The sequence below is a fragment of the Hylaeus anthracinus genome, unplaced genomic scaffold, assembly GCF_026225885.1.
Source record: "Hylaeus anthracinus isolate JK02 unplaced genomic scaffold, UHH_iyHylAnth1.0_haploid 26056, whole genome shotgun sequence".
Lineage (NCBI taxonomy): Eukaryota > Metazoa > Arthropoda > Insecta > Hymenoptera > Colletidae > Hylaeus > Hylaeus anthracinus.
Window position 1 is genome coordinate 1 of NW_026534949.1, and position 55,823 is coordinate 55,823.

At 43.0% G+C, this 55,823-nt stretch overlaps 3 protein-coding genes and 1 long non-coding RNA gene across 5 annotated transcripts; 2 read left to right on the forward strand and 2 right to left on the reverse strand.

The window, feature by feature from the left end:
- Positions 1-12,307: 12,307 nt before the first annotated feature.
- On the reverse strand, positions 12,308-15,109 carry LOC128893166 (TBC1 domain family member 13-like). The gene is made up of 9 exons (XM_054153982.1): positions 14,968-15,109; positions 14,831-14,904; positions 14,579-14,704; positions 14,189-14,499; positions 13,833-14,031; positions 13,573-13,774; positions 13,374-13,496; positions 13,246-13,303; positions 12,308-13,183 (listed from the first exon to the last, which is right to left on the reverse strand). The coding sequence occupies exons 1-9, from the start codon at positions 14,985-14,987 to the stop codon at positions 13,106-13,108; spliced, it is 1,191 nt and encodes a 396-aa protein (XP_054009957.1). The 5' UTR covers positions 14,988-15,109; the 3' UTR covers positions 12,308-13,105.
- Positions 15,110-15,365: 256 nt separating this feature from the next.
- LOC128893167 (uncharacterized) lies at positions 15,366-15,773 on the forward strand. The gene is made up of 2 exons (XR_008461263.1): positions 15,366-15,505; positions 15,654-15,773. It is a non-coding gene; the product is annotated as an uncharacterized LOC128893167 (long non-coding RNA).
- Positions 15,774-26,941: 11,168 nt separating this feature from the next.
- LOC128893168 (uncharacterized) lies at positions 26,942-35,007 on the reverse strand. Of its 2 annotated transcripts, none has more exons than XM_054153984.1 (4): positions 33,765-35,007; positions 32,349-32,614; positions 31,340-31,794; positions 26,942-31,211 (listed from the first exon to the last, which is right to left on the reverse strand). In XM_054153984.1, the coding sequence occupies exons 2-4, from the start codon at positions 32,589-32,591 to the stop codon at positions 30,887-30,889; spliced, it is 1,023 nt and encodes a 340-aa protein (XP_054009959.1). In that variant the 5' UTR covers positions 32,592-32,614; positions 33,765-35,007; the 3' UTR covers positions 26,942-30,886. The 2 variants fall into 2 exon arrangements, with proteins under 2 accessions (XP_054009959.1, XP_054009958.1); XM_054153983.1 differs by having other exon boundaries at positions 32,349-32,611; positions 33,765-35,006.
- A 505-nt stretch (positions 35,008-35,512) lies between these two features.
- On the forward strand, positions 35,513-37,130 carry LOC128893165 (acyl-CoA desaturase 1-like). The gene is made up of 5 exons (XM_054153981.1): positions 35,513-35,714; positions 35,832-35,962; positions 36,087-36,292; positions 36,491-36,676; positions 36,748-37,130. The coding sequence occupies exons 1-5, from the start codon at positions 35,513-35,515 to the stop codon at positions 37,049-37,051; spliced, it is 1,029 nt and encodes a 342-aa protein (XP_054009956.1). The 3' UTR covers positions 37,052-37,130.
- Positions 37,131-55,823: the final 18,693 nt, after the last annotated feature.

Here is a 55,823-nt window from a genome sequence, read left to right on the forward strand (position 1 = left end):
GAGAGAGAGAGAGAGAGAGAGAGAGAGAGAGAGAGAGAGAGAGAGAGTCGCGGAAGAAAAAAAGGAGACGGAAACGGGCCCAGCGAAGATTGCGCGTTTAACGTTCATTAATTAGAAGGTTAATCGGCGGTTTCTGCGATCCTCCTCGATGACAATGAGACGAAATTCGAGCGCGCGTTTTGATCGCTTGTCGAGAGTCATTGCGAGATCCCGAAGAGGATTGCATCGATAAAGGTATTTGTATCGCAGGGATAAGGGTGTTCACCGGTGTTTCGGTGCTTGATTTTAAATTGAAATGCGCTTGTGATGCGCGATTGTGGGCTTCGAAGGCATTCCCATTAAGGGGGGCGATGAATTATGTATAATTACTTTGAGTTCTCGCGTTTCTTGTGGGTGTATGTAGCCGTGCGTGGAATAGAATTTGACGTTTTGGTGGTCGTTTCTTTAAGTAAGAGTTAAAGGAATGCAAACTTTTGGCGTTTTAGTGAGTTCTCCATCGAGACAACTATTTTCACGATATTCCAACCCTTGGACCAACTACCCCTACTCGATTGAGTGGGGATTTCAGTGTGACAGCTTTAAAAATAAAAGTAATCTATTGATTGAACCAACTAAATATAAATTTCTGACAACAGTTGAATTAATTATTAAATATACTTATTATATTTTCGATAGATTCAACGAGCCTTCGAATCGACCGTCACGCGGTTGTTTACGTCTTTCCCCTTCTCTACTTCGAGAGGTACAAGCGAGCCTCGGCCGCGACATAATGTGACGGAGAGTCGCCTATCGAGCGCAAAGGATTAATCCTTGACTACCACCAGAACTTCTACTGTTAGTACCGCTAATCAATTAGCTATTTTAATTACCATCATTCCACAACCATAAGCAAAACCTACCACCAAAAAATTGACCACCAAAGCACTCCGAAGATGCTGTCGCGTCCTCAGTGGTGTAGGGTGTCACACCGCGTTTCCAACGAGGAAATTCTCCGGCGACGAGCGTCGGCCCGTGAATTTTCGCGTATTCGCCGTTGGAAAAGTAAAATGGCCGTTGGCGTACGGCAAGGCCGTTGATCGATAAAAGCGTCGCGACGCTGGGCGTGTCTGCTGCTGCAAGCCGCCTCCGCAACGCCCCGCGAATCGCCGCGAAACTGCGGGGAAAGTTTACCAGCGTCGTCGACAAACGGCGCAGCGACAAAAAGGCGAGAGAACCAAGCCGCTGACAAGCTCCGTTTCCCTCTGTTCTACTTCACCCTGTCCCTTCTTCTCCAATCGAAATAATCGCCATCCCCCGCGGCGTCCTCTTCGTCTACTTCCGTCCCAGACGCGGCGAAAACTTGGGAAAAACTTGTTAAAGGAAACGCCGCGGTTCGAACTGATTTCTCACCCCTCAGGATTTCGTTTAGGGTAAAAGTAGGTAAGACACTTTGGATTTATACAGTGACGCGAGTTTTGCCTTAAGGATCACGCGTGGTGTTTTGAATTTTGAATAGTCTCTTCGTTAACAAAGTGGAATATTGAGAGGACAAATTTAAAGGTAGGTGCACAAACTGTGAGAGTAGTATAGATTTAAAGATAGATAGAAAAGCATCAATTGTTACGATGCTCCTTATGTCTACCCTCCCAGAGCGAAATCAAGGCTGACCAGCGGGGTTGTTTCGGTAAAAGGCTAAAAGTAATTGGCGCACCACTTGTTGGGCGCGTATCGGTGATGTCTACGGGGGGTATTTTTGAGGTCCTCGGTTACCTCGGCGTTGTCGACGACGTGTAATTCACCGTGTAACCGTACGCGGGATCGAGTTAACGTTAAGATCAAATTGGATTTGGCGCCGGCGCTGGCCCGACTAAACTTAGTCATCCGGCAGGACCCTCCTAATCCGGTTACGCTCCTTCGTCCTGGCTGCTGCTGTCTCCGCGTCTCGTGAAATAAAGAGAACGGCTTTGGGAACAAAAAGAAGAAGGAGTTGGAGGAGGACGTGCTAGTTTCCATTTAACTTTCGTCCCGCGAATCTCAAAGGGCGGAAGAATACTGGAGAACAATACAAGACACGGCAGACAGTGAAAGTATTGATGTATGATAGTTTGAGAGTTGATACAAATACAAGATATTCCACACGTAAACGCTACAAATTTTCAACCACCTTACCAAATCATGTCTCTATTAGCTCACGGAATGTCTCGAGGATGACGCTTGCTCTGCTCGTCCACACACGCTTTAACGAGAGGCAAATATTTATTAGCGATACCGAACAAACTCCGTGAAGGCGTCGCGCAGTCGTTCCGAGGCTGCATGGAAACATCAAAGGGCTCGCTGGGCGTATCGTTGATCATCCTCAAAGGGTGGCTGGAATTACACCGTGTACAGGGCACGGTATAATCGTCGCGAATCCGATTACATTAAAGATCCAGGCGCTGACTTGGCGATTCTCGGCGATGATAACGCGACGTTTCCAAGTCGAGTTAAAAAGCTCTCCCTCCGTCAGGTTTCGTTCTCCGCGGAGACGAAATCTTCCTGCTGGAAGATGATTACGCCGCTTTGGAGGGGTGGACGCCGAGCCAGGGCGGACGGACTCGTGAAATTGGGGAGAACAAGGTGAAATTCGGCTCGCTCCGGTCCGGTTTATCGAGCTGGAACAACAAGCGGCAATCAGGCATAACTCGATCATTTCATTCTTCTACGTCCGTGCTCCAACCCCCAGGATCTTCGCTGGCCCCTTCCTGTGTCGCGTTCGCTATCCTCTGCTTGCGATACGCGCAGAGAACCGTTAAAAAATGCGGCGGAATCGCAGTTTCTACGCAGACGATGTGTAATAAATTCACAATTTATTTCACTATTTCACTTTTCACTATTTCAACACGAAATGTTTGTTGAAATCAGGTAACAACTTTGGAAATTCAACTTTAATTAAGCTTACACTCAACTGTGTAAAATAATCAACGCAAAACATTTAGTCAATGAATTTTTATACGCAAATACACCACTTAGGGTAGTCATAGTGGACGTATCAATATATTAAAAGAAAATATTGAAAGTTTTTATTTATCTGTGGTCGGTGTAACTGTGAATCGCTCTGTACCCTCGCCCAATATAAATAAAGACGTCGACGACTGCGCGAGTTACCTCCGTGGAATCCCACCCTCTATTTTGTCCCGACGGAATCGCGAATCCTAAAATTCCAAACAGTTTCTCGGCAACCCGACTGCACAGTTTCAGCCCCGTACGTGTTTGGAATACATCTCGGGTATCGAAAAGGCGAATACACTGGTAAACAACGAATTTCAATCCTGTTGTAATCTCGACGACGTCGAAGCAAACACGTGCAAAGTATTGAATTTACAACTGCATAACCAATAGCGCGGAAATTTTAGTCTGTTTCTGTAAAATCGAGTCCCAATATTTTTTAGATTTTTACTTGAAGCTCCATTTCAACAACCCTTTATTTAGCATTCGTGGTATGCTCGAATTCGAGAGGTTGTGGACTTTAAAAAATGTGAATTTGTCGATTGAAAAGAAAATCTGTACGTAGGCACACGTAGGTCCAGGGTGCACTCGCTAAATATTATGCACCCCCGTGGGTGTCTGCTCATTGGTCGATTCTGGTGGCTACATACCACGCAGGCGGGTTAGCGTGGAGAGGGCAGGGTTGCAAACCCCTAATTTCTGGGACAATAATTTCAGTCATCGTCGATGCGCGAATCGCGTTACCGCACGCTCAAAGGGCCAACAAGACTCGATTCCGTTGGCAAATTTCATCGTTCGAGTCATAATAATCGACCGAGGCGCATGTATGCTCGAGAACCGAACGGGGGCGGTCTGTTTTCATTGAGAAAAGCACACCTTCCTTTCTGCGGCGCACTTCTGTCTGCGTAATATCCATAATCGATGAACAAGAAAGGGTTGGCAGAAAGGAATGGGCGTTTTGGTATCGCCTTTCACCACGGTGAATTTCAAAAATCGACGTAGAGGCTCCGTGGAGCTGTAAGATCTTACATACGGTCGATCCCATAAATATTCGTACCCTTTATGTCTATCGAAGAAATTTGACCAAATTAAATAATAGTTTCGATACAACGTCTTTAGAGCTATCTGCTTGGAATCATCCTCAAAGATGAGAATCGCGGGGAGTTTGCAGTTCTCCCGTTCTGGACTGTCGTTGACATCCGGGTCGTCCATTGTTTTTTGCTAGACTGCGGGAACAAAGGGGGTAGGTGGTGGGCGAGTGCGTAGGTGCGTGGAATCGTCGTGCTTGGTAACAGGATTACGGAAGGGCGGCTGCGTAGGGGCTGCCACACCGAGGGGTGCCGACAAGTGGACCGAATAATGTTGCGAAATACAGGGAGGTGCAAAACCGGAGCGCACACTGAATTCGAGATATTAGAACGTTTCATTTCGATGAGTAACACTTGATAATGTAGCAAATGAATTGAGAGTAACAGTGGCAGTACAAGCTTGATTTGACCATCCCTTGTTGATTTCTATATATTTTCAGACGAAGAAATTCAATGGTCCTGATAATTTAATTCGTACTATTCAATTTCGTACCAACTCAAGATGCATGTAATATGCTTGTAAAGACTATTTCTGTTCTCTGTATCGACAGAGAGTTCACAGTAACCCTACACTGCACTTTTCCTCGACATTTTCCCAGCCATCCACGACTGCACACGAGCCACAGCGACGGTAGGAAGCAACGATCGTGAAAAAGAGTTCCACGAACGGGTAATAGGACGTTAATCAAGGGACGATCGTAGGAAACATCAAAGGCCGTCCGACGGAATTGGAAATTGCATGCAAATCGCGAAGAAAGAAAGGAGTTTATTTCTTCCTTTATCTTCGCGGGCTCCCTTCAGTTTCTGATCGCTTCCTTCCTTCCTTCCTGTCAAACCGAGCTCGCAGCCGCAAATTAGCCGCAACGGCCAAAAGAAAGTTAAAAGAGGGTTGCTCACTCGCCATTTCCATTTGCAACCCCTTCCATCGCTTTCCCAATCGGTAATCTTCTCTCTCTCTCTCTCTCTCTCTCTCGACGTCAGCCACGCTCTGGGAAATTCATGATCGAGCGACCCCCATCGATTGGTATTTTTTTTCGATAATTGTTGTCCCGGCGATGATTTGCATGGATTTGCATCGACTCCATTTTCTGGCTGGACGAAGTCACACGGGGAGAAAACAAATTCTTACCCCTTTACATTTTATTCGTCAATTATGAACTATGCTCTTATTTTTGTTGGTATTGTGTCTTTGAAGTTGCGTAACGTGTTCTTGAATGTTCACAGTATAGATCGCGATTCAAAGTTCAGGCTGCAATGGTCTTGGTTAAAAACAGAACTCTATTCAAACATATTACAAATACAAATGAATAAACATTTCCCTCCGGTCGCTCTTTTTTCAATCTCTCTCGTCGCAGAGAACGTATCGAGGATTAGATGTTCAACCCCCTGTTTCCAGCGTATCAATTGTTGCGCACAGGGTGCTAAGCACGTCCTAGGACGCGACATGTGCTACCAGCCACCGCGATTCACCCTGTGTCTTATGTAACGAGAGAATCGGGGTTGCGAACATGAGAAGAGAGTGACTCTTGATAGTTCGGCACACCCCTTTGCTTAATTTTTGCTCGCTCGCTCGATCGAGTGCGTCATTCGAGGATTAACCACCGTTCCACCCCTTGGGAGGCCTGTTGAGACACGGACAGGGATCGAGGAAGACGCGGAAAAACAGATTTCGGTGCAACAATTTGACGAAGCACATTTCCCAACGTGTTTTTACTGCGATGTATTAATAATGAAGACTAGGACGCAATGGAGTCTGGCGCAAGGGCTGGTTTCTTCGTTAAAATAGCACGTATCTTAGTTCCGTTCGAAAAACACCCTAGAAAACGGCGGTAGTCATCCCTAGTGTCTCTATTATTACAGTTGTAAGTGTTACTCTTAATCCTCCCATGGGGGGAGTAATGCACCCCAGACACAAACGTAATCCCGTAAAAATGTAAATGTCCCCGTTGGCCCCGAAAGCCAGACGGGCAGAATCCAGCCTAGACACAGGCTCTGTTTGCTGGTCTGGGTCTCGCGTTCGATGGCTGGAATCGTGGCAGACGAGAACGTAGTTAGAACGCATTACAACGGTGCATGTAATGCGCTACCCACGGGCAAATATTCACAGATGCGAGCCGGGAAAATTCGGCTTTGCGCCGCTCTCTCGCGCCCCGGCCACGGCTAACAGGATTTATTTGTGTCCGCGTGTACGTAGCCGTTCCGCGTTTTCGAGGCCCCTCTGTGTGCCTCCACAGTGCCACGGGTACATATGTATTTAGCTGTGTATGCAGCACACCCGGTACACGCGGCCACGCCGACGGGAGAAAGAGAGACGAACGGAGTTAGACTAACTAACGGACTACCAGTTCATTAGAGATCGCTAAACTTTAGGGTGCACCGAAAAGGGTGAGGATTTCGTTATCGTCGCACCGTGTACATTTTATACCCCGTATCCCGATGGCAATAAAAATCAGCCTGCCTTGGCTGTTCACGGGCAACTCGAGACGGGGAAATAATCTTCGAGGAGAACCTTCTAGCGCCAGTCAACGCTTTTTGGGAAACAATGCAAGGGACTTGCGATACGATGATTTCGTTGTCACAAGTCTATCGCATCATTTTCGGAATACCTTTGCAAGATTACTTTTTCTCCGTCCGAAGATCTATTTCGTTACCTATAAAATTTAGTTTTGAATACATGTAAAATGTTACAATCGATTCGGCAGTGCGCGCCATCATCGCTCAACGGAAGTCTTCGTTTTTGGAAAGGCAGACCATCGTAACGATGGTCGGTTCGTTTCACACAGGGGATACAAGACGCGTGATTATTACTGACGTGCGTTTAAGATTAATGCTACCATGGGAGAAATGGAAGAAGCGGAGGAGAAGAACGGACACGCTCATCCTCCGTGTACCGAGTTTATTGTGATATGCTAATGTAAATCACAGGAACGAAGCAAGAAGTTACCAGGACGACCACTTCCCTACTATTTTCATTAATACTGGAAAATTCAGTACAATACAGAATAATACAGCGTAATATATCGTACGCATCTTGTATCCAATATTTCTAAACGACTGCGGACCACTGATTACGTAAATTATGCACCTGTAATCATTCGTTTTTTTGTCGTTAATGTCGAAGTTAAAGTCAAAACTAGCTCCCTCTTCGTTCACCTTACCCTCGAAGCCCCCGTTCGGCTCCGATCATATACAAGGACTTTTATTCCCAAGTTTATTGTCCCGCTAAAGTTTGTAATACACAACACCGCGGTACCCACACGGTATTTCCTCTGTCGATCGATCTAAACATGCACCTGACGCTGCAAGGCGGTATTGCAAGTAAGCACGAAGGAAACGAGCATTGCATACCCGCAGAACGGATCAATGGCGGTGAGACCAAACGATACCTCTCGCGGCTCGATCTTTCCCCTCGGGGAGGAGGCAACGGTTGTCGGTGTAGATGTCTATCGATCGCCGATAATCTACGATCGAGCGGACCGATGGCAGCGAGTTATTATGTAATGGGACGACAAGCAGGAAATAAAATCGACTTGTAACGTCGTGACGCGTCACGGCGGCGAACCTGAAGTCGCGCACAATGCACGAAACGACAGGTAGATACGGGCGTACATCCACCGGCATAAATAAACGATTAAGATCTTCGATGCGACGCCCGACAACGACGGACCACCAATGAGCCGATCGTCGATCGCCAATGAATTCCTTCCGGTCGAATCTTTCAACGACCAAGGCTCGCGATGCTCCGACACCCAATTACTTTCGAGGCCTTTGATTTCACTAGCCGTTTATACCTCGGTGAACCTCCGTCCAGGACGCAGTTCATATTCATAATGGGATAATGAGCTCTGTGATCGTATACTAATTACAGAAAAGTTTCTTTAGGTTGGAGAAGTTATACATGGTGTTCTCTTGAGGAGACTGAAGCTCTCTTGACGTTGAAGATTCATCAGGATTTGTCGTTGTCGAAAAACAATTATTTGTCTTGAAATCTTCAATCCCTATGTCTCTGATGCTGAAACTGAACCCGTTTATTTTCAAATTTCATTCCCATAGTCTCTTCGTGATCTCATTCAAGGCGCGAATCCTTCCCACACACGATGACCCGTTAAGCAGAAACGCGCGAAGAGCGATAAATCGACGAAGCTGTATCGAAGTCCGAATCGGGTTAGCTAGAAATCTATCATTTTTCGAGAGGCGTGCCGAAGCGCTCGTTTAAGGTCAGGATCTATCGATCGGATCCACGGCGAGCGTGGACCACCGCTGAGAACGCTGGCGAACAATCTTACCAGTCACCCTTCGGTGATCTTAGCACATTCGTCAACTTCAGAGCCTCGCAGCAACGAGAGACGAGATCGACGAGGGACGCGGGAAACGCACACGTTCGCACACCGTGTATTTCAACCCCTTCGGGTTCGATTTTATCTTCACCTTTGGCGAAAACCCTCGATTAGGGGATTCAGACAGAATCAACGGAATAACTTGTTCGCGATCGCGAAGTTCAAGGGATTGGTAAGTTACTTCGAGAGTCGACTTTAAAAATTAATTCCAGAGAAAATATTTGTTCGATCGTGTGTATGTGTATTAAAAATGGCCCTAAACAGGGTTAAGTGTAAAGCTATTTTGAAGTCTTGTTGGTTTTGAAATGATCTGAGCTCTGAAAATAGACTCTCTTGCAATTAGTTCCAAAGGAAATGAATCTCGACTTTCCTTGGTGGGAACCAAAACATGGAAAACTTCGTTCCAGAAGGAGACGTATCCACGAGACAGCTGCGCAACCACAAAAAACGAATGAAGAACAAAAAAGTCATCCTTCACCTGTGGAGATGCAGTGCGCGTTTACGAGTTTCCTTTTAATGGCGCAGGTGGAAGCTTCCGCGGCGCCGTTGATGAGTCAAACGGACCTCGGTGGCGGCCATATTCGATCTTTAACGATCGCATCGACGATCGTAAAATCCGCGATCTCTGATTAGCCGAAAGCCTCTGAACCGTAGGGGTAGGAAGGCCGTCTGAGCGGCGAGGTAAATTCCAAGGTCCTGCCTTAACGACGGGGGCGTGTTTACGGTAGGCGATGTCCCCTAGTTTTTGTCCGCGGTTAGGGCCCCGGCATGGCGGTGCTCTTAATCAAACTTTGATCGCCGCGAGCCGATCCCCCCATTCTACCCCGCGCAAAAATCCACGGATATTAGCGAGACCGTCTCGCGATCCTTTATGATCGTCGTGGAGCCGACCTGAGATTATAAATCAAGCAATCAACCGCCATAAAAGTCCGCCCACGCGAACGCGCGAGCCTCTTCTTTCCGCGATCCTGCCAGCGATTTTTCTTCCTTTTTGTCCTGGGCCTGAGCACACTTCTCGGATGAAATTGATGCGTGGAAGTATAATAGGAGCTGCATAGAAGTGCGCTGATGGGTCGGTATGTGGAATATTTTTCTGCGGTAGAAGCAAGGAAAATGGTCGCTGGTATGAAGGCTTCTTCTTTAGAGTAGTTTAACGAGAGTTTGAGCTGTTTTGCTCTCCTAGGTGTTCTCTTGTACTTTCTTTGAAACTGTGCCACGAGCTTCACTATCCAAAAACGCATCACATAAATTACCAACTATCTCCAAATCATCCACGAGTATCTCAAAAGCTTCCCCACGTGCTTGAGAACGTTCGAATCCACTGTTTAGGAGGAGGACCGTGCTCAAAAACGTCGACCTAACCCACTGGCCTAAAAAAGTACATCACGTTTGCAACAATCTGCGAATCACCAGCTGGCCTCGTTCTCCACAAGGAGAGTAATCCATTCTCGAGACGCACGAGATACTATCGATGTCGCAAAGCCCGCTAATGGGACGTGGTTTGGACACCGTAACGTACGCTCATCTCGAAATTTGTTACCTCGCATTCCAAGTTATCGCCACCTCCCCCTCGTGCGGCCACCCGCGGCAACCAACCCTCGAAATGTCGCGTCGCGATTGCGATTCGCCATGGACAGCCTCGCCGCGGCGGACAAACCGACCAGCAAAGACGATTGTTGCGCCAACAAAATACGCGAGTCTGGCCGAGGAGAAAAGAAATCAGGACCAGTCAGGGGTGTCCCCCGACCATTGTCGCGGCTAGGACCGTCGCTTATATATAACCGAGGAGTTTAAGAGCACAATGCGCCATAAATCAGCGATCATCGCGCGTTAACTCGCCCCGGAACGCGTGGGCGTCTTCTACGCGCGCGTGCGCGCCCCGAATCGCCCAAATCGCGTATCTTATCGTCGATTTTCCATTCAGCACGGCAATGGTAACCGACCACGAATTGTCCCGAGCACGCGACGATTGTGATTCACGAGAGGCTTCAGGAAATCCGCGTTCGGGGGACAGATTTTTTTTTTTTTTTTTTTTTTTTTGAGGGAGCTTTTGAGGAAAATTCTGGGGCATTAGTCGGGCTTATTGGGATAGAAAATAGAAAACTAAAGGGAAGAATGTAGATTTGATCGAAAGATATTTTTTAATTGGATCACAGATGATACTAATTGATTGGAATTTTCCAATTGTAGACTAAATCCAATTTATCCACCAATTTTTAACAAATAACCGGCATATTTTGTTGTTCATTTTTGTCGATAACCGGGCACACGATATAATGGGAGATTTGTATTCTGTACGCGGCTCGACTATCGTATTACGCATGTAAACAGATAGACGTGCATCTAGTTCGCAAATGATCGAAACGTATTCTGATTTATATTCACCGCCCGCGCGGTCCCAATCATTCTATTTGCCGGTGGATGAGACGAAATGAAATGAAATCTAGAAATTCGGCTTATTCTGCTCGCGAACGCGCCGGCTTTATTACTTTCATAATAATAATCCGCTTCCTCTTCGGATAGAACGGTCGTTGAATATTTGATTAATTTGACCCAGCTTTGCAGGTGTTTCTCATAGAATTTATCGTACTTTACGTTTGTATCTACAATCGAATGGCGTTTTGTTCTGATTAAAATCACATTATTTTGTGTCATCACGAATACGTTTGCTTAAAACAATATTGCAATCTCGATGCAAGTTTTGCAGTAACAATTTTATATTAAGGTTGTGTGGAGAAAGTACAATTGGGGGCTAAAAATACCCACAATTTAAATTTAAATGAGAAATTATCAAGTATCAGAGTTTGTTTACAGTAAATTATTAACTGTGTTGTTGGGTGTCTACTTATAGTATTCATAGCAAGACTTTCAATATACCTTGCATCAATATACAGGAATTAATAGCCTATATTGATATGCGTATATAAATATAAATAGTTCTCTTTTAAGTGGTAGACTCTTTCTAAATAGAATAGTAGTTAGAATATTAATGATTCAAAGCATTTTGACCTTTGAACAACTTTGAAATGATTATGGAGCAATAGACACATCATAAAACATAGGAGATAATGTCTAAATAATATACAAAAGTTTGATAATACAAGCAAAAATGGCACAATATAAAAACATAATAACAAGGGTTAAAAATGTTGTTATAAACTAAGACGTCGAATTTACATTTTTCTTTTGTAAAGGATTTCTTAAGAAGTATAATAAACCAAGACAAAATCACATGATCTATTAGAAAAACTTATTATTCATTTATGTACTTACCACTACGCATCCTCTCCATTTGGTGACACTAGATAAGCTTCTCAAAGTCCCATTTATATTTTCTCACAGCTTCAAGTGCGACCTTCTTATTCCTCTTTAATGTAATAACACTACTTTTAGGAAAAAAAGCCAATAAAATATTGATATACGTGATCAACATACAACTGGATGTGGTATGGATGGTCTGTATCATCTGTCACTTGCAATAATATTAACAACACTGCACAGACGACTATTTAAAATTGACAATATAACTCTACCCAGTATTCTAGAATTTTTAATTGATATTTCCTAAACAGGACGCTTAACCCTTAAACTGGTGTAACAAGTGCACCTGTCACCATACTCGCAACTGTTCATAAAAATTACTCTCGCAACTTTCGAGTATCATTATACCAAGGAGCCATAAGAATAGTCGCAATTTAATGTAATAGAGATCACTAATGGCACAATTGACACTTATTAATTAATCATTTTCCACGTAAAATCATTCGCGCGTTTTTCACTTCGAAACTCCGCTAAATGGCGGCTACCTATCGAAAGATTACCACGAACGCGATCGATTCGATCAATAATCGGGCGACATCGAGAAATATATCGAACGTAACGAACAGTTGGTTCGTTCGATAAGACGAAGACGGTTGATTTATGCAAATATAACGTTGTTTTATTTTATAAACATAGAACGAACGACGGAGGTCATTACAAAAATAAGATTACAAAATATATTTCACTTAAACAGATTACGTGATTATTGCGCGTATAAACGATAATAATCTATTACTGTTTAATCGTTACAAAATGTATATCGAATCAGCCATTACTACGCACGCACTCGCGCGTCTTCGCTATTTTTTTTTATTGTTTTATATTTTTAGTAACTACTGGACTACCCTTTCGCATATTGTTTGTTACGAAACCACTCATTCTTATTTCATTCTTTTCTTTTTTTTTTAATATAACAAGATTTATATTTTTAATATGGCTGTATCATTCACAGCATTAACATACTTGTTTTAACCCCTAACGAGAAACAGTTCTTACTCATGCGATAATCGTTCCTTCTTCGTTCTACGACAGTGCTTATTAAAAATTTTCTCTCGTCTGCTGTTGTCTACATACGTTCTACTTGAACGAGAAAAAGGTAAAAAAATCATCAACTTACTTAATATTGACAATAGAGTTTAAATTGACGTAAAATTGTGACGATAGTTGGATTTGATAATGGTTCGATTACTATTCTCGTAAAAAATATATTAATTTACAAAAAAATACTTTCACTGGTACTTTCTTATTTGTAGTAATTGTCTATAAAATAATAATAATAATATTCACGAGCCCGAAACCCGCTTTTTCTTGTTAAGGGTTAATAATCTCTCTCCATCTTGATTAATAAAGAAATAGAGAGCAAAATTCAAATCCTTATGCATGTATAATCATACGTTATGGCGAATTTAAAGTTTTCCCTGCCAATGCTGCCGCTTTAGAAAGTACTATCTGAATGTCCATTGAGGGAAAATTCTGAATACAGAATGAATTACATAGTTTTTCGAACTAAAACGAAAGTTTAATATTTTACTTACTTGTAAAAGTTTCACGTTTGTAGCAAAATCACCAGCAAACAGTTGGTCCCTTAGTAATCTGAAAAATTGTGTGTATCGATTTATATTTATTTCAGGCCATACAGTTTCTCGAAACAAGTATAACTTACAAAATCATGGCACAGCAAATGTGTATCAAAAAGCTGAATCTGTTCTCATCAGCAAATAAAGAATCCCAAATTCTCATAACGTCTGGTAGTGGAAATTCTTGAGACAGGAGAAGCGTTAACCATCTGATAAAAAATTTTAATTCATATGTAAAACATTAGATATATAAATGGAATAAAAAATAAATTGTTATTACCTTACCTAAAACTGTAATATTGCGGGCATAATTCTTGTTGATGTAAACGCATCCACACTTCTGGATCATTAGTCTTCACTTGGGTTGTAAGTTTGCTCATCATCGAATTTATTCCAAATTCGGCTTCATCCAGTGATTTTATAAAAAAATCACGAATTTCGCTCATCAAATTGGTAAAGCAAAAGAAGGTGTCCGCCTCTGCGTGTTCTAGGAATAACGTTTAATTAGTTCGTGAATCGCTTAAAGATAGATATTTACAATTTACCTCTCCAGGTTTGATCAGGATCGCAAGCAAACGTGTGATAAATGGGTCCAACAATTTCGTTCATGCCTTGCACATAGCCCTGGCCTGGATTGAGTTTAGCATACAGGAAAAGTATTCTTTCCAAGACTTCCCAATGTGCCTCTCCACCTTCTGCAAGAGGTGCATAATCTTCTACAGCTTTCTTAACAGAAACTGCTATCTGCAAGAAATATACAATAATTCTTTAGGAACTTTATCGCGAGATATTTCATTGGATCAATTGAACAATGTTACCTGCTGCTTTCCATATCAGCATACGAATATAAGAAACAAAGTTAGTTTTATCTTTTCCTCGTGTTACTCATAAATTTAATTACCTTAGTGATGCCAAGTCCTTTCCTTTCCACATTTGCACTTCTTAAAACTGTGTGCTGCACTCTGTGATGTAAACGTTTCTGACCACTGGCATTCACAATATCCATACAGGGATAATCTGTACCTTGTTGAAAGAAAGATATATCCGGACAGAGCCTCCTAACATCTTTGTCTATCTGTAGAAGAACTTCGTTGTCTTTGAAATAAGTTTGCCACTTGCTATCAGGGTTTAAATTTAATGGATGATCATCGAGAGTGACATCTACTCTTTCACCATCCATGTTCATTTCACCTGGCATAACAATTAGATCCTCTGTAAATGAGAGTGTTTATATTATTGCTGAGTTTATTAGTTACCCTGTTACAAATAAGATAGAAGTCTGGATTTATACTGATAAATGTTTTATAGAGTATTCTCTTGCGTGTAAGTATTTCAGACCAACTAGCTCTTGTAGGAGGTAAATAATTTAACAATAGTTTCCAGCATAATGGTCTGAGCCCTCCTTCATCTGGTATTCCTAGAAAGAACACTCAATTGGTAAGTATACATTGTTTAATTACAATTTGAAGCACAGAGAGATACAAAGACCACAGCATCCGATTCGACAGATAAAGAGGATTAAAATAGACATACAGATTCATACCATGGAAGCATAATCGTTTCAGACTAACAAGATCTATTTCTTCAGCGTTCAGGACGTCATCAAACTCGTTTAATCTGAAATAGTAAATTTTTTGACTGAAACTTTACAAGCAGATTAGAGTACACGTATTATATTACCTTTTTTTCAAAATACTCATCGTTGCTGCGTGCGACACGTGCGATAATGGACCGAGAAATCCGTTTTATTCTTATCAGCATTCGATAGGCGTGTGGGCGTAAAATGATACACGTTTCTCACATTATTGTCAGCGATCTGCCGTATTGACAAACGGACTAACCGCCATTTTTTTGATCGCTCAATCGACAGTCTTTTATATTAAACAATGATTGAAAGTTCTTATCTTAGGGAGTGGAAAACACTTTCTTATCACTGCAATATGGCACTTAGCACTCGTGACTACATGCACACGAGCTATATATAGTTCCTGCACGAGTTAATATGATTCTAACCTGACCTATGCGACACAGATGTCTATTTAGGATACATCGAGAACAGGATTTTCTCTCCTCGTAGAGTCCTAATCTATCTCTTATCAGAGTATATTCTATTAGAATTATATTATTGAATATTGATTCTGCTAAATTATGCTAAAATTATTTCATGCCTGTAACATAAAATTAGGTTATTCGCGAAGTATGCACAGAATCGTGAAACGTAAATATAACAAACTCCTTGTTAAACAAAGCTTTGTATTCTACTCTAAAGTGTATTAAATTTAATCTAAAGAGACATTCTTTTATTGTTTGATTGTTTATATTTTAATGCTTGTTGTACATTAATTGTTATACATTCTTCTGTACAGATTGGAGCAGAAATATACGTTCCAACGGAGATTACGGAAACCAATTTTTGAAGAGACTGAATAAAATCTGTTTTTATTTGTATATATGCTCAATAAAACATACTGAAAGATTGAAAACAATTCATAGCATGGTTTCTTTATAAGCATTTCCTAAATATATCTGTCTTAAAAGTGTTTTTGGAGTAGTTGTCACAGGCTGTCCACATTTATTCGATTGTTTATTGACTTTCTACAAACAATTTAAGCACTTTATCTATTTATTATTTTAAATACAATTAAATACTATGTATAAAAAATAATAAAATGGTTAGCGCATGCTGTGATTATGCCAAATTTATCATTGTATATGCAGACATAATAGTTTAATTGACATACAAGTACAAACTTGCGATTAATGGACAGACAAATGGTATCGCCATCTCGCGGCCAGAAGGTCGAACTAATTTTCAAAATATATGTACATATATGACACTATTTCCTTATGATTAACTTGATGAAAAATTAAATAATAAACGTAGGGAACAATAAAATAGTTGGCGCATATGTAATTATGCCGATAAATAATTTTTAATAATATTTAATTTATTATTTTTTTTTAAGTGATAGTGGCGCCATAGGTGGCAAAGCGCCCAAGCTTGTCGAGACATAGTTCCAGTTTTCGCCGCTAGATAGCGCCACTACTTAAAGAAAAAATTAAAAGTTAAAAAACGTTATCCTAGCTCAATTTTAATACGCTCTGAAGCTCTGTTATGTTAGTAGTATAGTTAAATTGCTATTATTTAATTTAATAAAACAACTTAAGCAAATATACTCTAATGTCGGCATTAAGACCTTAGTGGCGCCATCTAGCCTCGAAAAAGTGGAACTATTTTTCGACCAACTTGGGCAGTTTGTTAAGAGATGGCGCCACCGCTAGGGTGATTTCTAGTAATATTTAAAATTCGCAAAATTTGCGTTAATATAATAAAGAACGACAGGTTAACAATACTACAAACATCGTAGAATTTAAAATCATTATTAAATTGAGTTTAAGTAAGGTTTTTTTGCATTTAACTTTTTCACTATGCTTTCATGTTGTGGCGCCATCTAGCGGCGAAGAGTTGGAACTATTTCTTGACAAGCTTGAGCGTTTTGCCACCGATAGCGCCACTATCACTAAAAAAAAAAATATTAAATTAAATATTTTTAAAAATGATTTATTGGCATAATCACACATGTGTTAATCATTTTATTATTCCTTACATTTATTATCTAATTTTATTTCAAGTATAACATAAGGAAAAATAAGATATTAGGGTATTAATAAGTATCACGTACATATACCTTCGAAACATTAGTTCGACTTTTCGAAATTAGTAGAACTGCAAATAATGATTAAGTCCAACAACAGTAAGGTTTTTTTGTATATTTAATATTTTTTCATAGACTTAGAACTGCTGGCAATTTATATACAAAATGTCCTGAACGTCATCTCGTCCAAAAATTATTGTTAATTACTTAATAGCATTCCAAATCATATAAAAAAAATTATCTTCAAATATTGTTATTAGTCTATATTTTATATCACGAGTAGCGAAATGCATAAATTGTTTGCAGGAAGTCGATGAAAAATTGATTAATTCGAGTATTAAGTGGGGTACGATATACAAAAGACGGGCTAACATTGTTTATTACTTTTTGTATTCAAGGTATCTCGAATTAATATTACAAGCAATAATATAATCGAAGTTAATGAATAAAAAGCGATGAAACTAAACATCAGACGTTACACCCCATTCGTTATTGGTCACAATTGTTTCATTCTCGAATGATTGATTTTTTTTTTTTTATTCGCATTTACGGTTTCTTTTTGTTTATCTCATTCACTCTATCTCACTCTCGTTCTCTCGTTAATAATTTGTACTTCTCTATTGGCGCAATCCCTTGCCTCTCTAGTTTCTAAGAAACCGGTCGATTGCTTCACCAACGTCGACAGATTTGCGAGGTTTTACTATACGTTACTCTTTCACGACGATAATTATGTTTGTCAAACGACACGACTCGATTCATCACGGATTACAGTCTTCGGCATTGCTCGACGAATTCGAAATTCGCGTCAAATCAACGAGAGATGGAGGAAGAATTTATTTATCCTTTAGTCGTATCAAAGAATTCCGATTTCCTTCGGTGAAGTAAAGAGAGTTTCAAAAGAATTCCTCTTTCGAACTGTATAACAAATTTAAGGGCATCAAGCGTTCTATAAATGGACGCATCAATCGTCGAGCAGAGACCAATTTTTATATTGGTTTATTCATGCAAGGAATCATCGAGTGAAACGGATGAAAGCGAGACGATAAAACGAGTCGCGTCGTCGCAAAGGCTGTTACGCCGACGACGAAGTAGTCATCTTCTTCGTCGTCCACGTAAACGCGTTTCAGTTCAATAAAAATCTGATCGATTAACCCTTCAGCTGCGGGGATCGAAGGTGACGTCGAATTTGCGTTATTCGTTATCTCACCGCGAACAATGTAAATGCAATATGTATATATCCCGTTCATAAATAAAGCCAGAAAAAGAGCACATCGGGAGCTCGTAATTTAAAAAATGCGATATTGCACTTACATTGTGAAAACCAAGGGAAGTGTTCTACGTCGATCGATGTACTTCGTCCATAAATAAAAACAGAAAGAAAACATCGCGTACTCGTCATGTAGAAAATTCAATGTTGCGCATGAATGGCAGAAAATTGGATTTCCTCCCGCAGTCGAGGGGTTGACAGTAAAATGAACGTTAGTCGTAGTGATTCTTTCTTTCTTTTATCAGTCGATAATTATACACAGTGTTTCAATGGATGGTTACCGGGGAATATACAAAGTACGTAGAAAAAGAAGGGAAAGTAAACCGTCATCCTATTAATCGAAATGCTCCGCCTTCAACCTAGCGGCGTAATAGCTATTACAGGCAGAAAGAAAGATTATTTCTGGAAAGTAGACACGGCTCGTATCGGATCAGACATGGAAAATGCCTGGACACTGTCTGCTACTTGTTCCTGGTAGCACGTGACCTTTAACCCTTCGAAGCATAGATTTTCGGTACGTTCTTGTCGAGTCTCGTTCGACGTAGGACCACGAGGGGTTAACCAAGGGGTTGGTCTTTCTATCTTCCTGTAATAGAATGCACACACCAGCGATTTCAAGACGCCTCTGATGGGGAAGCGGTAAATTCAATGCGTGGACATAACCAGTGCAGTTGAACGAGGATTCGAGATGAAGGGAGACGGGGATCGACCTATCGACCCCTCTCAGGTTCTATTTTCGTTGGCGACAAACCCTTTCACTATCGATATTCAATTTCGTTAGAAAAGAAGGATATCAAACGGAGCTTTGCTGGCGTGTAGCATTGCATAGTAATAACACCAGAAAAGAATTAACTGTAAATCTAATCGACATAACATCACTTTTACACACATTCGTAGAACGATTTCCCTAAATAAATACACGAACAAGACAATTAATCGATCAATTTATCAGAAAGATTCCACCTACTACTAGCGAAAGAGTCGATTCCAAGTTCACGTTCGTAGAACGATTCCCTAAATAAATACACGAACAAGACAATTAATCGATTAATTTATCAGAAAGATTCCACGTAATACTAGCGAAAGAGTTGATTCCCTTCAGTTCAGAACCCAAAAGTTGTTCGACGAGATCTCGCCTCGCGCAAATGGATAAAATACACGTGATCGTATCGAGGGGGCGCAATGAAATCGATGGGCACCGTCAGTTTAATATTCTCGTTACCTTTAATCTTAACGTACCGTTTACAATGTATTCGTATAACAATAAAGCAATACGCAAATAGTTACGAAGACTTCTTTTCTCGAAGGTGACTGCTCGCGTGGAGCGCGTTCCGTGCATCGCGCTCAGTGGAATTATTATTATTTTTTTTTTTTTGTAACAATAAAACATTGCACTCATTTTTGTTTTCAACTTGTCTCCGTACAACTATCATGCATCCTCCGTTTCGCGCTTCGTTTTCTTTCTTTTTTTTTTTTCCGTTTTTCCTATTTCTATCTATCGTTCGCTTTCTTTATTCCGAGAGCAATCATCTCGCGACGATTTTATTGCTGATCGACGCGGTGCAACGTTTCATCGCCGTCTATACAATAATACGCTATTTAATATAATAAATTATCTTTCATATATGCACAATACGTTATCCCGACGAGAGAACGTATCGTCTCGAATAGTATTCCTCGCAACGTCGAGTCGTTTTTCTCGCGAGTATCGACTCCCTTGCTCTCGCCTTCTTTTTTACTAACGTTTAATCAAAATGATTTGTATAAATGCTACGTCGCCGAGAAAAATCGTCACGTCTGCCATCGATCGATACGAGCGATTCTTTATTTCTAAGGATACCATCGTCACCGTTCCGTCGTTCAATTCCGAAGATAGAAACTCCAGAGGACCAAAGTTGGGTGGTCTTGAACTTGGTGTGATTTCGAACTTCGAACTTTTAAGCGGTAAGAAACTCGAACGAAATAAAAACCTGCTCGTAAATATCGACCAACGACACGTCTAATAATTCCTCTAACATTTAGCCGCACATTTTCCTCCGTTCTTCTTCGTTTACGTATATATCTTCAGTGTCTCGTTAGATACGACCAAACAGAGATGGGCAAAATTTCATTCGAATAACGAATAAAATCGACGCGATTTATTCGATTAAATACTTACAATCTTTTTAAAAATTTACATTCAAAATTTCATTCTCATTCGACGAGTGATGAACATACGTTTCTTATTCATTATTTGAATTGTTTTTTTTTTTTTTTATCTAGACGACAATTTTCCCCACCTCCGCTTTGAAGTCATTGCACGAAACATCCGCCCCGATCTTCCTCCAAAACGTGTTTACTATCCGTCGATGTAGTAACTAAATACAACTTAATTCTATCGACTCGAGCGAACCGTGTAATCGTAATTCGCGGTTCGACTCCTCGCGGATCGTCGTTAGCTGCGAGAGCTCGTCGATCACGTTTGGTTTCGGAGCAACGACCAACCGAAAATTCCCTTTCGATTCGTGTCGTCGCTTCTCGTGTTTTCTTCTACTATTCAGTCTCTCGTTATACCTCCTAGAACACATTTTTCATCGTTCGATCCCTTCGATGTAACGAGTGCAGTAGAACTCCGTTTATTCGAACCGTTATTCAAACATTTCGCGGGCTCTTATTATCCAAACTATTTGTCAATTCCAGTTTCACCATCCAGTTACATGTAGAACAAATGGAGTTCTATTGTACAGTCACGTCTAATCATTGGAAGGGCTAAACGAAACTGTTTACAAAATATCGTGACGCGACGAGTCTTGTTGCTGGTAAATTTGGAAGAGTTCGTTGATCGCTTATAAAAGTTAATCGAGCGTAAACGAAGTACAACGTGTCTCGTGGTTCGCTCGAGTCGTTTCGGTGCAGTCGGTGTATTTCGCTTCTTTTTCTTTTTTTTTTTTTTTTGCTTACAATAATTACGCTTAAAGTACGCGATTTTCGCTTACAGTGACACACACGCGCGCGTTCTTTTTCTTTCTCATCCGTTCATCTTGTTTTCTCCCTGTCTCATTTTCCAAACTAATTCTATCTAATCCGACTTTGGGATACCTCTGGTTTCCTTAAACGTTATTAGATTATTTTACGTCGCTTTTAATACTTCAGTGATTAAAGTAGCTCTCCTCGTTGGAAAGAAACGTTCATCGAAAAGGATACGAGCCAGAGGTGGGCAAAATTTCGTTCGAATAATCGATCGCGAATGAAAAAATTACTTTTTGCGGCGATTACTCGATTCGAATGATTCAATTTTTATTTCTTTTATATACTCTAGCTTGTTTTTTCTGGACTAGAATAAACACGAAGTGCGTCGCGCGTTTTCGTATAATTAATCGTTCATTCGTAATCGACGCGATAATGCCCAACCCTGTTCCGACGACTGGCACGATTCAATTCCGGATGATTTCGACAGTCTGACTTCGTAATGAAGAGGAAAAAGAACTGTATTTCTCGTCGAGCATACACATACACGCACGCAGGTGCACACAGACACGGGGCTAATCAAACGTTGAACGAAGACCAATTCTAAATGCTACTTCAGTTCTGTTCGCGAAACGAAATGCATTTCTTCCGGAACCTTCTCGCTAAAACCTAATCAACCGTTCCGCTATTACCTTTACGCGCTATCTAGACATTTTTTCCTCGATTTCTATCACTCGTCGTTAGACCAGGCATGGGGAACCTGTCTAAGGACCGCGTACCGACAGTCGACTGTATAAATCGATCAACTTCATCGAAGTTTTGCAATTTTTCCCCTCCCCTCGTGATTTGACGTGCTTACACGAGAAATAGGTAAAGTAACTTCCAAATCCGAAAGGTTCCCAATTTCTGCAATACCTGTCGCGTATCTCGGCGCTCCGTTTTTTATTTCGTTCGACTGTCGCACGTCTCAATTTTAATTAATTCTACGACTTACGGTCAGCAGAGTCCAAGTTAAGCTCCGTAGCTCGGACACCACAGTGCCTTATCCAGTGTCTTTCCCTCGGGCTTGTGGCGACCGAAAGCACGATGCCATAGAAAAATAGAATACGGAGCAATCGGTCAATTAATTTCGTCACCTTAGCCGAGGCACACAGCGGCCGCTTCTCTATCGAGCTATCGGTGTCTCCCACAAAATATTGCGCATTTTTAAGCTCTAATTTATAGATCGCTCTAATTTAGAAATCACTCTACATTTATGATCTCTACGATGTCTAAATTTTACATCTTTATTAATAATAATTTCTAGAAAAAAAAAAAACAGAATTATCGAGATTTTTAAAACTTAACTTTTTCTTAGCCTGAAACTAAAGGAAACGAGCAACGAAAACGCAAGATCGATTCTCGTACTCGGCGCAAAGAGAGGTTCACAACGATGTATCGATACGTATACTTTATTTCGATAGACGGTTTAAAAACAACAGGAAGAGGAGTGAATAACAAAGAAAGGACCCAGTCTGTCCATCTACCATTTTCATAGCCTTCTCCACACCACCCTCTACAGAATCACATAAGAATCAGAAGACGACAGATAAGGTTCTTCCCTTGCAAAATGCGCAATACTTTTAGGAATAGCCTAATTAATATTCGGTCTCGTCGTCGTCGGAACTGGATGGACCTGCAAACCGCGTGGAACAGCTTCGCGTTCTCCGTGTCACGTCAGGCAGAGATGGCAAAATTTCATTCTAATAATTTCTATTTCTCGAACAGAATACACGATATCATTTCATAATAAAAATCCTAATTTTTTATACTCGATCATTAATGAATAAATAATTGTGTGATACTCTTTTCATTGGCAAAACTAAGTTCTTTCACTTTCCGATATTCTCATCGATTAGTTTAACCATTCGTTATTTCAATGTCGACTAGAATTTTGCTCCACCTCTGAGATCAGGATAATCACGAGTCCCTGACGTTCTTGGGAATGAAGAAAGCGGACCGAGGATCCCCCGATCTTATCGGAAAGTCGGTCGTCCATTCGCGCCACGGACGAACGAGAAGCGCAGCTTTCAGTCGCCATTTGCCGCGTAAGGGTTACAAATCGAGTTAGTTTTAACAGTAAACTTGTCATCTAATTAATTTATAGTCGCTCGATATCCGCACAGCCACGCTCGCCTAAACATTAAAAGGATTCTTCGTCTTCGTCTTCCGCCTCGTCGTTCGCTGCTTCCCTTTCGGTGTTTCGCGATACACCCCCAGAGATGGGCAAAATTTAATTTTATCGGTGGTGGAAGAGCCTCTCTCTCTCGATTCACAGTTTATTATTTAATAATCATATTAGTAAGTATACGTAAATATTAAATAAAGAAGAAATAGTTGGTTTGGCTTCCGAGGGACTCATTGTTCGTTAATACACGATAGTTATAAACTATAGCGATTTATTCTCAACGTTTATTCCATCGAGTTCGTTATTCGAAGTTTGAATTCGGATAAGAGATTTGCCCATCTCTGATACACATACGCTCACTCGCACACACACACACACACACACACATTTTCTCTCTTTAATTAGCGTTTCTTTAGCAACTAGCCGTGATTCTTCGCGTGAACCATTAGTTCTCCCATTTTTATCCTCTTTCTTAACGAAACTGTAAAGAAGTTATAGGAGCCATTGTTTTCGCGTATATATTTCTATATATGTATATATAATTTATATATAGTCAACGATAAAAAAAGAAACTCGCCCCGATCGGGCGTCGTTATCGCGGGGGTGACAAGGGTCTTTTTTTTATTTTTTGTTTAATCATATTTCATTCTTCAATGGAGCGTCGGAAACGTCGAATTACGTAGCGGTGGTTCGAAAAATTTCCCATTAGTTCCATCGTTTACTTTTCTTTCTAAAAATTGACGCGAAACACGGTGTATAGAACCTGTCGTCACGAATTGAAAACACCATTCGATAAATCCGTCGTTTCTTCGGCCTAGTTTCATTTCTCTCTTTCTATATTATTATATATTCCTTTTTTTTTTTGCTTTTTTGTGTCTTTTTAACTCTTCTTGTTCAAACCATCCGACCGTACGTGGCATGCAAAGAGATCGATAAGAAATCGTGAACAGAGACGTGCAAAACTTTCGTCGAATTTACGGAATAGTTAAAATTTTCTTCGTTTAATGTGAAATCTTTCGTTCGCTAATTCAAATATTTATTCGACGAGTAACGAATAAAAAAGTGTTTGTCTTTTCTTCGTTGCTCGCGAACGCTTGTTTGGATAAGATTTTGCCCATCTCTGTATGGGAATCGGAGGGAGGACAAGTTGCTCGCGTAATTGCTCGTAATTGCTCGAAGCAATCAAAACGCAATTGTGTTCCTATGACTCAGTCAATATTTTAGAAACTCGTAAAAAAGATTCGCGATCACCACGTACGAGACGATCGACGCTGACGTGTATTCTCCTTGGACTTGAACACTGTAAATTTTACTTCATCCTTTAAAAAAAGTAATTAATTCTTAGCCATACGTTTTCGACTTTTCGTTGCAGAGTCATCTTTAGACCCAATAATGTCGCAACCTCACCGAGTTAACATATAAAAAGAATCCTAACGATATCGTTACATTTTTTTAATACATTATCGCATAATATAGTAAATTCTTTTCGTACGTTAATTTCAAAAATTTAACAGCAACATGGTAAGAATTCTAAAGGGGTCGTTGCGTCTTTTTACACCTTAATTTAGTAAATCCTTTTGCATATATTAATTCGGTAAATTGAATTCCAACATGTCCGTGCTCCAAAGATTTATCTTCAACGAAGAGTCGAGACGCATAGTAAACGATAGCTCGATCAAGACTGTGCAAAGGAATAATTTCATTATTTTTTTTCTGTGAAACGCAGTCGTCGACTTTGAATACACGTCAACGTGTTCCCGTGCGAATTGACTTCACGGCGTATAGGGATGAGACGCGTGATTGAGCCGCCCACGCACCAGGTCACGAAGTTACAGTCTCTACGCGTTCTTATCGTCCCTGAGGACTTCGTTTCGACGTCTTCTCTTCGCGAACGTAAGGAACAGAAACCGGCTGTGCGCGCGCAAGTGTCTGGTTTGGATGTGTTTGTGCCAAATTTAGACCTGTATGTGTCGAGCGTGCTTGTGTCTGTGTACGATTGTGATGAATACGTGTTTGTGTAGGTTTGCGAAGTATACGAATGTTCTGACGCGTTTTTACATGTTCGTATCGAATGGATTTGTGTTTGGACGTGTTTGAGCAGGACGTGGACGCGTTTCTGTGCGAATGCGATGAGTGTAGATGCGTTTGAACCTGTTTGCGTCAAGTGTAGTAGTGTTTACATTGAACGTACGCATGTTTGCAATGAATTTCGGTGTGTAGATGTCTATAGAGGATCAAAAAATCGAGTAAAGACATTCAGAACGAACAGCTCGCGAGAAAACGAGATCTGCTCGGGTTGAACGAGCTATTAGGTTCTCTTCCCCTCCCCTCCCCCCTCCCCCTCCCCCTAAACGCTCGCTAAAGTAAACCGTGTAAATACGCGTGGGTCTGCTTGCTTGTTTATTTTCTTACTTGTACGCGATGTATGCGCGCAATATTCTCGTATACATTGTACGCGCTCGTCCACAAACATTTATGGAAGCGCTCGAACACGTGAAACGTGCCAACACGTTCCTTGCCACGAGACATTTACGTGTAAGGTACATTGGTGTCCGAAAGCACCCAGCTCTCTTAAAATTGAAGCTGTGAGGCGATGACGTGGTTCAACGTCTTCGCGAATCTTACAATCATCCAACAATCGTGCACATCGAGTGAGAAATCACTGGTTGATCTTTGGCTTGCAGTTGTTATCACGTCAATCACTGTGAACGATCGTGGAATATGCAAGCAAGGTTAATGCTTCGCACAAAGTATCCTTTGAAATAATGAAAAAGAAATATTTAACCAGGTCAACGATGCATTCAATTTTTGCATCTTCGTGTCATGTGTACTTCGAAAGCTTTCGTAAATATTAGCAACGGGTAAATTCCTCTAAAATGAATCGTGGCAAAGAATACGTTAAACTCTTATAATTCAAATGATCATTCGTCTATGACAACAATTACACAATAGGACATCGGTGAACATTGACAACGGAATATTAATTGAAGAATAAATTTTAATAAAAATGAACCATTCAACATTGTATCCACAATGTGAGAAATTGTAATTAACAACTGTTCTGGTCGGTGGCCATATCGCTTCGGAGCTACAATGGCACCCATTGCTAAGAAAAATAAAAAAAAAAAAAAAAAAAATAGAAAGAAAACTGAAATCAGACTTTTAAAATATAGGTATACCGCTTCTTGGCATTGACAGAGACTGAACGTACGTCGATCCGGTGTTTGTTGCACAAATTTCATTGTGAAACGATACGAAAACAACTATGCCTCAAGAGTTGCGTAATCATCGAAGTGTTTTTAAGAAATGTAAACGTACAAAAGCTGGTTAAATTTAATTTTGTTTAGTTGCGTTTTCTGTGAACGCCAAGAAGCGATATAGGTGTGCGACGTCGGAGTGGCACAGGGTTAAACGATCAACGAAAAACCAAAACTGACAGTGTGATACGATTGTGTAAGAAACATGGCGTATTCGGAGCAAAATAAAAAGAGATTCGAGCGCGCGCATACACGCGACGACTGACTCTAAACGAAGGTGAAACGCTAGGAATTAGGATTGCCAACGATCCTTTCAGCTCTTTGTACTTTATCCTATTTTGGTTTGCTGATAAAATGAAATTCATTATAGCAAAAATTTGGGGTGTTTTATTTTTTTAGGAATAATCGAAGCGGAAAATAAAAGGCAAGGCTAATTTCTAACGAATAAATAAATAATATTGGTAGCTAGTCCAAGGTAAATCATTTATCCGTTATTCATTTATTCGCTAAAGATTATGCTTACCTAGTAAAATTGGAAATTTATTACGAGCTTGTTTTATACGCGATCCAGTTGGCAACCCTAGAAGGGGATGTTGATCGTTCGCGAAAGAAAGGCAGCGAGATTCGTTTGGAAAAGTAAGAAAAAGGGGAAAACGTAAAAGAAGACGGGAACGCCCGAAGAAACTCGTGTTTTGACTTCTTAGGCCCTCGTGCGTCCTCGCGCTAACATCCACGTCGAGATGCCGTTGTACGTGCCACCCTCGGGCAGAGATGGGCGAAAGATTCGAATAATTAATGACGAATAAAAGCCTCTGTGATTCATTCGCAAATTTCGTTCAATCGAACAGCATTATTCGAACAATATGAATATTTTTGAATTGAATATGGATCAACGTTGAGCTATAATTTCATTATACAGTCCAGATTGTAATTTTAATCCACCAAATAATTATTCCATCGAACGAGTCATGAAGACACAAGCTTTTATTCGTTCAACGTGAAATATAATTTCGTCCTATGATACAAACTCTAAGTTTTACTCGATTTTTACACAATTCCAGCTACGTTATTAGAAACGGTTCCTTCGAATGAGAGTTTAGCCCGTCTCTGCACCAGCGAGGGATTCCTCCAAAAACATCTAAGACGTTAATTACACTTTCATCGCGGATCTTAGGTTCGTAGCGTTCGCCTTCTCGCGCCTATCGCGACACAGAATACAAATGATCGCCCCCAAGGATTCGTCAGCGTCGCGAAACGTTGCTAGGGGGTTGAAAAAACGGGTCGAAATAGTCGAAAGTCGTAGAAAAACGATGAACGCGCGATAGAAAAGGGTTCGAGCCAGGCGCGAGAAAGCGATCGGTTTCTCGTTTCTCATTACTTTTTTTTTTTTCTTTTGTTTGCTTTGTTTAAACATTCGCAAGCATAATCCCTTCAACGTCGTACGCTCTGTTTAGGTAATCACGTGTATAACGTATGCAACATCGCTAAATAGTATATACACACAGTACAAGTTACGGATTAGCGTTCACATTTATCATACCGATAGACAATATTAATAACTTGGTTTTGTTGTATTTCATCGTGTATCTCGGCTAACAATTCCTACGTAATCTAACCGCTAAACGTTAACTAAAGGTTGCTTTTTTTTTTTTTTGCTTAACCATACACCTTGTTTTATCGGTCGTTTATGCCTGGCGTCTCGCTCAACTCTCTTACGTACATACTTAAAAACGAGTACCTAAAGATAAATCCATCGCGTAGGCATATGCTAGTGGGTCGTTTCCAAAAGCACGACGTCGGTTGTCGCGCTTTCGTTCGACGTCAGTTCTCCTTGGAAAGAATTCTGTCGCGTGCGATATTATAACGCTTGTAAGAATTGGTCTATCGGATTATCGGTGATTATCAGTCCTTTAAAAATCGACATCGTCGGAATTCGAATCGGACGAAAAGGATAAATTGAAAAATATGATGATAATGATGGTGGTGGTGGTGGTGGTGAATGCGAGCTCGTGTTAACATAAAACAGAGTTGTATATCCATCGCGCGTATGCGTGGAAACGGAATCGGAAACGTGTTCTGTCCCACCCGCGACATGGGTCGATCCGAGGATCGATCGTTCCTTCCCTCGAAGAACACGAAAAAATTCTGAAACATCCGTAGCTGCACGCGAGTAGGGAATTCTGGGCTGGAAAAGACTAGAAAAGTCTTGCTGGAAAAGGTTTCTCAGAAAATGTATGGAGTGTACGTTTTAAATAAATGACTGTGTCATGGTTCATCGATTACCGATCAAAAGGTGGTTCGTTTTCCACTCGTTCTAATTTTCATCTAGTTTACCCATCTTTGAGGTTATATCCTACAGGGGAGGGAACGACCCTCAGCTTCGATCCGCCATTGTAGCTGGTATTAGGCGTCTACGAAGGAACAAAAGTCTGGATACTCGATATTTGGCACAGATTAAACGGAATTTCAGTCCGTGGTCTCTCGAGCGATACGAGAAATAAAATTCGTCCTCGAAAAGGTCACTCCGTTATGCGAAACTCCGATCAGACGTCCATCGGCCATCGGTGCATATTAATGTGTGTCAAATATTAAGCAATGTATAACACATGTGTGTCTCGGTTTTAGTCGCGTTGTGTATGTAATTATGTATGTATGTATCATTAACTGTATTCTTGTTCGTTTGAATCGTTCCATTCTCTCATTGTAGCAACGTTCGAAATGGTAACCCCCGGTGTGTTGAATGTCGAGAAAAAAAAGTCATGCGCGTCGCGTGAATAGTGAATCATCGCCTAGCGTCGTCAAGTGTATACTTTTCAATCTTTTTGTTTTTTCATTTAATTCTCGTAACAATGTAAAAAAAGAACGTAAATAAGATTTTATGTATAATATATATATAATATATATATATATATAATATGTCCATTATATATATCTACATATACACGAATACACATATATATACACATACATGTATATACACTGGAGGATCGATATGCGTGTATATACGTATATACCGTGTGTATGCATGTATACATCGGTACAATACATCGTACGCAGCCTTAATCATCTAGGAATATTATTATTATTTAATATTAATATTATTATTGTGGTAGCAAGTCGCTTAAGTCTAGAAAAATGAAAATCCTGCCTCGTGTACGCGACGAGGGGAAAAACGCCCGCTTCGCTGTCTCGATTCGCGAAGAGGAGTAATGGAGGAAGGGTGAGAAAGGGGGGATATATATGAAACGGGGGATGGGTGAACAAGAGGGAGACCGAGATGATTCGAACCGGGATGCGCAGCAGGATTGGAGAATCGTTCGAGATTCAGAGAATTCGTCGACACCTCGAAGGGATAATATGTATATCGGTGGTATTTACAAGAAGAAGTAAAAGGGGGAGGGTGCTGGGAGACGTTTCGACGACTCGGTGGGGCGAGGATCCTTTCGTCGAGCTTCGACATGGCTCCACCTTCGTTTCGAGATCTCGCTCGATCCACAGTCGTGATCCAATCGTAGCTGGATCAAGATCCACCCGACCGCATCTACCGTCCATCGAACGCAAACAATGACGGGTTTCCTCGCGCGGCTCTTGGGTACCAGGGCTGGGCAAAACGTGGCGATCCACCGAGTGATCGGTAATCCTGGTTAACTCTGATGTTTCGAAGCAAGACGTTTAATAAAAACAATTATTTCTTTGATTTCTAATCGATGCTAGAAGGATTCACAGTGCATATATCTTCTGTAAAGAGTCTCCCACAGCTTACCAATCGTGAACAATAATTACAAGAGAAATCCAAGACATACTTAACCAACTTAGGACCACGTTCTTCGTCTTCGAATCGAATATCAATCAACGATCAACGAAGACCTACATTACGAAAACGAATCACCGTGGCCCACGATTACCGATCGACCCGTCAACCTGGCTAATTACAAAAGGAGTCGCGAATGAATCGCGATGGCTGCCCAACGCTAGTGGGGATCGATGATGGTCGAAACGAAGGCAGACGACGGGCAGTAGGAACATACGAAAACACCGGACCCAGACTCGTCGGACGTCCGTTAGGTCGGTGATCAACGGCAAACTCAAGGAGGCCTTCTCGAGCGTCGATTATCGAGGGGAACGGAGCTTCCGCGGCTCGAGCGTCCAAGGGTCGAACTGTCCAAGGATCGTCTCAACTCTTTAAAACAACGAACACTCAGATGATACGTCGTGTTCCGAGACGATCGCGGCTCGGACGCCAGTTCGTTCCCAAGAGGCCAGCAGTTTAGCGCGTTCAGTTTATTGATCGCGGCGCGCCTTTCGATCACGAGTGCTTCACCACGATCACGCCTGGTCGCTGCTGGGTCTGCTGTTGTCTGTGGAACTGGAACAACTCGGCCTGCAGTAACCGCTGCTTCGCCGTTGTAGGGCTGGTCGTCGACGTCGAGGACTTCACCGCTGGGTTCCCCGTTTGTTTGTTAGTCAACGCCAAGGGCACGTCCTGCGCTGGCTCGTCGCTGAACAGATGGTCCCCTTCGAGGTGACGTATCGCCTCGACGATGGTCTCCAAGTTCTGCCGCGAGGTATTCGCCAGGTACAACCTACCCTGAGGCGTACCGTCGTCTAGAGTGTTCGATGGAGATGGCAACCTGCAATTAGAGTGGTCTTTCGTTAATTTGATTCCTTTTAGAAAAGATGAAGAGTTTGTTGGTGAATATGACGGATTAACTGATACACGGAAACTCTAACACTTTGAATAATGGGTTGACAAGCTTACCTCTCGACTTCGACCTTAGGTTCCGCCTTTATCGCCGCCTCCAGAACACTGGGCAACCGCTGGGGCTCTGCTACAGGCGAGAACGGCCTGCTAGGGCTGGCTGTGATGTACTGTGGCGACGAGTTCTTGAAGTCTCCTGTACTCGAGGCGTACGTGACGCGACTCGAGGAGGAGAAAGAGTCAGCAGTGGTGGGCTCTTCGATGGTGGCAAACGTTGGATTCTGGCTGAACGCGACGATCTTCGGGCTTCCTGGGCACATTTCTTCCTCCTTGATGTCCACTGCCACCATGTCGGTGGGCTGCGGCGACAGGGGCGGCGAACTTGGTTCAGGACTAGACGTTTCCACTGTTTGCGTCGAACCCACCGGTGGCAGGGACACCACAGACACTACCTGAAGCGCTGCGACCGCTTCCTCCGTCTCCTGAGCGATCACGTTGTCCGTGTGCTCGATCACCTGCAACGACAAAATTTCAGAGCATGATTAACTCGGCGAACAAACTGAATTCCATGTCAAATTTAAAGGGAACTCATTCTACTTGGTATCATCCAGAGTTCGTGGATGTGGTTTTTTTTTTTAGAAAACAGATCACGAGGATTCGTGAATTTTAAAGAGAAACAAGGAATTTTGACGATTACTGATCTGGCAGTCAACGTATTAAACGACTCGTCAGAATTCGCAGAACACTCGCGGTTAGGCGGAAACGGTTTGCTCTAGAGATGAACTCTGACAGCTATCTGTGGATGACGCGAGTCCATGGGATTCTAGGTGTCAGGCTTGTGCGGTTGATACGACAGTTAAATGGGTTAAGCTATTATCACATTGACTGCCAGGTCACTCGTTAAACGAAGGTGTCAAAGAAAATAAATCCAGATAAAGTTGTCTTTTATTTAAAAATAAGAAGATCGAATATAGTGCACGCTATTCGATGTTTCTAATCGTTTATTAATCTGGCGATCAATGCGATGTACAAATGATTTTTAAGTAACGTAGAGCGAAGCTGTACATACCTCGTGCGGCTGATAAGTGATCAGCTGATTGTCCCTGAATCTTTCCGGGTACAGTTGACTTTGTATAGCTCTCATCTGCTTTTCCAGATGTAGCCTCGTGTGACGCTCCCTTTCCAACTGCCGTCTGAGCTCCACCACCTCGCTGTTGACCACGGAGTGTCCCTCTGTGGTCACTGTTATCACCGACAAGGGTTCCGGGGACATGCTCCCCAATCCCTCGTCACCGCTCTCGCTGACGTGCATTGGTAGACTAACGACAACACCTGCTGGAACAAAGAAATTTTTGTCCAACGTTTAATGCTAGTCTGGACATTATTCCCTATATAAATTTAATTAATACTTTCGTAGAGATTATCAAATCTTGATCAATCTCAAAGAATAGCCTCTTTTTTGCTTTGATGTCACTTAAAAATATTCAAAACCTTGGTACTACTTTGAAATACTTTCTTTTAGTTTTATATACTAGAAATAAAAATTCTGTGATTTTACCGTGAGTTTTTCATGTACACAAAAATTCTGTTCGTTTCATTTGTAAAGCTCACACGGTAGCAAAGTACAAATAGCTTTCCTAATGATGTGTTTGCTCGACAAATAACGTTGGAAGTAAAAATCACTTTGCCACCCCCCTGATACTTATGAAGAAAGGAGTCTGCAACACTTCAAAGGGAACGCCCAGTGTAATGATTTTTAAAGCAAGGAGCTATCCCCTTTCCGGGTGACTGGGTAGCCTGAAATTTTAATGGCACCGCGAGCTAAAGGAGAGTAAACGAAGTTTCGATCCTATCGATCGGATTGCGACTTTTTTCCCTACCGCGAACGGAACGGAATATCCGGCGCGGGAGGGCCGACCACCAGGAATGTAATTACTCTGGCGAAAATGACGAACGACTCCGCTATATTAATTCTTCGCGCTGCTTTCGGTCGACAAATTAAAAAATTCCCCGACGAGTCACCGCGACGAGACGAGTCACTGGCGTAAAGTAAGTTATTCCTATCGCCGGGGGTAAATTAGGGCCTGGGGGTTGGTTCATCCCGCTGATCCGCGAATTGCTTTTTTTCGCGAATGAAAAAGTGTATTAACATGCTATCATGGAAGTGTTATAAGCTTGAAAAGCTTGGCACCACTCTTAACATTTTTATTTTTTTTTATTTTTATACAGTACTAGAGGGTGAAAATTAATTCTGTGATTTTAGATTCAATCATCTCTAGTTTTGAATAGAAATATTTTGACAAATCCACGAGTTAATCGAGTGATTAAGGTATACTTTTATACGAGACTTCGTTAAACGTCTGCTTTTAATCAACCCTTAATGATTACCCTTGACTACCAAATTCGATGTTCGAGTATCCAACATTATCGTACGTCGACAAATTTATACAAATATTTTCATTTTGATAATTATTCCAAGTCTTACCTTGGTTGTCTGGCTTGCGTTTCTTGATGGGAACATCGCCACCCTCGTGCTGGTTCACCAATCTCTTCAACTGACAGTTCTGTGACAACAGCTGGGTCTTCTCCTGCTCCAGCTGGTATATGTACTCCGCCGTCTGCTGAAGTATCGCGGCCTGCAAGAAGAACAAAATATTGTCTTAGTAAACGATCCATCACGACGCTCTTTTTCTGCCGTAGGTTATTAATAATTTCGCATTGTTCTCGATCCACGCTCCTCGTCTCGTTTCGCACGCTGTTTAGTCTCCCCCTGACATCTAATTATCGCGGAAGAAATGATCAACGGTGGGAGAGCGGTTTACGAGCGACTGCGAATTGGTAACTGGAAAACGCAGGAGAGAAAAATGTTATCCCATCTGGACGCCGTAACATTAATCTCGCCATTTAAAGTAATTTATATAGGAGAAAAATAAATTGTACCTTTCTATCGAAGTTGTAATATTTCAAAAATATGAGTGTACTAAGTAAGGAATGATAAGCAAAATTCTCAAACATCCCCATCGGTCAAGCGATCCTGGGCGTAAAAGGGCTCGTGACTAAGATGGAAGCGTTTCGATCGAGCAGGATGACAAAAAAGAAAAAAAAATATAGAAAAAGAGCTCCTTTAAAATCCAAGAAACGGGAGACGAAGTGAAAGCAGACTACACGTTTAAAAAGAATCGAGGATAATGATACGTGCCAGACGCAGGTGTTTTCTAAGCATTATTTGTAACCTGCGTCGGAGGATGCAAAGATGGCGGGGACGGCACTTCCTGTTTACGTGGCGCGGGCTTAAAGGGTTTTACTCGAAAGGGTGGAGGGGACCACCATGGTCTGGCTCGAGTCGATAACATCCGGAGAGCCGACTATCGCGTGTCGCGCGTACGTACTACGCCGTAGTAAAACGGGAACCGGGGTCCCGTGGAAAGAACCAGTGAAAACAAAAGGGCCAATTGATACCGACTTCGAAGGTAACGGGCTCCGCTCGTACGTTTCGCACCTGCCGACAGGTGGCCAACGGACAGATGCTCCTAGGATCGTAAAGCTTCCGATCCGAGAACAGGCGTCTTTGCCTCTTTCTGGAAAATAACGCTGCTCGATGTGCTGGAATTTAACCTTTTCAGAACTTTACAATCTATTTTATTTTATTGTATTATTCTTATATAAATAAAATACTAAGAGTCTAGTACATTTTCCTTGATCATATCACGTTTCTTTGTCACGTATTGAAAGGAAAATCCAACGTTCAACGAACCCTGACGAAACGATCCATTAAATTTAGCAACAACGATCAATTTTTATGTTACGAATTGGATGCAAATTTTCGAGCTATTGGAAGCGAAATCTCGCCGGATGTTTTTCCGCGATACGTAAAACGACCAAGGAGAATACGATCGCGGATATCGACGACTAACGTCGTTAAATTAATTGCGGGTCAGGGTGATTTCCAACGATGAATCGGTAATACAATTTATGAGCCTCGAACGTTGTATAAAATGGAGGAAATTCGGGAAATCTGCGAGTTCGAGGAACGGTACGGTGCTCTGTCGTTCGACCAATCGATAGGTATCGTTATTTATTTATTTGGTGGACGGTAACCGTGTTTGTATATCGATTAATAATTAAACAGTGCAACAACTATTTAACAGGAACAAATCTGTGCAAAGTAAATTTACAATTTTTATTCGACTTTTTTTTTTTCTTTGAAAAATATAACAGCTGCGTTCCACAGACATGGAGACCGAAGTTAGTCACGAGAGCAAGGATGTCTCGTACGAAGACGAAGACGTGCACATAGAGAAATATGGCACCGACATGAATTACAAGCATAGGTATTTGTGGATGCGCGTGGTTGTGCACGCTACTCTTCAAATAGGATGGCTGATCGGTATTTACACTGCATTTTTCCACGCTAAAGCGATCACCATCGCATGGGGTAAGTGAAACTTCGCGATTGAAGGAAAGATATTTACGAAGTTTCAATGAAATAATCCACCGCCACGATTTTTGTAAACCACCACATTTTCAGAGCACAATTTCGAATTTCTTACAGGAGTCTTCGTTGGTTTCCTGGCTATCCAAGGGATAGGACTTGGCGCGCATCGTGGATCGACCCACAAGAGCTTCAAAGCGACGCCTCCTCTCAGAGTCGCTCTCATCATCTTCCAAACCATGGCTGGCCAGGTAATTTTTCTAGTTACAGAATTTTTCTAGAGTTTTCTTCATTTCTCTCTACTATTTCCATTTTACTAGTACAAGTTACGTACATCCTTAAAATTTGTAAAAATGTTGCTCTATCTGATTTCAGAACAGCATGTTCACGTGGACAAGGGACCATCTTCTTCACCACAAATACAGCGACACCGACGCGGATCCCCACAATTCCAACAGAGGATTCTTCTTCAGCCACATGGGGTGGTTGATGATGAAGAAACACCCGTTGGTGTTGAAGAAACAACGCGAGATCGACGTTTCCGACTTGCGCGCTGACAAACTCGTCATGTTCCAGTACAGGTGAACGCAAATCAATCAACACGTAAAAAGTTTGAAATTCCATAGGGTGAATGGGAGCAGTCTTTTCATCTGACATTACATCTTTTTTGTGACTTTAGATTTTAGATGTAGAAGTCCAGAGAATAGGAGGATCGCACATGGAATTCTCTACTTAAGTCTCGCAAAAACTCGAACTCTAACTGCTCTCCCGAATTTCAGGCATTTCCTGCCGCTCTATTTCCTCGTGGGCGTGTTGTTCCCAGTCGCAGTGCCAATGTACTTCTGGAACGAGACCTTCTGGTGTTCCTTCTTCGTGCCGTACTTCCTCCAATACGTCACCAACCTCCACATCACCTGGTCGATCAACTCCTTCGCGCATCTTTGGGGCTCCAAGCCGTATGACAAGTAAATACACCTCCCAACAACATCTCTTACGTGGGAAGAATAGACTGAACTCGTTTATGCTCGCGTTTCAGGCGAATCAAACCGTCAGAGTCGTGGGTAGCCTCGTTTTTGACGTTGGGCGACGGCTGGCACAATTTCCATCACGCCTTTCCGTGGGACTATCGAATGGCTGAGAAGTTCAGTATTTCCGCCAAGACCCTCGAACTCCTCGCGTATCTCGGATTGGCCTACGATCTGAAGATGGCATCGCCAGCCGTCGTTCAGGGGCACATAATGAGGCATGGGAAGAAAACCGACGAGCAGATGCTTGTCAAGGAAGTCATCAAGTCCAAACGCGAGCGAAAGGACGCCAACGACGCTGCGCGCGCTATGTAAACCGAACAAACATAATTTTTAAAGCTTCAGCTCGCTGTCGTACATTGCTGCTCCAACGCGGCCTTTTTTAAATTATTATTTTTTTTTTTTTTTAACTTAACTCCTGGGCTACTTGGAAGAGCTTGCAACTTGGAAAAGAATCTTCTACATTAGTATATAATAAAGTAGGCTGGCATGAACCTGTGCATGTTTTTTTCTGTTTCTATGTAATCTTGATGTAACGAAAACGTATTATTACGACTGTACAACGCAAAAATAAATAAAAATAATTGGACGTTAAATGTTGATCGTTTGAGTTCGAAAGTGTCCCGTGTCAGGTTTAATTTTAGTTTCTTTCTCCTCTAACGCCTAAGATATGTGGTTCTCTTAACACCTTGGGCCTTTTGCTCGAAGCTTTCCTGGTACGAGTCCACTTGAACCTATTTTTCTACTACAAAGTACCGTTCCCAATAAAATCATGCGGTTCGCCACACGAAGGGAAACATAAGCATGCACGCGGGCAAAGCAAAGGGAAGAAACAACGCGCGAAGAGGGGGCATCGCGTGCAACGTAAGAGATCTCTCGTACCGTGCACAAAGGCAAGGAATATTTCTCGAACAAAAAAGGCGACGGGATGAAAGGAAATCGCAAAATACGGAAAAAACAGCAGGGGACTCCGCAAGGAAGGAATCGAAGAATTCTTTTGCGGCGTGGAGAAATATTCCACCAGGAAGGAAACGCGAAGGATTTCGCTGAGGATGCCAGGCAAGAAAAACTTGTCAAACGTAACAAGATAGATGGAAGCGACGCAGGAAAAGAAATTGCAGGAAATGCGCGGAGAGGACAACAAGAGAGAAAATATAGAGGAAAATGCAAGCGTCGTCCCGGATGGAATTCAATAAAGGGAGGGAAATGGAAAATGATGTCTCGAGGGAGGACGAATCGAGAGGAAGAGATGAAGAATGACGTAAAATCAAGACGTTTGGAAGCTGGATGATACGTGACCTAGGACAGAAATTTCGACGAAGGAAAGCGGAGATGGTGTAACTTCGAATCACATGTTTCTAAAGAAAATCATCAGACGTACCAAAGACTTTTGAACAATAAACCTGGAGGTATCCCTCGCAAGGGTTGTCACTATTCCGACGAGACGTCGAGAGAGCAGACGCCGAAGAAGATCAAGGACGAGGAGGCTCCTTCAAAGAGACGAATGAAGGAGAGGGTGCGAGGAAAAGGGGACGAAAATCTCCAAAAACTAATCGAGGAGAGGTAAAAGGAAAAGACGCTCCCGTGGGAAGGGTGGGAGTTGAAGGTGGGAGTTGAAGGCGGGCGACAGGAACAAGGTGGACGTCGCAAGAAAGGGAATAAGGAAACCACAGAGCGCCAAGCGGAGTCTTAACGCGACAAAGACGTGCAGGAGAGAAAGGGTGTCCCGGGCCACCGACAATAATATCGCCAGACCGGATGCGAGTCCGGCAGTTCTTATTATTGCGTTTGCGTGCACGTAAGGCTGCTTCTTGGAGCAAAATCGCGAACACTCGGCATCTGCCGTCTCCACAAAGGGCTTAAACGAAAGGACCGCCTTCTGCGCGCTCTGTTTTCTTCGCGACTCCCCTAACCGCGCAATTAAAACCTCGGGCGGGGGGGGAGGGGGGGGGGGAGCGTCTAAGAACGCGATTGGAACACGACGCAACCCGTGCAACTTAGACCAACGAGAAACGGAGAAATTTCTAGATGATTCGATACATTGTTTCATTTTTCAATATTAACAATTATACGACTCTCTTTAAAATACACTTTAAAACTGCACCGAAAATTTTTTAGAGAAGCGGTTAATTGTAAATCTGAATTCCACTCGTGCACTGGATAAAAATTTAACGTTCAGATAAAATTATTTTCTCATTTCGTTATTTACGAACATTCCTGATACCCCCAAGCGTATGGCTGAGCTTTTGAGAGGCGGTGTACGTCTAACTGTTGACAAATGACAATATAATAATAAAATATAATCGAATGAACGAGCTCGTGCCTGTTACTCGATGGAACAAAAGGAAGCAGACCTCGTGGCTGGGTGTTACGACGATCAGGAGACCGGAAGGCTACCAAGACAAACGTCGAGGCTGATCGGATACAGTCAGCTCGGCCAGAGTTCCAACGCACGTGCCGAAATCTTGCTAATATCATTCTGCAAACTCGAGGTGGGCCAAGGTCGAAGCTCAGTTTCTTAAACGACCTCACGGAGCGATTTATGACTGGGAGAGAAGCTGAACACAGCCGACTGACCGGCGATCTTTTTAAATAACCTGTTCCGAAAAATCACGAGAACGTTCACCGAACACCTACTGTACATATGAAACATTATAGAAGAGCGTCGAATTAATTTAAAATTAATTTTCTAGTTCAGTAGTCGTCGCCGAAAATTACGACGAAAGCGTTGGGAACCCTTTTCACCCCAGATTTTCTTCGGTGCAATTTCCTCGAGCCTAACTGGACTTGGAACTTCGAAGGCTTGGCGGAGTAATTTTAATAAAATTTTCAAAATGTAGACAAGTAGCTTGGAAGTCGCGGTGTTAACGTCTTCGAAGACGTGTTACTCCGATCCTGGTCTCAGGGAAGCCGTAGATTACAGTTAATCCTGTCATTGTTTGGCGCAATTGCCATTACAATCTGAGACAATAAAGTAAGCGTAATCTGAAGTGTGTTCCTTGGAGTCGTTAAGCGGGCAATTTCTTGACGGGAAACGCTTCCTGCGCGGGGAATTGGAAGCGAGCAATGGAGAACGTCCGATACTCGTCTTGAACTGATTGCGACTGATCCAACGTGATTCGTTGGTGTCTGAAATTTCTCAAGGAGTCTTAACATAGAAGAAGGCGTCACCAAACATCGTCTCTTCGAGAATATAAGGAAAATAAATGAGAATAAAAATTGAGACGTGCTCGTGACACCCATCAATCTTCCAATAATTTTTTTTTTTTTTTCCATTTAGAGTCACATCGAGGAGCTCTCGAGCAACTCGCCCATTTTCCAGAGCGCTCCTCGAGCTGGAAAAATCAGGATACGACAGCTGTGACCGTGGCTGAATGGGCTGACGACACAGCCGATCGATGAGAGTAAAAGACTAGAGGGCATAATGCCGCGCAGCTGGCGATCAAAAGAAAGGAAAGTTCACAGCCGTGAAGCGTGGTCTGAGCACGTGACCCTACCTGCCGAACTCATTTTCACGTGTAACCGACTTCGTATCCTTTGCTTTCGACACCGAATCGCTGCTTCGAGCCATACTAGAAGTCGTCCACGAGGAAAATCGAGCGATTTCGAAGTTCGCGAACTGCTGGAGTTTTCTTTCAAGTGACGAAACGTGGACCCTAGCTTCGCACGAAAGCTGGTTGACAGTGCGAACTAAAAAATAATGTTTTTATCTTTGGGTGCCAAAATGGCCAAGCACAGGCCTGTAAAGGGATGCTGGGAGGGAAATGAAAGAGATAATAGAGGCGAGGAGGGAGCGGTAGTAGTAGTAACCAGTCGTGGAATGCCACGGCTACGAGTATTTACTACGCTGCGTGTAACAAGGGCATAGAATCGCTGCTCGGGTTTATTCCTTTTTTCTTGGTCGCTTGTCTCCAAGTATCTTTCTACGAAAGTACCTGACGCGAATGATTAGGTTAGCCTTGTCCTTTCAGGCTTTTAATACGCCCTTTGCCCTATTTGTTTCGACGTAGACACAGGGAATCTTGTCTAAGAGGCGCGCGATCATCACTGCTTGGAACTAGACCTCAGCATCTCTCACACGGACTACAATTTGGGTATTTAAAAAATTTGAAATGTTCTGAATCAACCCACTGAAGTCTCCTGCATGTAGAATAACAATAATTTAATAGCAGAAGAGTAAGTGACATGGCCTCACAGGGTAACCTAATACCTCCCACGTTAATTGTTTGCGCTCGCAGGCACTTCCTTTTCGAGGAATAACGGCGACAGGGATTTTGGAGTTACCGAGCACTTTGCCAACGTACGTCGACGTGCCATAATATTGGAGTACTTCGCGACGACGGAGCAGTGAAAGCAAGCTGAGCCGAAAGAGCAACATCGGCAATCGGTACGCTTCCTTGAATAATTAAGAACAAAGACACACAGGATCAGATGTGTGTATTCAGTCGGTTATAAACCGGAATTATTTTAGCACTTGCGTTTTCGTTTATTTAGTTTATTTCGTTTGTTTCGTTTATTGGATCCATTATTTAGGATTCATTTCAAGCTTGGAAACGAATACATAGAAAATGATGAACTCTCGAGGAAGTAACGTTTATTAGTGTTTATTGACGTTTTTATTGAATTTAAAATTATTTGAAATAACACATTCACGAATTCTACCGGTTCAAAAAGCGTCCATTAAGAAATTTGTTAGCAATTCAGCTTTCTAATGATCAGGTAGGACTCTTGGGTCATCCTGTACGCAGGTAACAGGATCTTGCCATAACACGGTAAACAGCATAACTCGAGTCTTGACAGTCGGGCGTCTTGACGGATTTCTAACTGTAATTGACGCTAAGTGGTATAGACACCGAGCACCATGTGACCGAGTACCAGATAACTGAACTAGTAAGCAACTAGACTGCAGGTGAAATTAAGCCGAGCAAAGTTTTCCAAGAGACACACAGTCGATCACGCAAGTCCTGAGTACCACGCGATCTAATTTATTATGAAAATTCAACCTACCGCAGGGCTACACGCTGCCCCAAAGATTCTCATACTTTTGTTCGATCGTTGTTTCTTCTTGGATAGCTTATGAACTTTTTCAAAGTACGGAAATTCTTTCCTCTTTGATACAGTGAATTTCAGATTTGATTTCGATGCTTGGAAATTAAAAAATTAGCAGATAAGCAAGTTCAGGTAAATCTAAGTAACTTCAAAACTGAAAATTGATAACCAACCGATTGGTCGACCGTGGGTGTCTCGAAGCCATCGCTCGACGCGGGAATTCGCTCCCACCGAAAGTCTACTCGGCCTTCGCGAAGAATCGAATCGTTTTGTTCTTGTTGTGTCGGCGTCGGCGGCGTCGGCATTCCAAAGACCGAACACGATGCAGGAGAGCGGGCTGCCCGGCCGCCACCTATCGAACTCGCTCTCACTTCGCTGCAGTTTCGCGTTCCTTTATGACCCTGCGTGCCATCGATAGTCCAAACGTTCACTTCTCTCAGCATCGAGGTTTGCTATTGTCTTCGTCATTCGCGCGCTCCACAGATCCATACCCCACCACTACCATGATTCCTGGAGGAAGCTTCGAATTATGGCTCGAAGTTGTCTTCCATAGGTTTCGTGGATTTTTATTTAAAATGTTCACTTAAGGTCACGATCCAAGCCTGAGCAGGTTGGAATCTGTTTGATGGAAGGGATCTTCAGCTAAGAAAATTCTAATAAACCATATCTAATTGTGAGATTGCGTCAGGAAGTAGAAAGTGTGTATAATTGCACGCTCCAACATAAAGATGGTAAAATTGATAACCAAGCAAAGGGCACTAAATTAACTGGAACCAAACGAATCCGAGATTGCTTCACCCGTAGAGAATGTACGGGAATACTGAACGCGATCATCCGAAAGTCAATCAAGCTCTGTCAAACTTTCAATCAACTGCCATGCCTCGGACAATGTTGGCAAAACTTGGAAGTCTAGCTAGAAATTAGATTATTCATGGCTACGTCTGTAAATATACTTCTGGGGTGGCATACTTGCCCTCGAGAGCCACGCCTCTATGGGTCTCTGGGAAACCAACCTCGTCTATCTCCGTTTTCGTGAAATTCCTCCATTTTAAGGCGTTGGGGAAAAATAAACTAACTGTAACTAATTGTACCCTGAGTCTAGTCTAATTCTATTAATCGACTCGCTCCAATTCTAAGTTAAACTCATAATTTCGAGGCCCACCTGCAGCCAAGTTCAATGTAAACGTCCTCCAGGCTCGCAAATGTTAAACAACCGACCAATTAGACTTTCTCGGTTCGTTCTGTGCATACCAAGACCGATGTTGCTGTTGGCAAGATACGATTCGTCGGACACGTCTCGAGTCCTGACACGGAGGTTCTCGAACGACTGAAATAGACCTACGCGAATCTAGATGAGGCTTATTATTCGTTCGAGTCCCCTCGAATCGGTCGAGTAGTCGCTCATCCTTAGCTGCACTCTGTCTGGGCATCGCTTCGCGACCGGATCTCGAGTATTTACAGAAAATTGACAAGACCACGAAGACGTGTACACTTGTTTCGCCGTGGAATGTCGGTTTCGTCTTTCAAAGAAACGCTGTTTGGACGCGAAGTGGCTGCTGGCCAAAAACGACTCGTTGTCCCTACCGTCAGCGTGTCATCTTTGCGAATATTTCTGCCATTGCCATGTAACTGCCTTTACAAGAGAAATAGGTGTTATTGAAATAAATGTTTCTTCTATTCACTCTGGTATAAACGATGTAACTTGAAGGTAACGCTAGCAAATACGCTCTGAATCGTGGAATCGTTTATGCAGATGTTCCTCTGCGTTACCAAACGACATGCAACACATGTTTAATTAGCCTTGATACACGAAGGAGGAAAAGAAAAGGGAACCATACTTTAAATTCTACAGGACCATTTATAACAGCTTGGAACGCGGTTGCAGTTTCGAGGATAAAGTCCAACAGATTTCCATGGCATTTTTGGGTAAACCCCTAATTTCCCCGTAATGCGCGGATTCGCAATTAGCCGTAAATTTCCAAGATAAAACGCATTGCTGCAAGGAGGCTAGTATTTTCATATTCGAGATATACGTTCTAGGAAAGAAACTGGAATTAAACTCGACCCATTGTTACCTCCGCTTATAAACATTCATTTATAAAGGGTTTAATATCCACTAAAATCTACTACGATCGTTCGCCAAAAGTATCTTGTCTAGGTGTAACTTCACACGCGTGAAAATTACTCCCGTCCAAAACGGGAGAGCACGATACATTCGAACGTAATTACAGGGTCGATTTCACGGTTCCGTTAGGGCTTTCGCGTGTTTTCTTAAAGGCGGCCGCAAACTGAGACGAAAGGCAATTAAAATTCCCAACGATGAGGTAACGAGAGGCGAAATCGACCTTCCTGAGAGAAAAACGAAAAAAAAGAAAAAGTGACGCGTCGTCGCAGTTTTAGAAGCACCTTCCAGGAAGGAAGGTATTTTGTATCCGCGGTGTATGCTAAACGGATCTACCTGCGAGAAAGGTGAAACGCGAGACACCAGAAACGCGAGCCGAACGACCGTTGCGAACAGTCCCTGCTGGGCCCCTATCCGATATTAATTTAGCAATGTAAAGATTGATAACTTTACAATTTAAAAAAAAAAAAAAAAAAAAAAGAAGAAGAAGAAATAAAATAAAATGCACTAGTCATTTTCTTTTCCGTTGGAATGGATAGATTCTTTCTCAAATATCGATACGCAATCAAAATATTTTCACGACCCCTGTGTTTCCAGAGAAAAACAATCTTTGGTCGGAACGCAATCTTGTTATCTAACTAACGTAAACGCTTTACTCGTCACTGCACGGTCTATTAATGCGAACGAGAATTGCAAATTCCCCCGCATTTGTTCGTCTGTCATGGCACATTGCGGTCAAGCGTCCCGGCGCCTGACGACGCCGCAAACGTGGCTCGCCTCGGTGCTCCAGCGTCGGGCGGAAACGCAGGAATAGGTTTTTCGAGGTAAACGCTTTCTGTTTGCCAAATTTCGCAACGTTATATCACACCACCTGAAAATAAATCTTTAAAATTATATCTTTAACTAAATAAGGTAAGGAAGGACTAATCGTTCTCCATACCTTCGATTCGCGTTCGAAAGGCGTGAAAAAATCAAGGTTGGCTCATGGTTCGCGTGATGTAACAAAGATGGACGCATTAGAGGCGCGAGTGGCACGCAGAGGAATAGGTATGAAAATGATCGTTCTCGATATATTATTATCAGTCACGTGACTTTCTAAGAACTCCCTTTGTCTTCACGAGTACTTCGAATCATTGTTAAAATTCTTACAACGCGAAAATTTAGCACCGCTAATTCCAATTTCTCCGTTTCATTCGCGACTCTAAAGCACCGCGCGTGTCTTTGGAACCCGATAGCCGCGTCTGAGAATTGGTGGGGACACGATACACGCTGAGAATCAGCATTTGATCGGTGGAACACGGGAATGGGAAGCCTAACTAGTTCGACAAATCGTCTAGGTACTCGTATGATTTCATCGAACGATACGACAGGAGAGGAGAGTGGATGATGGCGCATTCCAACGGTTATAGTATTAAGAACACGTATCCACGCGATCGGAGTGCCTTTGCTCGGCGTATCTGAAGGAGTTGGCATGAAAACGCCGGAAAGAAAAATAACTCGAGTGCATTCGGGTTCAGGGGGGTTGGGAAAAGCTGGACACCTTGCCAAGGCACGAAGCCGTACATTATAACCGCGGGGGAGGAAGGAAGGACTAAAGTGCGCTGGACTCCTCGATTGATTGCGACACGTTCGGGAAGAAAGGGACCTGGAGACAAGGAATGGAACTGAGGTAGGGAATTGAGAGGATTCTTTAAGTTTTGTTTTGTTTTTCCAAGAGGAAAAGATGGAAGTATGAGACTACAGGAAGAATTGTTGAATTAAAATATTTAGTCTCGGGGCTTCAAATTACAAAGAATGTAATATATTATTAGTAGTTACAACGAACGCTCTACGTGTGTACTAATATTAGGAATAAATTCTCCCAAGTCAGAATTCTTCTCCTTCCTTCTTCTCCGTTTCGGTTATGCCACCATCGATGCCAAGACATCGGAGATTGGGGATGAAATTGACAGAGACCAGAGGAGGGGAAAAAAGAAAAAAAGGGGGAAAATGGAAAAAGAAAACTGCCAAAACGGAGAGAAGAAAACGAAAGGAGAAACTGAGAGAGAGCCCCGAAGGGAGATCGGAATGAAAGACTGCGAGGGGGGGGGGGGGGCAAACCGCGGGGGGCACAACGTTACGCAACTGCATTCTGAGCGTGGCGTACTCTCGTACGTGCACTCGAGGACATTACTCCCGAGCGACTAGAAGCCGTTTCCGAGTGGCGGCCACGGCTCGATCGAAAAAGACGGGGAAACTGCGACGATGGCCAAAATATCTCGTCAAGTCGTGCATATAGCCCGCCATCGTCGGTCCGTAATCGACGTGACCTTCTTACCAGCCCGCAGTTCGATGCACTGTCCCCAACGGTCGAACTCGAATTACCTGACAAAAGACCTAGACTCGATTCGGACGTTTGACGCTTCGAACGTCTGGCGCCGTTCGAATGTCCCGCTCGGTGCTCGTTCGCGACGGGAATTGGGTCGTTTCACCGGCTCCCATTCTAATAAATTAACCTGGAATTAGGGTGGAAACCATTCGGAAAGTTCACTATTAGACTGGTCCGTCGGCTAGGGATAAAGTTGGTGTATTCGAGGGCTAATGTTTGATTAGAAGGTCCAAGTTTTTCAAGATTCGTAGACGAACGAAATTCAAAGTTCGAATAAAAATTGCAGAATATTCAGATGCTCGTTTAACCCATACAATTTATTTTTGGAATGGTTGTTTGGATAAATCTTCATGGTTACCTGAATAGATGATTGCAATAGCGACGCAAATAAATTTTACTTGAATTATTACTCGAATAAAACCTTCCTCGAATGAATTTTCGTTCGAGCGATTATTTATACAAAATTTTACCGAAATAACCGAACCGAACGGCGCCCAACTGTTTCCTCCTCTGGCGCAATGCATCATCGCCTCGGAAGATGCATGGATGTGACGAATGGTTCCTTTCGGCCTTGCGCGAAAGCACCGCAATTACGTGCCCGAGTCGTGTTGCCGTTGGTCGTCTTAGAGGGCTCATTAACATAAATACATAACGTTCACGTAACAAGTTTGCCGCGGTTCAACATACTCTCGGCGAGCGGCCATTAGACTACGAGCTCGCTGGCTATAAAATGCAACCGGCAGGAATGCGCGTGGGAATGCCCGTGCAGGAGATAGAGACGGGGAAAAGAGAGAGGTGGATCGTGTCCGATGAATCGATTGGCAATTGATCGTTTTCATTATTTAAACACTCCAGATACCATTCGTTCCCTCTACCATCGAGCTACTCGTCGTGTTCCTCGAATGGAACGTTATGACTGTTCCTCCTGTATCCGGTACGTTTACCTTTTTCGCTCGAATCGGTATGCGGTACAAGTTTCGAGGAACACGGTGGATTAACACCGTGCACTGCGTGATCGAAAATGTCAAACAGAAATAATAGATACCTCGTTACTGCAGCCAATATTATTGGAAACGAAATAAGATTCGATAGCTTTGCAAAAGTGGTAAACATATTTGGGATTGCAATCCCCTAGCAAGGGGTTGAATGTCGCTGGTCGTTTATATCTGTAATGGAAATGCTTCTCATTGGTTGTTTCGGGTACAAAGAAGGAGGTAAATATTGAGAAGGGTCCGCGAAAGCGATTAGGGGACGAAATTAAAAGAGAAAACAGCGGGAGGGGAATGCACCTGACATTCTAATCCAACGGCGACCGCGGTGGGACAGCTGTATTCCCAGGAGAGTCAACACTGATAACGACAGCCATGCAATTACCGGCTTTAGCCGGAGCCATGGAAAAGCCGGTAATTAGTTAACGTGCTCCAGATTCGATGTTTGAGCAGATAAGCTGACAGCCTGACTGCGGCTGCATGCGATTCATGTGGTTGGTTCACGGTCACGGTCAAGGCCACTTAACGAATTCCACGCTGCACGAAACGCATCGAGACCTCGTACGATAATAACAGAGGATCCATGGAGAGGATTCGCGGGTGATGCGTTTATTTTATGAAGTAAAATTGTTTATCATAAATACCTGTGAGGAGACATTTCTCTGGGGAATTCGGCTACGTTAAGTTTCAGTGTCTTACCTGAAACAAAAAGAAAAAAATCACGTTAATTTCATCCACGATATTATTTTCATTCAAAATCAGAGAGAATCAAAGTTTCGCCATTCGAAATACTTTTCCATCCCCTAAATACCAAATCTAAAAATTTACAAAAAAATTCATGTTCTTCATCGAACCTTCCTACGTCATACTATCCCATCATGGTTAACCAAATTTCTACGAATAACCAGACATCTCAGAAGACAATTCTCGAAGCTTCATCGCGTGCGTAGTGAGGTGTCGCGTAATGTCGTTTATGAAATAACAGCTTCGAGTTGTACCGCGCAGTAAGTACCAGGTGTAGAAGGCGGTCTAGCGCAACTCATCCTCGCGAGCATCCGATTTCTTATGGCAGATTTCACGAGTTCGATCGAGTGTCAACCGCGATCGCGTGAGAACGGATACGGAGCAGACGAGTCGATCGACTTTTCCTTGACGCAGCCAGCATGAAACACACGCTGTCTCGAATTAAAAGGCTGGAGCCGTCTGACGAGTCATGCCTTATCCGAGCAAAGACTCGCTAAGCATGATCTACAGACAACCACTTCAGTGCTGGACAGAATGTTATTCAATTTGCGACATCAATTGCCCATTGATTTTTCCAAATTACAATTGACCTATTCTTCATTTCAAATTGTAATTTTGTAATTGCTTCATGCATTTCATTTTTGCAATTAAAATTGGTCCATTCTCAAATGCAGGAAGGAGTAAATCAATTGCCAATTGCAGGTGCAATTATGCGATTGTTCCACCCAGTCGATTTGTTAAATTTCACTCGAATTCCTAACAGTTTCCAACGCACCTAATTCCAGAGTGTTAAAAGGATGTTGGCACTGGTGTCGTTGGCGCGTCGTGCCTTATCTGAGAAAAGAGTGGCGTCGCATGATCTCACGTCGCGACGACCGCCACAAGCTGACACACGGAGTCAGCGATCCTGAAGTTTCTAGTACTGCGTCGCGAAAAATCCGCCTCGACCTCGAAATCCGAGTAGCCAACCGGGTCTATGATATCGCGGATGAATAAAGAGACAAGTACGTTCGCGTACGTCGATGTGTTGGTGAACGGGAAACACTTAACGGGAGGAGTGGTGTAGGTTAGCGTCGCAACACCTTGACAGAGTTTAAGGTTACGAAGCTGGTCTGCGTGGCACGAGTCGAGGAAAAGCAATGCGCCAACATGAGAACTATTCGTACATCTTGCAATTATAATTTTATTAGAACATTCCTTTTATACTTATTTCCATTGAATATATAAATTAGATAAGAGTAAAGCAATCAAACCCAATTCCTCTTTAAAATTTCAATTTTTTTTTTTTAGTAATTTTTCTGATCAGAATAATACCATAAAAGTTGGAAACTGTGTACATGGAGAATTCGTTCGCTAACCGTCGCGTGGCCATCCCCACCACTTCTCTGACCCCTCAGCTTGCTCTATCCCCGCGACACTTATCGAAACCTTGCAGCGTAGGTCTCTAAACACAAAGAACGCTACTTCTTCTTTATTTAAAAAGTGCGACGGCTCTTTTTTTTCAGGACTCGCGACGATATCGTGAGATCTAAATCGCGAGGAACGTCTCCAAGAAAACACTCGGCGCGCCACTCCGAGGCAAGCGTTAATTAAGGTGTAATCCCGCGTCCCTGACGTTTAGAAATAAACCTGCCGCAACACGAAATGTAACGTGTACGCGATATTATGCGAGGACCATGGGAACATCCGTGGGGATCGAGGCGGCGTGCTACTGCATCGCGTCCGTGGAAACGGATGGCCCTGAGACCGCCAGTCAGTCGGGATTTTCAGGGAACCGCGATTCGCGTGTAAACACGACCACGTCGACCTGGCAGAGAGAGAGAGAGAGAGAGAGAGAACCGGGGAAAACTGGTCGGTATTCGTCGTCTTGGAATCGCCTGCGTGTATAGCACAGCTTGAATCGAGGAGGCCTGGGTACCCAGCACGTGGCCGTTTATGGGAGACGCGATGTCCATTGGATGCCAGGCTACGTAGCCGACTGGACGTGTGGACGACCCTGACCTTGACTGTCGGACAAGGACAGCGAGACGCGAGCAACCTGCGGCCACGTTCACAACTGCGTTCGACTGGCAAACCTGATGAATTGTTCTGGATGGGATGTTTGACCTACATCCATGACATATAAACGATAGCGCATTGACAGTCCATCGATAGTGTATTTTTAGATAGGTAAACGCATTGGACAATAGTGGACATTGTAGAAAACGTGACTTTTTGAGGCACGTGATCTGAAAAAAGAAGGAGAATGGTATCAACTACTTAGTGAATTTGATTTGTACAAATTCTATCTTCGCTTGAATGACTTTTTCTTGAAAAAGTAACTCGAAAATGAAGCCTGAAATGATTTGATACAAGGATTCCTTTTAGGAAGAGTGTATCTGGAGCATTTTGGTCAGACGCGCCATCGATTGAGATTCACTTGGCTGTGTGTCTGACGATTGTTCGCTGTTTCTACTTCCGGTGACCGCGACGTTTGTTTCTCGTCTGGCTATGATACCATGATTAGCGATCTTTTATGGCCTCCACCTGAGGAAATTTTGATATTTCCGATATTTATTTTCAATGATATGGTGCAACCAGTTGTACTAAATATTATGTAGCATAAAAACGAATTTTCCACTTCTCCATGTGATGCAAATGGTTTAGTAACGCGTTCTTCAAATTTTCAATTAAAAATAAATTTCCAATCGTGACGTGTCGGAAAGGATAAAACCCCTTTGTGTGCCCTCTGTTTTCCAGCACCGTCCATCCAGCTCGTGGAATCTCTGCTTGGGTGGAAAAAGTCGTCGTTCGGAAATTTTAATGCCGAAAATGAAGGGTAACGAGGGAGTACTCCCCGTGCTCGAGAAAAAGCTTTGAATAATTCACGGTTCCTCTTACTCCTTTAGCGGGGAGGGAGGGGGGGATGGGGGTGGGGGGCGCGGCACGTTAACGATAAGACTTCAAATGACAGGTTTAACGATCGCTGCCACGGTTCAAAGAGGCGTCCTCGCGTATGCGTGCGCGTTCCATTAACTATGCGATCGAACTCTGCTCTGCATATTTTGTCATTCGCGTGCAAACACGTACGTGCGCGCGTGTGAGCGTTTTCATTGAATCTCCCCCCTCCCCCTCCCCCGCCCCCCCCCCCGGCACCTTGGACGAATAATGAACTTTAAGCACTAGCGTAGCGAACATCCTTTCTATGGCAACAAAGGGGAGGAGAGATATTAGCATCGCGCGCGCGAACGGAATCGACTGAGACGACGCTTTGAACGGAAGGAGGCTGCAAACAGAAAATTACTCCAAACGGGCGAACAGCTCCCGCTGCTTTCGTTTATACGCTTTATCAAACGCCGTATCGCCGAGACGCCAGACACGCTGATAAGTCCCGTAGACAGTCGTTAACCCTTTGAGCGACCGTGGGCGCATATATCCGTCCAGGGGAAGCCATCGGTGGGGACTATGGACACGTATACGCGTTCGTATCTTTAATCCCCTGTTCGAGGTGATTATCAGTGTTTACCATATTTTAGTGTTACGTTTATCGAACTCCAGATGATATTCAAACCAAGATATGTTTTACATTTGCACGCGCCTTCTATCTCATATTTAATAAACAACGAACCCTGAAGCTTCCCGTTGAAGAAGCGCTCCGAATGTTCCACCAATTAATTTTCTCCCACCATCGCCACCTTTTTCCTCGATGAACGTCGCGGTTGCGCGCTGGTTTTTTTTTTTTCCGGAAAAAAATTGGGCCGGAAACGTCGAGGTAAGTACGCGCGAAAGAAAGACGGGGCACAAAGAAAGGACTGAACTTGATCCGAGGGACACGTTCTCAGGAACAAAAAGGTTTCCCCGTAAGCGCGTGTGAATCGAGCCTGGGGAGGTTGCACGCGCGCCAGGGCTGTACAAGTCTCGCGCACAAAGCGCGCGCGAAGGCGCGAAAGAGGAGGAACGCGGCGTTGGGGGACGCTGGTCGTCGTCGGACATGGTTTGTTTGCATTCCGCGACCATGAAGCGGTCGTCAGTCTTCCATAGAAATTATCGTCGCGCATGGGGCCCAGCTCGGTGCCCTTCGCCCCCTCCTCGACTCATCTCGCGGTTCTTTCTCTCCTCGCGGCGTCCCTCGGACGATAAAGGCATTATCGAGCCTGCACGGTTCCGACATCGATCCAATCTTGCCTTTGCATAATGGTTTTCAGCCTTTTTCGGTTGGGCCAAGTCGGAGTTAGTGAATACTCCTTCGCGTGCAGTCAATTATTTCAATTATTTTTGCAAACCTTTGCTCCAAATATTCATCTGAATTTTGTCCATCCCTGGTCCCTGGTATGGAAAGGTCTCAGTGACAGGCCAGACAAGGAAAAGGAAAAGGGAAAGGAACAGCCACGCGACGAGTTCCCTCGATGGTCGCGGCCAGGAATGGAAGGAGGAACGAGCGGAGAAAACAGTGAATTCGATCGAGTTCGAGGAAGAGGATTGTCGGATGGAAGGGGAGGGTTTCTTACACGGGTCCTTCTTATTTATGCAGCAAAGATGCCAATCGATATCCACCGATATTGCCATTCTCGAGTGGCGCGGTGTCTGGTCCACAGCCGAAACTTAAACTCCATTTCACTATGGTATTTCAAGTAGTTGCCGAACTCTCGAGAAACTTTAATATCCCGCGTCGCGAAAGATTAAAGATTCAACCGCTACTTGTCATTCCATCGCCACGTTCCAGAGCGACACCCCCGATCGTGTCCCACCCCCGCAGAGCGTTCGCCCTTCTCCTTTGTCGCGCTTTTAACCGGGCACAGCCAGAGTTTCCCCTCTCTTTTCCTTTTTCTCACGCCACTTCGCGCCTCTAGAGCGTTTCCACGGTAAATCGTTTGCACAGTCACTCTCGACGCGGGGGGGTTTGTCGGCCCATTTCTCCGGGTTGCTCCCTTAAAGGGGACTCCTAAATACGGGGAAAAGGAACGGGGTAACTCCCCTCTCTACGTACTCATTTTTGTATATTTTTCCAATTTTAATTTATCGGAGAAATTTGTCTATTTCGACTGTTTACATCCTAGTATCAGATTGCTCGAATCTCATAGGAAATATTATTTTCCATCCCTTGCACCACCATGTCTACAATGACTACATTCGTTTATATTACCTATACCCAAATGGGAAAAAAAACCTGAAAGCAACCCTAGCACACTAAAGAACACCTTCATCCTTTCATTCAACAGAAAAAGGACTTTCAACAAAAGTCCTACAACTCTACCTTTTCAAGTGCATCGCACTGTGAAAATTGTTGCGCTCCGAATAAAACGTTTCATTTAGAATTTTCTTTAATTAAATTTTCCTTTCGAAAAAGAAAACGCACAGGGTAGTTGCAAAGATTCCAGCCGTGAATATTTCATACGCGGTTGTACGTTCAATGCCGACTGTACGCAACATTGTGCCGCGCTCTGGCGGTAGAATGGTGCGCCAGTTCTACGAGTTGCAGCATCTGCACACACGATGCTCGCCTAGTTGCACCATGTTGCAAACGCAGAGGCGTGCGACGGAGAGTTGCATGCACTTATGCACGCGCGCGTGGCTGTTTCCTGCGAGGAAACGAGTTGCACGAATAAAAGGAGGTGGGGAGGAACGAAGAAAGAGACCGAGAAAGACGCGTCTTGTACACACACGTGCACCAGTGTCTGCCGTATCGCGATGAAGTGACGGCGAGACACTGCTTTGGGTCTTACTGCGAAAATGCACCGTCATGAAAGTAGCCATGCATGGCGCATTTGCATACGTAGATTGACTACCGACCGCTGCGCCGAGATCTTGGGCTTTTATGGGCTCGTCGAAGCCTATACTGCGTTTAACGCGCGCCGTCTGCCAGGTTGAGACTCGCGAAAACCTCCACAAGACATGAATTTTTATTTTAACGTCACTCGGAGGTATTTAGTTTTGTAATCTTATCAGAATTGGAGATTCATCCGAGCTAGTGAATTAATGGAATTAATTATTCCATGTATGGGGTAGTTCTATCCGTTGCACTAATGCTACCGTGAACGCTATCGATACTATTTTGCGATAATGCTCGCAGTGGCCACACCAGGACCACTCGACGTGCTTCCATTCGCGATTGAATTAATTTCAATACGCGTTCGCGAGTATCAATCAACTCGATAACCAAGTATCACTTCACTGGAATCGAGCGATACTCGCAGGAATAAATGAATCATTTAATGCACTCGCCGAGTGCTTGGCATCGATACCTGCGGTGCTTACGTGCCTGGGAAGATACTTCAAATTCATTAAACATAGAGTCTCTTGAAATAGAATTTCTCTGGAATATACAAAAATTGAAGACAGTACACGCATCGTCAGAATTGCATCGCTACTCCAGAACTAAGGGATGATATATCTACAGTTGCGAAAATTTAAACGCGAGCCCTCCTCGTTTTCCCTGCGTATGTCAAAGCATAGCGAAAAGCCTCGTGCACAAGGGCTGAAAATTCCCTGGATTTTTGCATCCCTTAATTTCTCGTCTACGAAAATACAGAATGGATCGAGAGAACGGCGACGCTGGAAATCGATCCAACGGCTCGATCGTGCGGCGAACGATATGACACACGGCGTGTCTGTCCGTGGAACCGCGGATTCTATTATCAGCCAGCGAAAAGTTATTTTTAACGTCGATTTTCTGAGAGCCGCCATCGCAACAGCGCAGCGCCACTGACCTCGCCAACCGCCGACTGTGGTTCACCGCGAAACTCATATCTGAAACGTCGCCTCTTGCTCGCGCAGCTTCTGTTCTCTCCGCCAACCCCCCAGCCCATTTTTCCCCGTCACTTTTATTTCGTGCCTTTTATACAGAGGGGACGGGGTCTCGCGTTTCATCGGGGACGCGTACTCACGCGTATCGCGCACACTGGCACGAACCAGCTCACCTGCAATCTCGAGGGGGTACTAATCCGATCGATTTTTTTTTTTTTTTTTAATAGTGTCTTAATGTTTCATAATTTGCAGGCGCGACGTGGTACAGTGGCGGTGAACAAGGTTATGTAACTCCAAGGTGGCTTGGAAAAGAAGCTCGACCCCTGAGATTTTGATAAGAACATTTGTAGAGGGAAGGGTGGTAGCACGGGGCGCTATGATATTTGTTTGCACTGCAGCTTCTTACGAGAAGATTAAAAGCATCTAGAGAAAGTGCACTTCACCCCTGGCTTTCTATTTTAGAAACACTCTGTAAGATTGCCATCATTGTTCAATAATCGCGTTATTTACGACAGTGCGAGATCGAGGCGATCCTGTTCCGTACTCCAAAGCTACAATTCAACGTCGCGACGTAAATCATCTCGGATAAGCGTTCGAAGGCGTCTGGAACTTGACGGACGCCAAAAAGGGCAACACGCGGAAGTTCCAGTTTTTGCGAACCGCACTTTTATGATTCAGAACTGGGACACCTGGTTTCTAATTTACGACGGCGATTTCACCGATTACCGGGAGCCTTAATTTCTCTCTAAATCGATAAAACCTAATATTCGTTTTAACGTAATTAAACGGCGGCTCGCGAGACACTCGATAAATAGAACCGATTAACCGAAGAAGACCACCAAATCGATAAATCTAATTCTGGGATATTTTCTTGGCATAATCGCAGCTCTTCTTGGCGTAATTGCAGTAATCCTCGGTCGATAAGCGTCGTTCGGAGAAAGAACATTGTGATTTGATGAATGAGTGTACAGAGCGAACCGGCAATCGGGAAGATTTCACTCGCCTTTCTGTTAACTGCTGGTTAAATAAAAGGGAAACGAGGGAACCGGAAATTTCACAGCAGAGTATCAAAATTACCCTGTGATTCGCCAG

Excerpts from the sequence above, each read along its gene's own strand:
- LOC128893166 (XM_054153982.1), bottom strand. The coding sequence starts at position 14,987 with ATGAGTATTTTGAAAAAAAG. Across the intron at positions 14,705-14,830 it reads GAAACGATTATGCTTCCATG|GAATACCAGATGAAGGAGGG; the intron begins GTATGAATCTGT and ends TGTTCTTTCTAG. Across the intron at positions 13,304-13,373 it reads ATTTGCTGTGCCATGATTTT|ATTACTAAGGGACCAACTGT; the intron begins GTAAGTTATACT and ends ACAATTTTTCAG.
- LOC128893168 (XM_054153984.1), bottom strand. The coding sequence starts at position 32,591 with ATGCACGTCAGCGAGAGCGGTGACGAGGGATTGGGGAGCATGTCCCCG. Across the intron at positions 31,795-32,348 it reads TCACTTATCAGCCGCACGAG|GTGATCGAGCACACGGACAA; the intron begins GTATGTACAGCT and ends TTGTCGTTGCAG. Across the intron at positions 31,212-31,339 it reads CCTAAGGTCGAAGTCGAGAG|GTTGCCATCTCCATCGAACA; the intron begins GTAAGCTTGTCA and ends CTCTAATTGCAG.
- LOC128893165 (XM_054153981.1), top strand. The coding sequence starts at position 35,513 with ATGGAGACCGAAGTTAGTCACGAGAGCAAGGATGTCTCGTACGAAGAC. Across the intron at positions 35,963-36,086 it reads TCCAAACCATGGCTGGCCAG|AACAGCATGTTCACGTGGAC; the intron begins GTAATTTTTCTA and ends ATCTGATTTCAG. Across the intron at positions 36,293-36,490 it reads CTCGTCATGTTCCAGTACAG|GCATTTCCTGCCGCTCTATT; the intron begins GTGAACGCAAAT and ends CCCGAATTTCAG.